At 36.6% G+C, this 72,089-nt stretch overlaps 2 protein-coding genes across 5 annotated transcripts in view; both read left to right on the top strand.

Annotated features, from left to right (window-relative positions):
- ZNF770 (zinc finger protein 770) overlaps nucleotides 1–6,574 on the top strand; it is an 8,958-nt gene extending 2,384 nt beyond the window's left edge. For 2 of the 3 annotated variants that reach the window (XM_021539312.3, XM_021539311.3), the window contains exon 2: nucleotides 2,619–6,574. In XM_021539312.3, coding sequence (XP_021394987.2) covers nucleotides 2,762–4,954 — 2,193 coding nt within the window. In that variant the 5' untranslated portion in view covers nucleotides 2,619–2,761 and the 3' untranslated portion in view covers nucleotides 4,955–6,574. The remainder of the gene's footprint in view (nucleotides 1–2,618) is intronic. The other variant, XR_013340164.1, reaches the window with a different exon arrangement.
- A 9,612-nt stretch (nucleotides 6,575–16,186) lies between these two features.
- Nucleotides 16,187–66,482, top strand: AQR (aquarius intron-binding spliceosomal factor). 2 transcript variants are annotated; one of them, XM_021539313.3, is made up of 35 exons: nucleotides 16,187–16,333; nucleotides 17,228–17,284; nucleotides 17,568–17,608; nucleotides 18,591–18,626; nucleotides 19,657–19,777; nucleotides 21,055–21,195; nucleotides 22,762–22,830; nucleotides 23,320–23,420; nucleotides 24,101–24,177; nucleotides 25,386–25,450; nucleotides 27,228–27,344; nucleotides 28,812–28,925; nucleotides 29,684–29,787; nucleotides 30,253–30,355; nucleotides 31,336–31,456; nucleotides 33,275–33,416; nucleotides 34,122–34,300; nucleotides 36,099–36,266; nucleotides 36,696–36,865; nucleotides 40,341–40,582; nucleotides 42,044–42,187; nucleotides 42,683–42,752; nucleotides 43,717–43,827; nucleotides 45,880–45,989; nucleotides 47,226–47,361; nucleotides 49,011–49,220; nucleotides 50,011–50,148; nucleotides 50,990–51,061; nucleotides 52,480–52,667; nucleotides 54,231–54,402; nucleotides 56,665–56,835; nucleotides 57,558–57,643; nucleotides 58,450–58,624; nucleotides 59,934–60,047; nucleotides 63,052–66,482. In XM_021539313.3, the coding sequence occupies exons 1-35, from the start codon at nucleotides 16,244–16,246 to the stop codon at nucleotides 63,295–63,297; spliced, it is 4,401 nt and encodes a 1,466-aa protein (XP_021394988.1). In that variant the 5' UTR covers nucleotides 16,187–16,243; the 3' UTR covers nucleotides 63,298–66,482. The 2 variants fall into 2 exon arrangements, with proteins under 2 accessions (XP_021394988.1, XP_077640190.1); XM_077784064.1 differs by lacking the exon at nucleotides 50,011–50,148 and having other exon boundaries at nucleotides 16,189–16,333.
- The last annotated feature ends 5,607 nt before the right edge of the window (nucleotides 66,483–72,089 follow it).

The raw sequence follows: 72,089 nt of genomic DNA, 5'->3' as shown, positions 1-72,089 counted from the left end.
TTGATCTTCACCAGCAGCATGTTTATTCCTTAGATGTCCAAGGCACAGGGCGCCTTGAAATAGATGTGGACATGCCTGTCCTTAGTAAATAGGATTTGAAAATATATTTGGTCCACACAGTAATACTCTGTCTTGGCTCCTTTCTCCTTCCCTTGTATCCCCTTAGTTTAGCTTATCTGAGCTTTCAGTCTTTCACAGGGCAAGAAGATCACAGCAAGAAGCTTACTCTGCTTTTGACACCTTGTACTACAGAGCATTTTCCTCATTCACCAGATAGAATCTTTAAAAATTTATAAGCTAAATACAAAATCTCTTGTGTAATATGCCACAGCTGTCTCTTACTTCGGACTTCTTTTCTTTGCATGTCACTGTAGTGTTTGAGCAGTTTCCTGATGTGTAAATTAGATCTGTATGAAATTCATCACTCTTTACAGTTCTTCCTCAGGAGATTTTCTTTCCCTGCTAATGGAGGCTGCCTTGAGCTGCACAGAAACTCAGCATAGCAGAGAATCTTTTCTCCTTTTCTCAGCCGGCCTGTCTTTAGATTCATGGTAGCACCAACTAGAAAGCATTTGGTGTTACACACTTAACTATCACTAAACTCCCAGCTTCCACATGATGTGACAACTGGGAGGAAAAGGAGGTGTCCTAAAAGTGTTGTGTTTTCTTGCATTTTCAAAAGGAGACTGAAACTGAGTAGCTGTTAAAATTCTACAGGAAAACAGAATTGGAAAGGAAGAGTTGACTTTCTCAACTGCTTTATCTACCCTGTACTGTTTCAGTGAGATTAAGAAACTCCTCAGTGTAGTGACAATCACATCTTAGGCAAACATCCATGTGTTCCTTATTAAGGCCCACGATTACATAGGAACATATTGTTAGGGATGGAGCAATTCTACCTCATTACTTCCATTAAGCTTAAGAAAAGGTTGATTCACCAGGTATTTTCAGTCTTAGTGTGTGTTTCTTGAATCTCATTGTAACTTGTAAATCCAGTAGGCTTTTATTTTTTTAATAGATATTTTGGATATTTATGAATGTTTTAAATATAAGGACATTATCTCTTTGTGAAGTGACAGGGGTTTTGAAGACAGTGAAGAAACTAATTTTTTATTCTGCTGGTGTGTTGAATGAATATTCAACTTGTAATAACTTTGAGATACATTTCTACTAACTATAATTTGTGGTAGTTTGATATTACAATTCAAGTGCTAACTGTTATGCTCTTGCTTTAAAGTTTGTTCCCTTCATCCCTTTTCTTTTGTATTTGTAATACCAAGAGGGTTTTTTATTCTGTTGTTTGTACTATCCTTATGGACTGGAATAGTTGAATACTTAATCTTTCTTAGATGCTGCCATTTAGGAATGAAGTGACCAACTGAAATTGGTCCAGAGATTATTAAAATCACCAATTTTTTTTGTTGTTGTTTTGTGAACCTAAAAGCAATACTTAGAAAACCCCGGAATTTTTCTAGTTTTAAAACAGAAGAGTAGACAGCACACTTTGAATACATAAAGTTGTGACAGAGAATGCTGACAATAACTTGTAGTAGAGAAAGGCTCAGCTGGGTGCAAGGAAAAGCTTCATGAGAAGGTAAAACTTTGAAGCAGGAGCCCTGCTGAGGTTAAGGAACCTCCTCACTGGAAGTTTTTAAGACTACTTTGGAGGCTGTCAAGACATGGGTTGGCCTCACAGTGGAAGGCTTGGGCTAAATGTTTGGTTATGGTACTTTCTAGCTGCTCCTATGAATTTTTTAATAACTTCATGCTCTCAGGAGCTTGCAAATTATTTTTTCTTGTTTGTAAATCATTGAGCTGAGACACAGTATCTTGCCCAACTGTATTCCACGTTGAAAATTCAAAGAAAATTAGAACTATTTCACTGTTTTGGTTTAGACTAAAACAATAATTATGATGAATTATGATAACTACCTTGGTATTCATGATGACTGCACAGTATATGCATGGTTAGGTATCACAACTCTGATATTCTAGCTTTATTGTGAGACAACAAACATAGCCTGTGTTTTTTCTGTGTTCTGGGAGTTGTCTTTGTTATAGTTTATGGTTAGTGTGTTGCTCTTGCTGGCTGGCTCCAGCATTTGCCATTGTGGGAGAAATCAAAATCAATTATAATGCAGGATACAGTTGATGAGCTACAGAAACAAGAATAGTAAATTTAACACTATATTGAAGCTAAGTGTTTTTCTTTTCACTAATACTGCATTGATTTAATGCATTTCTGAAGTGCAAGAAATCTTAGTTCATTTTTTCTCTCATCTTCATAAATAATACACTTGGGAGTTAGAATTACTGCTGTAGAGAAGACATTTGTTACAATAAGTTCTTGAATTTTTTAAATACACAGTTGAACTGTGTATTATTTGGAAGAACAGATGCATTTATAGCACAGATGACTTAGATTACTTTCCAGAAGAATAATAAGTTTACGTTTTCTACAAGCTTCCTTGTACTCTGTTACAAGGAAGGTATTTTAAGCTAAATTAAATCAATAGTGTATTAATCTAGATACTTTTGGTATCTTATGCAGAAAATTATACAAACTTAGGCAATTATGTATTAATATAGGATAAATAATACTCTTTTTCTTATTTTAGGGGACCAGTGTGATTTCAGAATCTCTCTTCCAAGAAAATCTGCTGCTTCTACAGCCTTCTGTCTTAGTGTGTACTTGATGATTTCACTTGATATACCTATCTGAAGAAATTAAGAGTAGGTGAGGTGTAATTACCTTTTAAAAATGTTAAAAACTCAGCATTGTGTAACAGCTGTCAAGATACCCAAGAAAAAGCCATATATTTGTGACATGTGCTATAAACAGTTTGAAACCCCATCAAAATTAGCTAGGCATTATCTCATACATACTGGTCAAAAGCCATTTGAATGTCATGTCTGCAATAAAACATTCAGGCAGCTAGTCCACCTGGAGAGGCATCAGTTAACCCATAATCTACCTTTTAAGTGTATTGTTTGTTACAGAAACTTCAAAAATGTAATCACTTTCTTAAAGCATCAGCAGCTTCATAATGAAAATTACAAGAATGATACAAAGCAAGCAGAAAACTATGTGAATTCTGAGCAAGACAGGGTCACTTGTGGCATATTTCATTGTTCTGTGTGCTGGAAACCTTTTACAACTGAAGAGAGGTGGATGCTGCATCAGTGTCTCAAGTCAGATCATCTACATGGTGCCAGAAGAAGAAAGAAGAAAGCTCACACTTGTGAATCATGTAACAAGACGTTTCCATCAAGATCCAAGCTAGAAAGACACTTCCTTATTCACACTGGCCAAAAACCTTTTAAGTGTTCTTCATGTGGCAAATCTTTCAGACAGTCAACACACTTGAAAATTCATCAGCTCACACACACAGAAGAAAGGCCTTTTCAGTGCTGTTTTTGTCAGAAGGGATTTAAAATACAGAGCAAACTCATGAAGCATAAACAGCTCCATGCCAAAAATAAGACTTTTCCCAATACTGCATGCAAAGCAAAGACTCTTAAATATCCCAGACCACACAACGCTTTGGAAGGAAAATGGGATAGCTTTGAGAATGCTAATACACACAAGTCACAGGAGAATGACCCACATGATGTGCACTCAATTTATATTGTACCCTTTCAGTGCCCAGCATGTGAGCAGTGTTTTGAAACAGAGCATGTTCTAAAGTTGCACAAATGTTACTCAAAAGACAGCAGAAGTTCAAATAATGGTACGACAGCACGCAGACACACAGTCAACAGGAAAAATCAGACCTTGATGAAACTGAAGCATACTGGAGGAAAAGCAACAGATTTTTCTCTGACTGACAGAAAAAAAATAAAATCAGGTCACGTTGGAAGTTCTGACCTGGTTACAGCTAGAGATCAGCATTGTGATCAGCACATGTCCACTAAACCTTCCAAGGACTGCCGGAGCAGGCGTGAGGTGCACAAGTCAGTTTGTAATCGGATGAAAAGAACATTTCCTGTGCCATTACCTTGGCAAGAGTACCCACAACCTCCTGACTTGGGCAGTAATTTAAAAGGTGTGCTTCCTGGTGAAAGCATGTTAAATGTTGGTGATTCACTGCATAATAAAGATGATGCTTTTTATGGTTCATCAAATGATAGTTTTTTTGATAATCCAGAAGTACTTCACTGTGCTTTTTCATCTTCTGCTAAAAATACACATAACAGACACAAAGTGTGTAAATGTGACAGATGTGAAAAAATTTTTCCATCTTCATCCAAACTTCAAAGACATTATCTTATACACACGGGACAAAAGCCCTTTGGCTGTAATGTTTGTGGAAAGGCATTTAGACAGTCAGCTCACTTAAAAAGACATCAGCTCACCCATACTGAAAAGAGAGCCTGTAAAAGCCCCGTTTCCCAGGTAGAATTTGTAAACCTGAACAAACTTTTCAATCACCAGGGAGAGCACACTGAATTTATGTCGTCTCAGCCCGTGGGTTATTCAGGTTATTCTCAAGCACCTTCACAGCCATCTGGCTTTCAAGAATCTGAGCTGATTCAGTCAAACCAAGCAGCTGAAATCAAAGTTGAAATTGAGTCAGGGGATTTTGTTCCCGACACCAGCAATAGAAACCCCCAGCCGTATTTGTGCAGTAAATTGTTGGAAACAGAGCAAAGCTGTTACAGCTATTGGCATGATTTTTCTGAAGGTAGTGAAAAAAGTGAAGCTGTTAACAAATTGTATCAATGCAGTATCTGCTTTAAAACTTTTACATCTCCTTCTAAGCTTGAAAGGCATCACCTAATGCATGCTGGACAGAAGCCATTTGAATGTTTAGTTTGTGGAAAAAAATTCAGACAGGCCCCACATTTGAAAAGACACCACCTTATTCACTTTAAAGAGAGCTTAAAGCTTAATTCCACTGAGGAACAAGCAGAGACTGTATTAGTTTTATCAAAACAGGATAATGTCCTATGAAATAGTTTTTATTTTTTTTGGTTGCATAATTATCAAAGATTTATATTAGGCCAAACACTTAACTGAAAGGGATTATATTTTCTGTTACAGAGATGACCTGGTGAAGTTAATTTACTGTCCTCAGAACTGTCTGCTTAATACAATTTGTGAAATACTCATGCTGAGATGTTTTTTTAAAATGTAACAAACACACACATGCTTTGCATTCCCTTTCGCTAGATTAATTTTATAAATACACGTTTATGTTGTATCAATAGTGTTGCAATAATCTGCAGTGTTCATGAATAAGATAATTATCACTGAAAATAAAATACTATGTGGGAAAACATATCACTTTTAAACTATGAGAAAAGTTAAGAGAAAAAGGTAATTTTGAGAATATGAAAAAACAGTCTTTTTACTTTCTTCTGGCTCCCCATATGTTCCAAGGAAGAATTCCTGCTGTATTTATCCTATACTTTAAAAAAAGAGGTTATTTTTAGATAGAGTAAGTAGAAAAAGGGGAGAAAGTTCAATGAGAAGATGTTGATGTGGTGTTATAGAAGATTCTATTTCCTATAGGCTAGAAAAAAATATAACTGCTTTGTTATTTACACTTGCTTGGAGAGATATACATGAGGAATTAGATAATTTCCCTTTTTATATAAAATACAAGGAGGCTGCTATAATATTAGGATTTATAATCAAGTTATCCATTTCACCACTTCATTAACTCTACTTCCTTGTAAAACTCTTGCCTTCTCTAGGATTTTTGGCCAATTTATACTTTACTGAACTATTTTTCTGTAAGGAAAAAATACAAGAAATTATCATTAAGGTTAAAAATGTCCTTATTATCTCTTCAGTCTCCTTTCCTTCTAGCATACATAGGGAACTAGTAAAAGGAATGTTCTCTAAGATGTGATAATAACTCAGATGAGCAGTTTTGTCAGAAGTCATGTTCTCATTACATCAAATATAAGAGACCGAAAATTACTTCTAGCTGAAATTAAGTAATTCTGATTTTGTATTAATAGAATCTCTAGTTATACTTTCTGGTAAGTAGATGGTTTTGTCCATTGTGCCAATGGGGCTGGCAAGAAGTGCAAATGCAGTGGAGCTTCATACATCATGAACAAGAATGAAGCTTGTTACTTCTTTTTTGTCCTCTGAAAAACTACCTTTTAGGATACTTTCTTTGTTATGCAACTTTTGAATAGCTGAATGCTGAAGTTCTTATTCCTCTTTCTAAAATAACATATCTGTAAGATACATTACATTGTTTTTAGTATTTAAAAGGAATCATCTATTTAAGTAAAGTGTGTTTGATTTTTTTTTTAATGCCATAAATCTTGTGGTACTTGGTGAATATGAAGGGTAAAAGGAGTTTTATTTTCATACATGTTATTCTTTTCCATTTTCAGCAAGAATAAAACAGGAAAAGCAGTCTGTAGTTACTCTGCTTTTTGTATAACAGACAAATTCAGTATATTAATGATGATTATAGTTCTGTATTGAGATGTTTTTCTCCTTGTGTGAATTATTTCATATTGAAAGACAAAATGCAGTATAAAATATTTTGAAGACATATTGTAGAGCTCTTTTAAAATACTTGTAATAAACTATTTTATTTATATTGTACTTTCAGAGTGTGCTATATTTGCAAATCAGAGTTTTGAAACTACCTAACATTCATTATGCAGAAAAGACTGCATATCAAAATTACTTGGTATGTTAGAAAAATAAGTGTGGTTTCAGATATTTTTTGTTATAAAATATAAATATGTTTAAAGATAATAACATGTTTAAAGATAATAACTTCTTAAGGAGTTACAGTCCTTTAAAAATGCTATGAGAGTAATGTTTAGAGAAAACAAAACTCATGTTTTGAAAATACCTATTTAATTTTAAAGGGAAAGTAATACAAAAAGATATTTTGAGAGATGAATAGACATTAGCAGGAAGTGTTACTGTGTGTCCTCCTGTGTTAACAATGAGCTTCTGCTGAGGAGAATTTCTCCAACAGCATGGGTTTAGCACTGAGGTTGTTCTGTGTGGAATAGAAGAGTCAAATATTTTAAAACAAGCAGAAAAAAAGTAAAAGGGATTTTTTTAAGGCAAATTCTGCAACTGCAGTACTAACTGATCTCACCATCCATTTGCTGTCCAGATGTGTCTATGGATACCTTTAAAATGCTGCACTATCACTGCAATGTGTCACAAATGACTTACAGGCAGCTCAAGGAATCACCGGCAAATGTATCATCAAAAGCATGATTAATGTAAAAGTGAAAGTACAACAAAGTTTGTTGGCAACGTTCTGTCTACTAATTAGATGGTTAAAGCACACAGACAAAAATTGTTGTAGTTGAGATGGAGACAATACGAAGCAACACACTCCATTTTCAGAAGGCTTCCAACTGTTTTTATTAAGCATGCCTGCTTTTTATACATTCTTACAAAACTCATAAATTTATACTTTACTTATTGGTCGTGAGGGACAAACAAAATGCTTACTGGCATAGGCAATTGCAGGTTTCTCTTACTTATCCTTTCTTTCTTGGTTTCTATGTGAAAGACCTTGGTAGAAAATTCTTTCAGGGGTAAACATGGGTGCTCTTATCAAACTTCTCTCTGGCTCACAAAAGTTGCTGTAAAACCTCTTCCACAAAAAATCAGACTAAAATCTAAAATAAATCAACCTAAAATAATCTGTGTGGAGGCTTTTGATGGAAAAAGGCTAAGGATAGAAAAGGGTAAGGATAAAAGAAATAAGGGGGACCCTCCAACTGAGTCACAAGGTTCAGAGAGGAGCCCCTTGCCAAAATTAGCCCCAGATTTGACTAACAGTTTAGGCCTAAAGTAGCAGCACTTAAAAACACTTAATTTAAACCATTTCCCAAAGATTCTGTACAATTTATATAGCACTACAGTAACTCGGAGGCCTAACTTAAAAATAACATACTTCAGAATCCAAGAGAGCTTTCCTTCAGCATATTCACACTCAGACACACAGAGAACTAAAGGAGTACTAAAGGAGTCCAGGGTATATACCTGTGAAAAACTTCCCTCAAGTTCAGTGAAGTTCTCACAATGGGCAGAGGGCTACCTGGGTAGTAGCCCAGCAGTGTTCCGTGCAGTCCTCAGAGTATAGCAAGCTTGAAAGTTCACCAGGTGAGAGCCACTCACTCACAGGGCAAGTGCTGATTGGAGCCCACTGTGCTCAGAAAGCTCCAAGGCTCTCACTTAGGGCTGCTGGCTATAGGGCTTCTAGAGAGTTGTCTTTAGTCACAGTAACTTTCCATTCTGGATGAAATTCAGCTTGGTAACTTTCTTTGAAAGTTTGGTTAAAAAAAAAAAAAAAAAAAATTGTTCCACTTGTGTTGTTATGCAGGCAAGAAAAATAAGTTTCCAAGGCTGTTTGTTAAAAGCCAGGAGTTTGTTAGATAACAGAAGTCCCCAGGAAGAGACTTTTTCTGACAAGCTCAAGAGTAGCTCAGCCCCAGTGCTGTTTGTCAAGGCCGAGGCCTGAGGAGCAGTTCTGAGATCATAGTGGGGCCTGAGGTGTGTGTGTGGGGGGGGGCGGGGGGCAGCTGTTTGACTTTCTGCAAACCACATAAGGTTTGCAGAAAGTCAAAACAAACATATATAAGTATTTCTATATATATCTACAGAAAAATTCAAAAGAGGACAAACACAATAATAAGCCACAGAAAAAGTTTCATCACTGAAACTGCTTTTCACTGTGTGCTGGGGTTTTCACATGGCTTTGGTCTGCTCTCACACACCCAGAGCCAACAAGAAAATTAGTGATGCAAACGGGAGATAGACACAAAAGAAACTTAATTGAACTTACTGGCACCTTAGGCTTCAAACCAAGATGCTGGATCTAATGTTTAGTTTTCCTGACTGCCTCCTAGTATAAATGTAAGACTACAAAAGTCATAATCTCTCAATAGTAGCTCATTTGAGTAACACTTATCTAAGTACAGTTGGATGACTCTTAAATCAATGAAGACTATGGATTTAGTCGATCTAATGGCCCCTTGTAATGATGTTGAAAATGCCCAAATCACCTAAATAACTGAAATGGTAATGGTTCATATTCCTAGCACAAGGTTTTGTGGATTTTTAAAGTGTAAATTTTAACTTAATAGCCTGGTTTTACGGTCTGATGGCTGTGGATGTGTCTGAGAGGCAGTTATCATAAGGAAAATTGAAATTACAGAAGTGACTTTGCTCTCCTATAATGTTCTTTCTCCAGGTTAAGCAAATAAGTTGTATTTCTTCCTATAATGACTAGTTCTGTCAAGCAGCTTTTAAACAGCTTTTTTTTTATCATCTGTTAAAAATGTGAATCTTCAAAGTCCATGCAAGTGAAGGACAAATCAGTCCTATGACAACAAAATCACTCACAAGAGAACTGATACCTCCTTGTTAAGAAACTATTGTTCTAGCATGAAAGTGTCATTATGCTGAGTTATCATGGGTCTCTGAGTGCTGTTTTACTTCTGCTCTCTGCCATTCTAGTTCCTGACTGCTCCCAGGATATTCTTATGTGTGGCTTGACTCTTACACACTTGACATGATTTGGATATGTGAGTGACATTTTTCCTCTCCTCTGGAATCCTTCCAGTGTCCCTGGTGCCAGTCTGTATGGCTCTGTGAACCCCACCTGTGAGTTCTAGTCCAAGAGTCACAGAGCTGGCTGTTGTGCTGCTGTGGCATGTGAAATAGTGCCTGAGGATGTGAGTGCAGGAAGATGTGAGAAGCTGACTGGTGATGATGCAGACCATGGCCTGTCATTCTCCACTCAAAGGCATCCGGGTGTGTAGGGTAGTAGGAGAACATGGATATGGTGACTGTCCAGCTTTGCCTGTGGCACTGGAACATGCCTTGGTGACACGGTGAAGGAGAAACAGAATTCCGTGGCTACTGCTATTTTAAAAAGTAAAAGGCTGTTCCTAAACTAAAGAAGCCAGCTATGCATGGTGTCTCCTCTTTGTACTCCTAATGCACTGCACTCAAATCCTATTGACATAATGGAAAACACTCTTTGGATGCTGTGGCTTTATTTTATCTGTGCATTTTTTTGAGTATTAATTTTAATCCCTAGTATGTGTTTGCAAAAGTAGCTTGCTGAGCCACAGAAAATCAGGTTATTTCCTCAACTTCTAGTTTATTTTTTTTCTAAGATGATCCTGAAAACAGTAGAGCAGAGAAATTCCTGTTAGTGACAATACAGTCCTACTAAATGAAGTAAAATCTGCTAAGCTATCTAGACACCCCAGGTGAGGATAACTTTTAAGATCAAAATAGGATATGGTTTTTTTCATGACACTGAAAGCAAACTTGGACCAGTATCTTGGCAACCTTGTTTGCTGTAGTGAACTATAGCTTGTATTTTATACTCTGGGTCTTAAAAACAGCATGTACTTGGGTGGTGAGAATAGCTCTGGAGGAATCCCCTCGGATGTTGAATAATGTTTTTGATGCTAATGTAATTAGTAGAGGAAAAACACCTATTTGTTAATAAGCTAAAATGATTTGTTGAGTAATATTGTCATTTATATTACAGTAGAAGTGTTTTTTTAAAATAAAAGGAATTATTAAAAGTCAAAACTTTCTTTTTTATTATTACACAGGTGTGAATTTGCGGTTTTCAGTAGGTATTTTGTTTTATTACCATTTTATACTCCTTTAAAATCCTGAAATGCTAATGGAAATGTCTACCAAAAACCTAGAAAATGTAGAGAAAAGTAAGGATGAAAGCTTTAGGAAACTGGAGCTAGCTCTCAGCACCTTAGAACTGTTGTCTTGATTTCTGTGCTGCATATTAGACATGTTACAGTTTTGTCTGCAATGAGTATTTTTTTCCTTTATTGTGAGAAAAGAGATATGAATGTACTTTTACAATGATGCTGCAAATAGACCAAAATTCCTGTAGCACTTCTCATGCCAGCACTAGCAGAAAGGAAATTATTCACCTTAAAATCTCATTTCAGTGATGAAATTTCTCCATCAAACAGATTTATTTCATATTAATTTTTTCCACACAGAAATGTCGTAATATAAAAGCCTCTCACAGAATTTTTAGAAAATATTGCTAGAGCTTTTCTGACCATTGATCTCAGCTTCTTACCACAGTTCTCCCTTGGTTGGCAGGAACTTGGCTAGAAGTCTCTGAAGGGAATTAGAATAGTCCTGAGTCTGCTCTAACTTGAGCTATTACCCAAATGTGAGCCCAGCAACAGAAAGCTAAGAATGACACAAAGTCTCCTCTTTCACCATCTCCTTCACTAGAGGCACTGCTTGCTATTCTGGGATATAAAAGCAGCTGGGTTGCTGAATTAACCATATTTTCCTCTAGTCATGAGCTCAGAATATCCATTGAAGTTACTGTAAGTTTTGCACAAAAATCAAGGGCAGTACATTGGCCAGAATGTGTGCTAAATAAATATTTATACACAAATCAGAATGCTACTGATGGCTTCTTTACACTTTAAAATTCTAAATATTTTAAGAAGCATCTGCTACTTAACTGAGGCATCATTTTTGAAAGTACCCATATTTACTGAGTGGAAGTACACATATTTAATGAGATGAACACAGTGACAAAAGTCTTGGACTAGAAGAATGCACATAAATAAAATAGTAAAACCAACGTGACATGATTGAATTAAAGCTGTAATGAACAGACTGAACATTTAGTTTATATGAATATTAACTGCTATGAAGGATGAGCTGTAACCAAAGCAATAACCCCCTGTCATTGTGGGGGGGATTTTTACATGTTAAAGGATTCCTCTAATCTTTTTTGAGAAGATTTTCTAAATTTTATTTACCTGAAAGGAGGTTTAAATCAATATATTTCTTCTATAATTTCAACAGGTAAGAGACACAGAGATTTCAGGTCTTCTTTGCTTAATGTACATATTATTCTATATTTAAATGCTGTTCATCCCCTCATCTTTTTAGAAACTTATTTAATATAACTTAGCAATAAATATTTAAAAATATTGCATATTCATAGTTACTTTTGTCCTTTGGTTAGAAGAAAAGTTGTACATGCAAGTTGGTATATTTACATGATGCATGATGACACTTGAAATTCTCATATGTGGAGATTTCCGTTTCAGAGCTTTTCAGAGGGATGCCTCTTGAAAAATCTCATGTGTATGTGCAAAAGTCAATAAATGAAGATAAAAGCTGATTTTAAAGTGTTGTGTTCCCCTAAGCTTTACAGACTCGATTCACAGAAAGCCTACCCAACATATGGCTTAGTGCCACTCAGGCTGAAATTCATCTGCTTTGAATTAAGGTGTGCAGCGTGCAGTTAGGTACCTCCCCAAAGCTAAGTGTACACATGCAGTATGATGCAATGATATTCCCACACAGCAGTGAGATGCATCCCAGATATTTTGACCTCCATCCTGAGAAGCATAGCTCTATTAAAACCCACCTCAATATTTGTAAGATGTGCACAGAGAAACCACAATTCAGCCATCAAAACTTAGCTGGTTTTGACTTTTCTGCACACAGAACATGGCTGTCAGAACACTCAAGGCTCGCTTTCAAAAAGGGAATATAAAATTCCCTTGGCCTCTGAGTTATGGAACACATGGGCCAAGAAACACTAAAGGTATTCAGTATATGCAGAAAGGAGAAAAAACTGCTGTTGAAATGGGAAGTACACCAGAGTCAATGATTTGGGAAAGAAGAGTCCACCTATCAGGCCCCAGTGTCTCTATCAAGAAGAAGTTGAGGCCAAAAGTCATGTACTGGAGCTTTATGCCTAGCTTGAAACTGTGCAGGTGGACCAGCAGCAAAACAACTCCTGGATGGGAGAGCACGGGGCAGTACAACAATGCTGCTGTCAGTGAGCTGCTTTCCTCTTTAATGAGAGTGGTGTTAGCATGCCCTCAGCTATGAGGGAACAGAGTCTTCACCCTGGAAAGAAGGTTTTTATATCTTCCATTCCATCTTATGTCAGGGGAACAATTGATCTGCTGCTCCCCTGGCCACCTGGATAGGTGAGAGTAGAGTTGTGATAGTAGCCACCCCATCATTCCAGATCAAAGAGCCAGGAATAGTCACTGCTGCTGTACTGCAAGTGACCAGGCTGAGGCACATGCGAATCATCTGTCCCAGCAGAATGCTTCCTTGGAGGAGAACAAGTCAGTTGTCCACCAGACAAGATGCCTGCTCATTATTTTGAAAAAAATTGCTGACTAGAATGGGTAAGATAATGCCCTTTTGCGTGCTGAATACAGTGATGGTATTTTTTACTTGCTTTGGAACAAAACTTTCCCACCAGAGTATAAAAAGGTGCAAGATGGTATCCATACACAGAGTCTACATCTTAGTGCAGAGTTTATGTCTAAGAAGCTGAAGTCTAAATCTTTGTGTGATAGACAAACAGTAAAAAGTGAGACAGTGTTTATATTAGAAGTACGGCCCTGCTGAATCTATGGCACTGCTTAATCTGCTGAATTCACTGGTCATGTCTCACTGATGACCCTATAACAATAACAAAATCAATTAATGTTTGAAATCTTTATCTATGAATTCTCTGGAGTTTTCATTGCTAGGAATTAATATTTTCTGTGACTTCAGAATCTAAAATAATTTACAAGGTAGAAAATACAGAACATAGACCAACCCCTGCTGATTATCACTAGGTACTTCCTGTTCTGGTGGAACTGTGCTCAGAAGAGTATAACTGAACTAAAAGCAATGGCCAGCTTACTGATGACCTTGGCTTACATGGTTTACAAAGAAAAAGAGAAAAGTATATTTTTCCCAATTACAATAATATAGAAAGGGAAGCATCCAAAACAAGGGAGCTAATTAAGCAAGAAAGCAGTATGGAATATAAATTGACCAGGACTGTATGCAGCCTAGAAATGAATAACAGTCTTGAAAACTGCATCAACTCAAATATGTGGCTTTTAAATAATACATGTCTTCATTAATGAATTAACAGGTTTTTGAAAGGAATGTTTGATTTTCTTGACATGTTAAGCCAATGAGTATAGAAAGATGGAGAACTTAATAGAAGGCTGTCGGGATGATGGGGTACAGGGTTTTATTTCTCCTCAGTTACAAAGGAGTTTGGAGTGGAAAGTGTCAGATGTGCCTCTACTCTGGGAGAAACTAAGCATAGGAATTCAAGAGACCAGTCTTACTGGACAGTTGTGAGCTGGGGTGAGATTTGCAGATGGGAACAAAGGTACAACACCGTGTGTCATTATGCTTGGTCTCACCACAATTCTTTAAAGGTTCCTCTGCTCTTGACGATGAAAGCTATGTATTTTTCCAAAGCACTAATTTATACTTTTGCTACTCATTTGTAGTCCTACTGTCCCCAGCACTCTCTAAATAAACAATACCCTCTATAGAGAAAAAAATTAATATATTACTTACAGGGAGGGGATCTTGGTCACTTTATTTGGCATTTTCACTGAGGCATCTAATATTAGTTTCTGATATCAGAAGCTCTTTTAGAGAATGAGAGCACTTGGATTAGCTCTGACTTGCCCTTTGGAAGGACTTCTGTGGCCACACTGACTGTAGTGAGATTGAAGACAACGGACCTCCTCACTGGGACACACAAATGCCAAAAGTTAGGCAAATGTGGATTCCTCCTGCAGGTTTCATAGCTTTGATATCATATAGAAATTTGTGGGTTTTGACACAGGCCTGATGATCCATCATAGCCAGAAGATTTAGGTTAGCCTTGCAAGGCTGTTGTAGAAAATTCACAATTTTTTAAACAAAATCTACAAAATCCAAAATGCATTTGCCTCTCCTAATTGTCCCATCTTAACATCAATCAACTTTTGACTTCCATCTGAAAGCCCATTCAGAAATTTTTCTATTTTCAGCCAATATTTATGGGTAATAAACTTACATTCCTTTGTCCTTTTTTATCACTGTTCTGTAGCTTCAATTTTAATCCTAGTTATTTACAAAATTTGTTACTGGCACTTTTGTAACTTTTAAATTTTACTAGTTTTCATCTTCCTGGATCTTCTAAAGTAAAGGCATGAAGTAGGCATATTTATTTGAATGCGGCCATTGTCTGATCCTGTTCAAGGTACTGTCATTGCTTTTCCCATTCCTATTGTACATTCTAATTCAACTTCAAAAAGAATATTTAGTTTAACCCCTGCTTGAAGAAATGAAATGGAGATCACCTTGATATGAAAACAAAGGAGGTGATATTCAAACAGACTTCAATGGGACCTGCCTGGAAGTTTAAAGTACTCAAGTGGCAGGTGATAGACAATGAGCCCAGAAACAAAGCACAGTAACTTCCCTAGGGAATTTGTTCATTTCCTCCTTAATTAGTTTACCAAATAGAATAAGTTAATTGCAAAGCATTCTAAAGCATTAGCAAACGGTTGACTTCCTTGAGCATGCAATTTCACCCTTGTACCCATGTCTTTGCTGCACACATTTCAAGAGATTCAACAGAGTATTCTGAGTTGGAAGGGACCCCATAAGGATCATCCTGTCCAACTCTGAAGTAAAAGATCTTAATTACGGGCCTGTGAACGGAACAGAGCGCTCACCCACGCTCAGGAGTCAGTGGCAATTCTTTGATATTAAAGAGAGTGTGTTCTTCCAGGTTAGATGGGCAGAAAGCTGCGCTCTAAGTGATACATAAAGCAGGCGTCCCCCTAAGCGTTGGAAGGCCGAGTGTGGCAGCAATTCTGTGTGCTGACAGTCTCCTTATCTGTTCCCGCAGCCTTTCAACACCGACCCCTGAACTCCGGCCGGAGGCACAGAGGGAGCGAGGGAGCTGCGGCGGGGCAGGGAGGAGCGGCGGCGGGGCAGGAGGGAGCGGCGGGGCAGGAGGGAGCGGCGGCGGGGCAGGAAGGAACGGCGGCGGGGCAGGAGGGAACGGCGGCGGGGCAGGAGGGAGCGGCGGGGCAGGAAGGAGCGGCGGCGGGGCAGGAGGGAGCTGCAGCAGCAAGGAGGGAGCGGCGGGGCAGGAGGGAGCGGCGGGGCAGGAAGGAGCGGCGGCGGGGCAGGAGGGAGCTGCAGCAGCAAGGAGGGAGCGGCGGGGCAGGAGGGAGCTGCAGCAGCACGGAGGGAGCGGCGGGGCAGGAAGGAGCTGCAGCGGCACGGCGGGAGCAGCAGATGGCGCGGCCGCTCCCGCCTCCCCGCGGCCGCTCCAGCCCTCCCGGCCCGGAAGCGCTCCCGCCTCCGCGGCTCCCGGCCCGGAGGTCCCTCCCTCGGCCTGGCCCGGGCTGGCAGCGCCGGGGCACCGAGGCCTGTGCCGGCGGCTCCAGCGGCGGCACCATGGCGGCGGCGGCGGCCGCGCCCTCGGCCCCGCCGAAGAAGATCGTGGCGCCCACGGTGTCGCAGATCAACGCGGAGTACGTGACACAGGTAGGGCCAAAGGCGCCTCCGGGCCGCCTCTGCCGCGGCCGGCGCTCAAAGGGACATTCCGGCTGCGACGGCGTCTCGGTGTTAAACAGCCTTTGTGGGCCGGGGTGCTGGGCCGAGGGGCTTGTCTGGTCGCAGTTGACGGGAGATGTGCGCCTGTGTCATGTACGAGAGGGCATTTCCCCCGCGCTTCCGAACGGCGGGATTTACAAAGCAGCGCTACCGAACGCATGGGTGCGATGCACTGTGCATCGCTGTAAGGCGTCTCTTAACGTGTGGAAAGCTGCCGAAAGCTCTCTGTTGGTTAAAGTTCTAAATGGTTTTCTACAAGTCGTCTCTTTTGTTTTCTTTTTTTTTTTTTTTTTTTTCCTTGGAAATCTGGTCTCCTTCTTGTTCCGGAACATAAAGAAGCTTGAATAAAGTTGCATAGGAAGCTCTTGTTATCATCGCTCAGGAGTACTGGTGGAGTGATGGCTGCAGCAAAGAGCCTTAACCTGCTAGGCTTTTAAATAGAACTTCTAGTTACTTGTCAGATTCCTCAAGGAAGCGTACTCACTTGCCATTTGGGATTTGCAGTTCCTGAAAAATCATGGTTTATTTTTGATGGATTTGTTAGAGGTAACTTAGGAATAGAAAATGTTCGTTAGATAGCAGCCTGTGCGTTTGAAATTTTCCCAAAGACTTGCATTTCTTTTGAAAGAGGTTTAGGCATAAAAGCTTTAAATGGTTGATAAGTATTGCTGTTAAAAACATTATTTTGTTACTTGTAGTTAGCATAAACTGAAATTAAGCAAGATACTAGTGAAATAAAGTTCGGGGATGGGATCTGTTGTAGAGATGTTATATCACTGACATGAAAATGTATGTATTTAACCTTTTTTTTTTTTCCTTGTGCAGTTAGCAAATAAATACTGGGCTCCACATGTGAAGAAGACATTGTCTTTTGATGTAAAGGTAATTACTTCTATTGGAATTTTGTTGGGGTCTGTAAAATAATGAGGATCAACCATTCCGTGGTGTGCCAATATTTAGTGTTATATGTTTTCTATGAGACTGCTTGGAAGGTCAACTATTGCTTGAGACACTGTTATTTGTTATGTATTTGTAGTTTATAAATGTAGGTGCTGTTTCCATGTAGCATGCAGTTATTTTGTATGCTGTTCATAATAAAATGTCTTAATGCATTTTGAATCATGTTAGTGGTTATCTAAAATTCTCTTAAATTTTTTTTCCATAGGTCATTGAAGATGTATATACAAAAGAAATTGTCAGGTCAAAGTAAGTACACCAGTTGTTTTCTCTTATTTACCACCATTCCAACATCATGCATGTTGTTGGAGTTTCTAATGTTTGATAGAATACTTTCAAACTCACCTATATATTAAAAGCAGATGAAAATTACTCAAGTGCATTTAAGTAATTACATCATTATGGTATTTCAAAGTATGAATGTAGTAACAAGAGAGTTCCTAAGCCCATAAACCTTAAACATGATGATTTGAGTTAATATTTTTCAGACCTTTTCCCTGGTAATCTGTTGTCTTTTATGTTGGTTTTGTTGTAGTGGTTATAGAAGGTTGATCTCTTCTTTTGTCTCTAAAGAGAAAAAAATGTTGTGGAGTGCACTGCCTTTGGCTTCCTCCTCTGTTCTGGCTGCTGTTACCAGATTCATAAAGGGAAAGTGGTTTCAGTGAATTGTACTGTTAGATGGGGAGCAATGAATCCAAGATACACTGCATTCTGCAGCTCTCTGCAGAAAAGAGGTGTAACTGTAGCTGGAGCTTTTTGGGGAAGAACAAGCTCTGCAGAGAATTCTCTATATTATTCCTGTATGAAAGCAATCTAAGACTTCGTCATATCGAGTCAAAGCAAACTTCCATTGCCAGTCACTAAGAAAAAAATACCATTATGAACAGATTACTTATATAATTGTAGTGTTCAGAAGACACTCTCAGCTGCTAGCAGTTTATATCATCAAGGCTATTAGAAGTGGTGTTTCATATTTAAAAGACCTACATGATTTTTTTTTTTTAAATGCGAATTTGATTGCTCTTTGAACTTTAGCATCTCCAGTGTTACAGCAGTTGCTTCTGCATTCAAGTGGTTGCTATTGCATGGAAATGTCAGGACAGAAATAATTCCTGAGTGTTTCTACATATTTCCTCATATAATGTAATAAAGGAAAGTATAGTCATTTTTCATGTAGCTGTGTGTCGGAGGCTTTCTTTCCTATGTTAATTGATTAATTTTTCCTTTTTAGGTTTGCGATCAGAAAGATAATGCTTCTTGAATTCAGGTAAGCTAAGGGGAAGGAAATTTGGAGTTATATTTTCATAGGAACCTGTAAAGGTGAGAAGGAAAAGCAGGGCAGTAAGACAGTTTGAAGGTACAGTTTGTTCCTACTTTCTAAGGCCTTGAATTGTGTACTGAGGAAAATGAGGAGAGCTTAGTTTAAAGAGGAAATAATTCCATAAATGTAAGTGACATCTCAGAGTGTCTTGTTTTATGATTATCAATGTCTAGTGTAAGAGGAACATGGAGAAAGAGACTGAATGAAATAAGGGAAAAAAACTTGGGACTGTAATTTGGAATGTATCATTAAGCTTTAAATCAGAACTTGCAGAAATTAGAGAAGGTTTTGGATTATATCTCTTGCTGTGAGGTTAAAAATGGATTGTGCTGCAGCATCATCATTAACATTTTCTTCTCTTGAAAAAGAACAGAAGTCTGTTTAAAGAGTAGTTTATTACTGCTTCAGACTTTCCTGGAAGAACTTACAGAGTATGTCTAAAACGATGTAAAATAAAGATTATCAATATGTACTTAAAACTACAATATTTTATGTTCTGCTTGGTTCTTTTAACTCTCAAATATTAAGAAAAAATATGAGAATTTTTTGTTCGCATTCTTTGTTTCAAAAAGGCTCAAGCCCCTAAGTTAGTACCAGTAACTACAAAAGGACAACTTCCCTTGTTTTTTTGCATCTTAATTAGAAAAAGCTCAGAAGAGAAAATATAAATTATGGTTAAGGGTTTGACACTAAAAAATGGCATGCAGTGGACTTTTGGAATTTGTATGTCAGCAGTAGTGCAGAGCTAGAGGTTCCTGTCCTTTCTGTGAACATTGTTAGTGTCATCAGCTTCTGAGTCTAACAAGTTTTGCTTCAGTGACCTAGATGAGAGGGAACTTGAGGAACTACTCACAGACTGTGAAGATGGCTTTCAGGGGAAGGAGGGAAAAAAAGGCTTGTGGATAACTGCTTTTTAAATGAGTGACAGATTATGTGGGTGGCTGCAACTAATGAAATACTCTTTATCTCTTCACAGTCAGTACCTTGAAAATTACCTATGGAAGAATTATTCTCCAGAGGTGTCCAGTAAGGCATATTTAATGTCAATCTGCTGTATGGTGAATGAGAAGTTCAGAGAGAATGTCCCTGCGTGGGAGGTACGCAATTTCAATTGCAGCTAGAATTGACTTTGATCTGCAAGTTGCAGCTTTTACAGTGCAGAAGGTAGAAGAGCTTGTAGTGTTGAAAGGAATGGTGCCTCAGCTGGAATATCTCATATGGTGTTTCAAACTTTGTGTTCTTTTTTGGAGAGGGAAATGGACAGGTGAAAACCTACTTGATTCCTTCTGGTGTGAAGGTCCTTGGTTCTGCTGTGAGATGCTGAACATTATCACTAGCATTTGCTTTTTTGTCACTTGACAGAGGTTGGGTATTTACAGAGAAGTTCTTGTTCTGATATTGAAGGGAAAAAGAAGGATTTATATATCTGTATATTCAAGAAGGCACCATTGAAAGTCTAATATATTATCCAATAGCGTCTTGCTTAAAACATGTATATTGGTTTCTACTTTTTTTTGCTTTATACTAAAATAATGTCTTACTCTTCTTTTGTGTATATTGGTTTTTTTGGGCTTTTTGTTTGGTTGGGGGTTTTTTTGTAATAATAAGTTTAGAAATGATGTAATGTTTCTACAAATAATCCAGGTTTTACAGGCCATCTCAACAACAGAAGCCTAGTTATACATTCTATGCAGGCACTATTTCAGAATCACACTTACTTCAATGTGTGTGCCATTACTTGACTGTTGGCAAAGCACAAAGGATTAATAACTTGCTCACATATTATCTGTGTGCTTTTCTTCTGGCATACGTACTAGAAGTAAAATGACAGGTACATGTTATGTTCCAAGCAGCTTAGTTAAATTTTTTTGGTACATGACTGCCCTTGTAAAGGAACTATTTTATCTTGGTGGTTATTCAGTTTATCTTTTTCCTGCTCATGTAGCTCAATGGAAGTTCCAGGACTATAATTAATCTATGTTGGTTTTTACTTGCTCACTTTTTGCTTGTCACTTAGACCTGCCATAGTTTTGGCCAAAGCCTACCATTTATCTTCTAGCTGGGAGATTTTAGAGTATTTCTGTGCAGTCACAAAGTGAGCATTCCCACAAGACTTCACCTGTGCTTCTTGTTTAGTTTGTCCTGTGCATCACCTGTTAGACTATGCAGAAGGTATAGGAGAGGATCCCTTGTCAGGAGGGTGTCATTAGTCTGTTTTGCTTGTGCCACCTGGTTAGAATAAATGAAAATGAAAAAACTAATCCCTTCTTTTCTTGATTTAAATAGATTGAGACCTTCAGCTATGTTATGTGAATGAAGAGTCAAATTATTTCTATCAACTTGACTCAAAATTACCTTCCTCTTCTATTCCTAGACATTCAAAAAAAGGCCAGAACATTTTCCTTTCTTTTTCAAACGCATACTGGAAGCATCGCTGGTCGAAAATGAGAGTGAGTACTCTCTGCATGAACAGACAGTCCTGCTGCTTTTCCTTGATCACTGCTTCAATAGTTTGGTATGTTAAAAGTAACTAAATATTTCCAGTGTGTTTATGCTGTTTTGTGTCAGTAGCAGTTTAGTTTGAGCAATTTCTTCTTATAAGGCAGATGAAGCAAAATTCCGATTTAAGGAAAACACAGTACTAGAGGCCTTTTACCCTCTGTTTTGACCCTTACTTATCTCTCTCAGCACGTTTTCTTTTCTCTGACATGAGATCATAGATGAGACTTGTAACTGGAGGATTGGCAGTTAGACAATTAATAGACAGGATTTAATATAAATTTTTGTTTTAAAAATGGTATTGTAAAATTTATGTATTTATATTTGAAAAGGCGCTTTACATTTAAAACTGATTTGTTGCTACTGTGCTCTTTTTAGTTAGCCTACAAAATAGCACAAGAATTATTGAGAAATTAATTATTGAGAAAGACAATGAGGCTTTTTTCACTTTTGAAACCAGATTTAGATAGTTTTTATCTGCAGTTCTGCTGAGTTAGAGCTGAGTTTTAAGAAAGCCTTCGACCAACTTGTGTTCTCAATCTATAGTTAAAACAGAGTTACAGATCTTAAGTAGCAAGCAGGAAGAACACTTTACCTGTTATATAAAGCAGTGCTCTCTAACCTCTCTTGCTACTGGGCTTTTTCTTTACTTATGTTGCATGTTGAGTGTCTTATTCAAAATCGGGGTCTGCACAAATAAAATTGTTTCTCAGACAAAACAACATAGAAAGTGTATTATTTGATTTTGGATTTAGGAATGGTTTTGGGAGCCAGTAACCATCTTGAACTTTATGTGTATGGTTTATTGAGGTATTATTTTTCTGTAGTGGCCATGGTACAATGCATCTTCATTTGAAATAGTTTCATGGTGACTACAGAATCCTTGTAGAGCACATTTCTAATACATGGTGATAGGGAAAGTGGTGAAAATGTGCCTGTAAAATCACACTTTCTTTGTGAAAGGCAGAATGGAATAGTCACAAGTAGTGTTTTTAGTGAAGAGCACTGAAGTTTGAAGTTTTGGAATGCTGAGAATTGAGTATTTGTCCATGAAGACATACTTAAGATGTTAATTGAAATTTTTCAGTAGCTCAGGAGAGAGGTAAAACTTTGTGGATCCAGATCATAGGCATAGTTGAGACAGCACATTTGAACTTACACAGAGAAAATGATTTGTTTCAGACAATGGGAAGAGTGTAGAAGTGAGAGAAACTTGATAAATTAAGGGCTTCAGGAGACAAAGCTAACAGCTTAAAAACAAATAGAGAAAGCATGGTAGGTGAGTTCAAGAATAAGAAATGACAGAGGATGGAACATCAGTTCTCAGCAGCTTTTGTCCTAAAAATTCTTGCATGGATGGGGCTGCTGGTGAAGTGTTAAAACTGACAGACTCCATGAAAAGAACGTAAAATACAGGGGTGTCAGAGTAGGGTTATAATGCAGTTTCCTGTTAGGAAGTCGTAAAATCTAATAGAACAATATAAATATTTTTGTCAAATATGTACGTTGATGTATTTTGTAAGTCATATGAAAAAACATAAGAATGTTTTAAAAATTTTTATAATCTGTAACTTTCTAACAGGAAGTGGATTTGATCAGAGGACAGGTGCAGCAGCTGATTTCCTTACCAATGTGGATGGCTCTACAACCTGTAAGCATAACACTGTTAACTGGCAGAGCAGTTTTCTAGGCGTTAGCCAAATTATGTACAGTAAATTCTCATGGAATGCTGTTGAGGAACTCTAATATTTACAACATTACTACGGAATTATATTTTTGTGTGCTTTGCTAATTCTTTATTTTTTTGTTGCAAATTTCTGTGTAATAATGTTTTTTATGTAATTTTCCAGATAATAATGTTTTTTCAGAAAAATGAGCTTTGTTGGTTATAGCTTCTTCAAGCTGTGATTAATAGACAAGGCCATGAAGTCACAGGGAGGCAATGGAGTTGACATCTAGTTGTAGCTGGACTCTAGCATTTTTGCATTTTTGTTTCACAGTGATACTGAGAATAGCCAGAGACAGCTCTTCAGTTCAGTTTGTTATATATATATTTTTTTTTTAATAAAAAGACTGGACTGTATTTTTATCTTACGAAAACAAGGTTCCTTGGTGACTAAATATCATTTGTACATTTCAGAATCGACTGGAACAAGAGTTGAAAAAGACACCAAAACTAAAAAAATTCTGGAATCTAATTAAGAAAAATGATGCAAAAATGGATGAAGAGTCAAGAATGCAGTATGTACAGAAGCTTTTTTTCCTTAATGCATTCATTTTGTTTTAGTTAAAATAAATTGTTTCAATGAAAAAGATGTTTTCTGAAAACCTGTGGCAAATGAGGATTGATCATATGTGGTCTCCTGGAAGCTGTTTTGGTTTTCAGTATTCTTTATGCAAATACTGTTATAGAACTTTATATTTTATTTGGTCAGTGAATTTGTGATACCAAATATTAAAACTAAAGGATGAAAGCACAAAAGAATATTCATGTAGCTACTCACTTTTTTTTTGTGACCTTTAGCAAATATTTTGCTCTTAGGTATATAGCTTATGGAAGTATTTCAATAAATCTGTGTCTCTCTTACCAAAATTAAATGTTCCAATTCTTTTGTGTTGCAATGTGCTAAGGTGTAGGAGGGGACTGACTTCTCCTTGACACAGTAAGAAGCATGGGTTGTTAAGCAGTTTCTATGCCTAAAAATATAGGATGTTAATTGTTGCAGAGCTGCAACAGTTAATCTCTCTGCCTGAGTGCAGAGAGAACAGGTATGATTTAAACTGTTTAGGTGTGTTTCAAAGCAACCTACTATCATTATAATAATTTTGAAGCCGCTAACTTTGTATTAGTGAAAGCTGCAATATACTCCTAGTCTGCATTTAAGGAGTATTAATTCTTTTGTCATATGTTCTAATTTTAGAGCATATCGAGAGAGAAGATTTCTTTCACAGCTCATTCAGAAGTTCATTTCTGTTCTAAAGTCAATACCTGTCTCAGGTAACTGTGTTTCTTATGTTACTTTGTTATCTGGTAGTCTGTGTGAAAATCTTCGTGTTGCTGAAGTCACTGGTCCTTAGGATATCAGTCTGAGGTTGGGGACCTTATTCAGGTGAGGCTTGTAGTGACCACTGTGCCTGTCTGCATGGATTTCAAATCAAAATTAATATTCAAATATGTATATACATTAAAAATGAAAAAGCAAAAAGCTACTTTAAACTGCCTTCTATTCAATATGTACTTAATAAAAACAATATTTCTGGAGCTGATATTCTTTACTTTGTGCTTAGAGCCTTAAGGCATTTCATACATACTTAGGTGCCTTATTAAATAGGTGGTATAAATGGATATCATAAGGCTCTGTCTATTCATACTGTTGATTTACAGTAAGAACAAAAGCCTAAGTGAAGTGAAATTCTGTAAGATTTGACTGCTCTTGAGTCATTGTGACAAGAAAAATTATCTCCTTGCCTGATTTAGAAAGGAAAAGTGTTTGTGGAGGAAGGTGTTAGCCTTTTAACAGAAAAGGGTTATTATCCTCTAAGCACAGCACAATTTGGGTGAAATCAGTTCCCAGAGTTTTACTTTTTCTGTTAAGCTTTTAGCAAACTTCAGCTCTTACATGAGCTGTAAATTTAGTAATGTGGCTTCCTCTGAAAGGATACTTATCCCTTCTGTTTTCCTAATTATGCTAGACCTGTTTTAGCAAGATTAACTTCAACATTTCTTTGGAGGCTGTAAGAGTTGGAAAGTTATTAAGGGATACTTGTTTTTGTTTTGATGTGATTCTAATGGTCCCTTAGTAGTCACCTCTGAGTACCTTTGAATATGGTCAAGGCCTTCTGCACACATCTTGTTTGCAGCTTTTCAAAATATATTTTTGTGTACCTGGCATTAAAAGTTCTTAACAAACATAACGGGCAAGTGATGCTTTGTGGAAGTGAGCATTTTTGCATATTACATTCAAGGTTTTTCAAAGCAGATAAAATCACTCCTGAAATTCTGGTTCTACTATTCTTTCGTTGCTAACCAGAAGAATTTTTAATATAAGAAACAATTGGTTTTTAAGAAGAGAATAATGTTTTAATTAGCTTTTAAAAAGATTAAAATTATTACTTTTATATTTGTAGCATTTATTTAGTTTTTAAGGAATTGTTCAAGTGTAAATATATTGTGATGTAGATCGATTTATTTTTTTTTTTATCTAGGTCCTATTTCTATGGACAAAGTTCATTATTGTGAGAGGTTTATTGAACTCATGCTAGACCTCGAGGTAAGTTTTTAAATCGATTCAGCTAGTTTCCAGGTGTACTTTTCTAGGGGTGAAGTACATAAAGTAATTATTACAGCCTTATTCCAAATAGGAGGTGGTTGTCACAGCTGCGCATTTGGTTGTTTAAAAGTGATTTTCCATCTGTAAATAATAGATTGTAGCATTGCATCCATACTGGGAGCTGACCAGCAAGGCTGATAAACCAGTAGGCAAAGCTAAGCTCCTAAAGTGCTTAGTGAAGAGGATTTAATTGGAATAGTGGTAATCATACTGGCAATTTCTGAAAATATGTAATGGTTTAATTTGGTATGAATAATTCAGAATGATTCTTCCCACTGCATAACAGGTCACTTAAAGTCTCTTTTGTGTTGTTGGGTTAAATTCCAGAAAGCAGCAGTAGTCTGAAATGCAAACTATTCCTGTTTGACTGGAGTTCATTATTTACAAGTACCAGGTCTGGGGATCTGCAGTTTGGTAGAGTAATAAGGCGTGGAGCAAGGGTTTGTGAAATTTTTCAGCAGATACTGAGGAACTGAGACAGTTTTAAGCATGACAGTACCAGTATTAAAAGCCATTCATTCAGATTCAGAAGGCATTGTGAAATAAAACAAGAGTTTTCTGAAACAGTATCACGGGGAACTTTAAAATGGCTTTGTGGTGGATTTCTGCAGGCTGACTCTGTTAATATTTTAAATTAGAGCTTGCTGTCTTATGTATGTAATATACTCTGGTAAGAGAAAACATATTGGAAGGTGAACTAAAGTCTGTCTTACAATGCTTAGAAGCAGCACATTTAAGATTTGTTTTCTCTAGGTATTACAGAAAGATTAGAATTCAGACAGGTTTATAAAGCCTATGTAAGTGACTGGATGGAGCAAGCATACAAGAAATTAGCTATAAATCCAAGTAGTTTTGCCTTTGTAGCATGTACTGGGTTAATGGGCTCTTTTTACTTGGCTTTTTTCAGAATATTACTGTTTCATATTACAGTGCATACACTGCCATCAAAACTGGTGATTAGATAATTTGAAAGTAATAATTCAATGGAGAGTTCTTATGAGTTTTATGACTTTGTTTTTGTAATTGTGCAAGGCAATCAACATCTTTTACTACAGAATTTTTTATTTTCTTCATCTTAGTTCTAAACATCGTGCTGATGCTTTTTGGCTTTCTAAATTCAGTCTGCAGAGAACAGCTGATTTTTCTCTTAAAATGTTGTGGTCTTCTACTGTATGCTGTTGAACAGTTGCTACATATAGCAGCTTAAACTATGTACATTGAGAAGGAAAGATCTATATTCTTGTTATTGAAGATTTGAAAAATGGATATTTTGCAAAGAAGAGAAGAAGTAATTGGCAATTTTAAGGATCTCAAGCTTAAAATTCATTAAATTGGTATAGAAAACAGACATTTAAAACAATGCTGAAGCAGTTTGATGTATGTCTTGTAGCACACAATCATTATGTAGACACTTAATGGTAGAATAATTGCTTTATTTAATTTACTTTTTTACTGGTAGGATGAATTCTCACTGATGGAAAGTTTGTGCCATATTTCCCGTTACATAAAGGACTGTGTTCATAGCAGCTTACCTCCATAAACCCTGTGTCTTGGCATACATAAATGCTGCCTTAATACTTCTGTGAGGGTATTAGATATGCAAATAACTGCAGTAATCTGTCTTAATATGCCTTTTTGAAATGGAAAAATTCTGAGAAGCCAGGATTTCTTACTTTTTGAAGAGTTACTTGTATTAACATGATGTTGTTTACCACAGGCTTTGCTTCCCACACGGCGCTGGTTCAATACAGTGCTGGATGACTCCCATCTTGTTGTTCACTGTTACTTGTCTAGTCTTGCTAAAAGAGAAAAAGAAGGTCATCTCTTCTGCCAGGTGAGATACAAAGTTCTTGAAAAGAACTTTTTATTCCCTTTGTTTTTGAATGCTGCTGTTGGTTTCTTTTTATTAAAGATAGGCTTTTGTTTGGATGCAAACTATTTGTTTATTTAAATCTTTCACACAGTATTTTTTTTCTTACCTGTACCTTTGTGTGTGACTACTCACATAGCATTTCATACATTTCATGGAATCACAGGATGACTTGTGTTGGAACAGACCTTAAAGATCATCTACTTCCAATGCCTCTGCCATGGTCAGGGACACCTTCCACTAGATCAGGTTACTCAAAAGTTCATCCAATGTGGTCATGAGTATCTCCAGGGATGGGACATCTGTGGGCAGCCAGTTCCAGTGCCTCACCATCCTCACAGTGAAAAGTTTTATCCTCTTGTCTTATCTAAACCTGTCCTCCTTTAAGTTAAGGCCATTCCCTCTTGTCCTATGATTACATGTCCTGTGAAAAGTCCTTCTCCATCCTTCTTGTAGCTCCCTTTAGATACTGTAAAGGAAGCTATAGGGTCTCCCTGGAGCTTTGTTTTCTCCAGGCTGAGCAGTATTAACTCTCAGCCTATTGCTACAGAGGAGGCGCTTTGGCTCTGTAGTAAACTCCTCTGGACATTCTCCAGCAAGATGTTTTTGTGTTGGAGGCCCCAGAGCTGGACACAGTACTGCAGGAGGGGTCTGACAAGAACACAGTAATATTTCTGCTTCTGTTTTTGAGGAGTTCTTAAAAATACAAGCTAGAAAGCAGTGCAGCTTCTGGCATGCTTTACTACACACATAGCAGAAGTTGTCACCCTGCATTCTGCTCTTGTTAATTTTGACTTCATGCTGTTTTGCAGTGCAGCTGTTTTTCACTCCTGTCCTTCAGTTTACTCACTCATAGCTAGTGCATTGTTTTTTATATGACAGGATCTGAAGATCTGTCCCCTTTCCTGCCTCTCAGCTGCTTTTCCTGCTGCTTGCTGTCCTCCATCTCTGCCACTTGTTTATTTTCTCTGAGGGTCAGTATTGATAGAACACAACAGCAGCAGCACATCTGCATAATTTTGTTCCTCCAAGTTAAATAATCCCATTGAAGGGTCGGATGAATTTCAGAGCTGCCATCAGAGAGGACACAAGGGCACAAGGCCTCTCCCTTTTGGTAGCGGGAAGCTGTAAGTTGGGTTCCATGACAGCCTTTGGCTAGATCACCTTACCTTGAAATTTTCAATTTCAAGTCTAGCACATCAAGAAACCGTATTGCTTGTGGACTGTACTGAAATTTTGATGGCTTGCAGATGAGATACCTAACAAAAACTATTTTGTGCATCAGCCAAGTATAAAATATACCACTCAGTCCAATTCTTCTAAAGCTCTGAGGATTTCTTGTTTATGCATTTGTCCTCTTGAACTCTAGTTTTGTTAGTAGTAGGGTGTCTCTTATTTTTAATCCACTAATTTATATTAATGATGTCTCAGCTTTTAGATATGCTCAAATTTTATACTGGCTTTGAAATCAATGATCAGACTGGAAATGCTTTGACAGAGAATGAGATGACTACAATTCACTATGACAGAATTACTTCTCTACAGGTAAGTAGAGAATGAAGTGCTTATGAGAAGCAGAGGATTTGGTTTTGCTGTTCTAGTCTAATTTGCATCTGGAATAGGCATGAGGTTATTTCCCAAATCAAACCCCTTATTTTCCCTCTTGAATTATGGGAATAGCTTTAGCTTGACTGCCTGTACCATATTGAAGTCATGTAATGTTTCAGCATGGTTGGTATGACTGTGACTAAATAATATGCTCTAGCAAAACATCACCATTTTTGACCTTGTGTTACCAAAATGAACTGTTCCTGCTAAGTCTGTTAAGAAGGGAAAGTAGAATGCTGTAGGACCCTGTGGTGATGCAGTAGATGGCAGCATTTCCTCAAGATCAATGTGCACTTGTGCCTACAGTGGTCCCTTGTACAAATTGACTCGCACTTTTTCGAGTTGTTTGCATCAGTTTTAACAGAACTATTCAAGGAAGCTTGGTTGAGTTAAACTTGTTCCTGGCTTTTCTTAGTTGCCTGCAAAGCTACATATCTGCTCCCTTATGTTTTATTTTATGACAACAAATGCTGGTAGAAGGGTGTAATAAGGAAAATACGGTGTCACAAGTAGAGTAACAAATAGATAGTGTTAAGAAAAATGGCGATTTAATCTGGCTTGTATTTCTATCCTGGTAGGGTCCATAGTGGTTCATCTTATGAACCAGAAGAAACAATTCTTTCTTCTAAATATTGAAGCTGTTATTGTTTCATAAATATGCTTACATCCACTTTTCATGCATGGATCTTTTGTAGAGAGCAGCGTTTGCACATTTCCCGGAGTTATATGACTTTGCACTCTCAAATGTAGCTGCAGTAGATACTCGTGATGCACTGGTGAAGTTATTTGGACCTCTTAGGTAAGTTATCAAATTGAAATTGAAATTCTTCGTTCTCAGTATGATTAAATTTAACAAATTTCCTGCCTTTATTCCTTCTGATTTCTCATGTGCGTAGCCAGTAGTTAACCTCTGACTTGTTTAGTTTTTTTTACTCTGTTCCATAGAAGAGCTACAACAGAAATCATGAAAGCATGCCACTGTATTAACTGTACTGTAAATGCTGTGAGTAAAAGGATAGCAGTATGTATTTTGACAAAGGCAGTTTGTTGCTTACTTCCACGTCAGGTCTTGAAACAATACAAATATATCCACCCCTTGCCATGTTTATTGTAGGTGAGAGGTTCAGCTTACACCTTATACACAAACTTCACTTAAAAGCCTAACCCGTAATTTGGAGTTTTCTCTAAGGAAAAGGCAGCTGCAGTGAGTGCTGCCTCTCTGGTTTCAGTGTGACAGACGCTTCTTGTTTTCCTGTCGCTGCAGCTCCAACGTCCTCCACCAGGTGGCGTCGTACCTGTGCCTGCTGCCGCCGCTGGCCGAGGGGGAGGACACGAGCCACGAGAAGGAATTTCTGCTGGAGCTGCTGGTAAAGCCGCGCTTCGTGCTGCCGGCACTGCCTGCCGAAAGCGCAGGGCATAGCTGCACTGCACTAAAGTCGGCATTTAGAACGTTTTGTCAGCCACCTGTGAACCACAGCAGTGTTAGAGCAGTAAACGGCATGTTAAGATGGGGTTTAAAACCATATAAGTATTTGAAAATGCCTGTTCATAAATAGAGTTTCAATGAGAAAGTAATGTGTGGTTTTTTAGGTCAATACAAAGAGCCTTGGAAATGGTTTTGAGTTCTTCTGAAAAAGTTTTTGTCCCATTTAAAAACAAAAAGATCTGTTAAAATAGATCTAAATTTCAGTACCTATTTGGTCCTCAAACCAGTTTGAAATATTGTTTGATGCACATAATGGTTTTTTGGATATTCGAGGTCTAGCAATACTACTGTAGGCTTCTAATTTGATAGCAGTATTAGAATACTATAACTGTTTTTTAAATTCTCATTCATAAGTTTTGTGGTTGTTGATTTCTTAAAAAATTGTTCATGTAATTTTCTAAGGTATTGAGGGAAGTGATATGCCTATGGCTGCCATGGAAGGATGCTTGATCAGATAAGATATTATAGTATTGGATAGATTTTTTTGTGTCCCAAAGAGGAAATTGTTACTGAATGAGTAGTATTAGTTAGGTACTGACCATATTTTTAATGGAAAGTAAGGTAAGTTTTATTTGAAGTTGATTCTCTGCTGAGCCATGACTATTTGGAGTTGTGTTGTGCCATTTTTGGTCTACTGAGTAGCCAAATTATTGTTTGATTCTTGTACTATGACCAGTAGTTGGACTATGTGTTTGTTCGTCTTCTGATGTCACTGTGTGCATTTAGTTATATTAAAATATTTCATTAGAAAAATATTGATGGAGAAAAAGCAAGTTATCACGTTATGAATTATTGTCTGATTCAAAAGTATATTTATTATTCCTTTTTGACTCAGAGGTTTGAAATGCTTCCTTTTTTTAGGTGTCCCGTCATGAGCGACGAATATCTCAAATTCAGCAGCTCAACCAGATGCCTCTCTATCCCACAGAAAAAATTATTTGGGATGAAAATATTGTACCAACTGAATATTACTCTGGAGAAGGTATGATTAGTAGTTTAGTAAATGCTGAACAGAGTAGTAAATGCTTCAATAAAAAAATAGGAGTTCTGATGTATTACGTTTATTCTGTCCAAGAAACTTACACATGGTACTTTGGCATCTTCTGGTATCTTAGAGTAAGATCAGGGGTTTTTCAATTATGAGTCAGAAACTATTGAGATTAAATTGTTAGCAAATAAATAGCATAATTAAAGAAAAATTGAAAAATCTATTTTTACACAAAGATGTTTATTTGCTTCTGGATAGTAGATGTGCTGTACTACCAGCTGAGGCACAGGTGAGGTGAAAAAGTTTGGAAACAGCAGAAAAAAAGCTGTTGTCTGTGCTTTGTGCTAAGGTATGTTCAAGAAAGCCTTTCTAAAAAGGGGTAAAAGGTGGTAATAGAAGGAAGTTAACACCACTGATCTTACTTCTGCTTCAAGGTAAAAGTACACATAGTTACTGAAAGGTGACTACTTTGAGAACGTAATGTACTCATGATCAAGGAAATAAACTGCTAGTATTGCAAACAAGAATCATGTAATTTTAAGATTTGCAACAAACAGCTCATGTATTTTTGTTTAGCTATTTTTAAAAACTGTTGTTCTAATGTAGATCATGAGAATTTTTACTATAAATGTGAAAATTTTAATTTGGAATGTGACAATTTCAAATAACAACATATATTTTCACAGACTAGTATAAAGTTTGTTTTGGGTTTCAGCAGACAGTATTCCATACCCATCCCTGTGTAGTTTTGATTAAGAAGAGGTTTTTTGCAGCTTACAGGTGTAAGCTGTAAGTTCAGCTGCTTGCCATAAATTAGTCTTTTTGGATGAATTTTCTGCAAAACAAGTGTTAATGAGAAGAAAGGCAGGGTTATAGGCAACAAAGGATCTTTTTCTCAACAAGATATTAAACAAATCATCAGACTTTCCACAATAGAAATTACTGTGTTCTGCTGCCTTTCTTCACTGCTGTTGTATCTCAGTGCATGTGAAAGTCAATATGTAGTACCTATACCAGAGAAAGGTTTCAACAATGATATTGCAAGTTTCAAAAGCAAGATGCTTTCAGAGGTCTTAAATTTAGATATCAAACTGGAATAGTAGTCCAGTAACGTTAGATGAGTAACTTACAGGAATTTTAATTATGGAAAATTTGCATCTAAGACTATCCTAAAACAATGGAAGAAGCTTTAGGACCTGTCTAGGAGTTCAAATACTCATTGTGTAGTAGGATCTAATCTTCCTATGTTTTTCTTGCATATATAAAAAACAAAACAGTAACAGAAATTTTAGAGATGTGTGTTAAAATTTAATTTCTTGACTTAAAGTTTTTTTCTACATTAATGGTTTTATGGCATCTAATAAACATAAAGCATGGGAATAGGGGAACTGTTGGATGTTGCATGGTTTTTATTATTTTATTAGCCTTTTTCATTATTTTTTAATACTACCTTAATTGTTGCATTTCCAAAGACCATTATTTTGTTGTGTACTTGATTTTCCTAGACTTTATTTTGTTATAGACTGAATACATTGATGGATTTAATATTTAAGTAGTTCACTGTATTAGTGCTATAAGGATGAAAATTCCTTCAATATTGTACAAGTTCTTTTAGAGAGAACTTGAAAAATATATGCTTTTTAGAGGTGTGTATTGATAAAAGGGGCAGTTTTGAGATCTCCAAGGATAACAGCAATGGCAGTTGTATAACAAAGTCTGCGTGTGTGTATGAATTTATAGAAACAGTTTATTAATTTATCTTTTTTTGTTTGTCCTTCAAATACCTCTTTCCTTCTTCCCTTAAATCCTTAGGCTGTCTTGCACTTCCCAAGTTGAATCTACAGTTCCTGACTCTCCATGACTACCTGCTGAGGAACTTCAATCTTTTCCGCTTGGAGTCTACCTATGAGATCAGACAGGACATTGAAGATAGTGTCAGTAGGATGAAACCATGGTAATATTTATTAATTGGTACAAACCAGTCTGTTCTCTTCTAATCAAAGTGTGTTTAAGAATGAAAAACTGGTACTGTGTGTATACATTGTAACAAATGTGTTTAAAATTATTACATAGATACTGTGGTTTGTACTTACTCCTTCCATAAGGTATTGCCATCCCAAGAGTTGATATTTTAAGGGTTTGTGGTTATGTATCCCTGTAGGTATGTTCAAGGCATGTGCATGCTAACAAACAGCCTTTGTTGTGTTAAGATGGATGAGTTAATTTTCCATGAGCACTAAGCCTTGGCTGACATTACAAAATACACAAATGTCATAAACTCCTCTGTTTGTGGGAGAGGTCACTGAGTATTCTTGAATTTGCCATCTGACACATTTTAATCCTGTTTTGTTTTAAAGGGTTTATTTGGTGTGATATCTTTTATACTCAGTAGCTGCTTTTTATTGCCTTTCCTTTATCTTCTGTCTCTGAGTTTTTTGAATAATACTAGCATAAGTTGCCCTTGGTATTTGAAATATAAGTTATGTTATGCTTCAATTCTAAAATGCAGGATTACATTAATTTAATTCAGTAGCACATAAAGTTAAGAATTCTACTTTTGTCTTAAAACTTACTGTAGGGTAAATTTTCTCACAGTTTAAAAAATAATTGAATCTGTTATTAGCTAATGACTAACAAAACTTTGGGATTTATTTCTTAGGTTATCAGAATATGGAGGTGTTGTCTTTGGTGGATGGGCTAGGATGGCACAACCCATTGTCTCTTTCACCGTGGTGGAGGTGGCCAAGCCCAACATTGGTGAAAACTGGCCCATGCGAGTGCGAGCAGATGTTACAATTAATTTAAATGTCCGAGATAACATCAAAGACGAATGGGAAGGTACTTAACATGCTTTGAAATAAAGTGCTCAAAATGGTGCTCATCAAAATACATTTTGATTTAGTCTTATTTGTAAGAAGAAGTTTTAAACCATGATACCAATTTGTCAATCCTATAATACTTAGAAGTCAGTTACTCAGATACCAAGTTGAAGGAGTTTATATTTTCATAAAGTAAAGTTTGAAATAAATACTTAGATATTCATTGGAAACAGAACGTTTATTACTTCAGACTGATGTCATTCAGTGACCAACTGTGAAATGCTGTCTTTTATAGAGACTGTTGAAAGTTAACTTAATATTTTAAATACTGTGTTTGTTAAAAATGCCATATTGAAAAGTATGGGGAATGTGATATCTGGCTCATGCGCAAGTGGAGAGGACAGATTTTTATTTAATTCAAACCAGTGCATTTCAGTAGTTTTCAGTATGTTTGAATGTTAAGAAGTGCTGACTGTACCAAATTCTGTTCCTTGTAAGTCCACAGTCGACACTTCTTTTGCTTGGGGATTTGAACTTTAGTTGACCGTGTTGGCAAGTGACACAGAAGCATGCCATTGTACTTGTATTATCAGTAAATGTCACTCCTTTCTCTTTTGTTAGAGAAACCTGATAAATATGCTGGAGCTGCATAGGTCACGTAGCACAAATGCTAAAATTTTGTGATAAATGAGCAGATACTGGTTTGAGGCTGTAGATTTTTGTTAAAGTAGAAAATCTAGGAGGATGGCAGAGAATTCACTATAATGAAGGTATCTATATAGTGGTACACCTAGCTTTTTAAATACTAAAATAGCCTCTGTGATTTGAAAAAAATCATATTTTAACTAAATAAAAACTGAGATGAAGAATTCATAAATCATTGCCTGATGTAAGAGGATCTTGATCAAATTTCCTTCTGTTGAATAGTATCTGGTGCTTAATGAGGAATTATTTGTCTCATGAAAAATAGAGCATGTTTTCTGAACTTTGAAGGTGTCTTAGATCTCTGAGACTCTGGAGGTGTACTGGTGAGAAAATACAGTGTTCAGAATTATGTTAGTGAATTGGAGAAGCAGCATTTTAAAAGTAGGATGTAGTTCAGCAGGGATGATTATTAAGCAAGAACAAGTCACTGTACAAATACATGTTGGGGGAATAACTTACAATGATATCTATAACAGCCTCTGCAGAATGGAAAGATCAGAGGTCATCATTGCTCACAAGTGAATGTGACTCCCCAACATTGTGTTAATACTGAGGGAAAAAGACAAAATCTCAAGTTATATTGGAATTTATAAACTGGAATGCAAGAGTAAACAGGTAACTTAGTTAAGTGACCAGTAACTTAGTTAAGTGACCTTCTACTCTATTAAATAGATAATTAAAGTAACTTGGTTTAGCGTTTTGTGCCCAGTTCTAGGCACTGCATTTAACTTGTAAAAAAAAGAAAAAAAGGAATTGGAGGTTTGTCCAGAGGGAAGCAATGACAATAAGAGATTAATGACACACTTCTATAGGAATGATTGAAAATAACTAGGTAAAAATAACTGGAGTAAGATTGGGAGAGGAATAATCTTGAAATAATGTTTGTTCTTACCAAAAAAGCATTCAACTTCTACTTTTTATATCTATTATATCACAGTGGCCTATGGTTTTGTATTCTCTAAGTTCAAGGCATATTTTGAAGCAAAACAAAATATATACAGGCGGGATTTTATTTAAAATAAATTTCAGTGCATTCTTTTATATATATGTTAAGGACTTGATGAGGCCAATGCCGTTCAATCACGTCACTGACTGTTCCTTTTGGGGCTCAGGTCTGCGCAAGCACGATGTCTGCTTCCTGATTACGGTGCGCCCCATGCAACCTTACGGCACCAAGTTTGACAGGAGACAGCCTTTCGTTGAGCAGACTGGCCTGGTCTATGTCAGAGGCTGTGAAATTCAGGGCATGTTGGACGAGAAAGGGCGTGTTATTGAAGAAGGTATGATATACCAAAACTTGTTCAATTTATCTTTTTTTTTCTGTCTCTATTTTTTATCTTTAACAGCCTAATGGATAATTTGTCTCTCTTATAAAGAATGTTCATCGAATTAGTTACATACATACATGGAAAAAACCAAACTAATTCCATAAGCAGCCTGAGAAAGTTTAACTAGTTTCCTCTGGTAAAGTCTGATGTAGCTACATTAATTAAATAAATCCAGTATGCTGGGTTAAGGATGAAAATAGATTCTATTCAAAAACTATTAGAATAATGCAATGAAATGTTTCTATTGCTATGCAGAAATGGGTTTCATCATATGAATTTGTCTGACTTTCATTTGAGGAACAATTATGGATCACTTATTTGAACGATAATTTCCTTTTAGCACTGAGTCAAATTCTGATCTTGCTGTTTCATTATGGGCAGGACCTGAACCGAAACCAAGACTTAAAGGTGATTGCAGAACATACAGAGTATTTCTGGACCCAAACCAGTATCAGCAGGACATGACCAATACAATCCAAAATGGAGCAGAAGATGTTTATGAGACATTTAATATAATAATGAGAAGAAAACCAAAAGAAAACAATTTCAAGGTAGGATACTTGCTCCTTGGCTTTTAGGTAAGGGTTTGTCTGAATATGCTGTCAGTACTGAGACTTTTTTATTTTAGATGCATATAGTTAGGCTTTTTAGGTGGCAAAGGTTAGGCTTTTCCTATAGGGAGCTGGAGTATATCAGTTGGTGATCACTTTCCCCTGCAGATAACTCTTACACTAAAAATCAGAACACTGCTACTTTGCTTAAGTAAAGAAGTAAAAAAGTCAAAATGTGAAAATCAGATGTCTGCTTTTGGGAGCGTCACTGGATCAGTTTCCTACTGGGCATTGGACTGTGTCAGATCGAGAGTAGCTCTGCTGGGAAGAACTTGGAGGTACTACTGGATGATAACCTTGATATGAGGCAACAGTGTGTACTCACAGTCCAGAAATCCAGCTGCATCCTGGTTTGCATCAAAAGCAGAGTGGCCAAAAGGTTGCAGGAAGTGCTTCTTTTTCTCTGCTCTGGTAAGACGTCACCTGGAGTGCTACATCCAGCTCTGGGCTCCCCTACACAAGAAGGACCTGTTGGAGTAAGTCCAGGGGAATGAAGGAGATGATCAGAGGAATGAAATACCTCTCCTGTGGGGAAAGCCTGAGAGAGTTGGAGTTGTGTAGCCTGGAGAAGAGAAGGTTTCACGGGGATCTGACTGTACCCATTCAGGAAGGGGGCTTTTAAGAAAGATGAGGACAAACTTTCTAATAGTGGTAGTACAAGGGGTAATGTTTAAAAGACGGTAGATGCAGACCAGATATAAGAAAAATATTTCATGGTGGGGTGGTGAAATGCTGGAACAGGTTGCCCAGAGAGGTGGTAGGTGCCCCATCCCTGGAAATTTTCAAGGTCAAGTTGAACAGGGCTCTGTGAAACTTGGTCTGCTTGAAGACCTAAAAATATTTCTTACTCAGTTTCTTTGCCTTTTAGACCTCTGAATCATTAATATTTCTTGAGTATTCCATTATGAAAATGCAACATGAATGAAAAACTGCATTTCTTTTGGTGCCTTAAAATCATGCGCTGCATAATTGAAGTGATGTTCATTTTGGGGGATCATGTTGCAAGTTCTGTGTAAATGGATAAAGAGGTAGGCAGGAAGACTTGGACTTTTTTTAAGTCTAGAGGTATCTAGAAAAATACCTTTGGTGTGAAGCAGTAGCTTGCAGCCTGCATAGACCATTGTGATGCCATCATTTCAACTCTTCTTGGAGCAGTAATTTACAGGTAAACCCCAATGCAAGCCATTTTATGCTGGTGTTTATGAAAGTCTCGTACATTCATTTTTCAAGACAATCTAAGGTATTTCCACATTTATCACATTGCTGCCAGTTTAGGTGCATGCATTCCATGCCATTTGCAAACCTTTCTAACTTCAACTGGAGAAATCAAGACAATGCTGTGATTAGTGTAGACAGTGTAGCAGCAGATGGAAGGCAGCTTGAAGTTTAAAGCTGAGCTTGTAGGAGAGAAGACGAGAGAACTCTTGTGCAGTCCTTGTAAATTAAGCAGATGAGACAGCAGAGAAAGTGCAAATACAGTATGTGTGCTGGAGGTGACACCACTGTGTCACTACAGTTGATCAGCAGTGTTAGTTCTTACAAGAATAAATCTTTACTGTTTTTACATGCATAGTAATTACTTTTTGAAAAGGTGAAGCAAAGATTTTGTGATGTAGAAGCACAACATTTGCTGTTAGGAACATATTTCTTGCTTCCTCATAGAAACTGATCACTAGGTTTAGAAATATTACCTGAAAATGTGACATGGTCTGATTTCTTTGTGCTTTTCTTAGCACAAACATATTATGCTGTGCTTAATATATGTTTAGGCCAGAAGTACTTGTTATATATTTACAAGAAAAATACAAAAATTCTTAGTAAATATGGGACATGTCCATCCATATATCTTTGAAGTAATTCAGGCTTCAGAAGTGCTAAGCTGCCTTCAACTTTGTAGCTTTACAGGTCTGTCACAGAAGCCACAGCATGATTGTGATTGAAAGAAACATATTCAGAGAACAGTTGAGGTTAGAGGGACCTTTGGAGATTATTTAGTCCAAGATCTGTTTAAAGCAGAGTCTGATAGAGCAAGTTGCTCAAGATCTTGTGACTATGCAGTTGGAATTGGGTATGTCCAGTGATGGAGACTACATAACCAGTCTAGACTGTTCCAGAGTTGCATTACTTCTAGAGTAAAAATATTTTGGTGTATTTAGGTGGAATTTCCCATATCTCAATTCATGTCCATTGCTCCTTGTCCTTTCACAGGGCACTACTGAGTGACTCTCATTCCATTGACCTTACTTCCTCTCATTACGTTTTTTTATACAAATCAGTCGAATTCTCCAATGAGAATTCTTGAGTTTTGTATTCTTGAGGCTAAACAATCCCAGCTCTCTCAGCATCTCAAACAACAGATTTTCCAATCCCTTAATCATCTTAGTGGCTTTTTTGCTGGACTCATTCCAGTCAGTATGTCTGTCTCTTGTCCTGAGGAGCCCAGCACTGGACACAGCACTCCAGATGTGGTCTTACCCATGCTGAGTAGTGGGGAAGAATCAGGACCTTAATAGAGGTTGACTAAGCAGGGATGGTGATCACATTACTTGGCTCTTTGAATAATACTACACAAGCAAGAAAAAGAAAATCCTACCCTTTGGGGATGGGTATATAAATGTAGACTCGCAGAATAAAGTTCTGTACTTAGATTTGAGTGATTGTTTTTTACAAGATTGGCATTTGGAGGTTCTGTATTATATTCTGGTGTGACAACTGATGCACTGTGTTTGCCATTCATTTGTGTCCATGTTTGGTGGCATGGGAAGTCTGAGGATCTGGAAACCAGTGCAGGTCTGGTATCCTGTGTTCCCTGCTGCTGGTGAGAAGCAGATACATGGTGACCAATTGCCAAGTTTCAAGTGAGATGGTTCTTCAAGACTTGCCACTAAAGTAGCCCTTTTAACGGGAAGGTTAAAATTCAACTTCCTCTTAGTTAAAAAGCACACCTTCTATGCAAATCTGGGGTCTGGAGCATTGGTGTTTTCACAAGAGGGGAAAGGAGAGAAAGCTTACATAACCACAAATTATTAGATTAATTTGTGGGTGAAGAAGAAATGCTTGAAGGGAAGCCTAAACTGACTGCAGGGGTGAAATTTATAGGCATGTAAGAGGAAACCTTAAACTACATGAGGATCTTTTATGTGTTTTTCCCTTGCTGTGAGTGTTCTGGGATGAAGACTTTACTGATGATTATGGTCATCTTTACTAGCTCTTAGCTTAAGAATTCTGTGCTTTGATACTGGTGTTTTGTTGCATATGTACAGTCAATATATTAACTCAATCTAACCAAATGCTGTCAATTAAAGAGTTATATTCTGTCATCTTACAACAGATTTGATTGATCTTCAGTATTATTTTTACTTTGTAAGAAGTCAGTTTCTTCAATCCTTTTTTTTCTGTTTTTTCTTATTTACAGGCTCTTCTGGAGACTATTAGGAATCTGATGAACACAGATTGTGTGGTTCCTGACTGGCTGCATGACATCATTCTTGGATATGGAGACCCAAGTAGTGCACACTACTCAAAAATGCCCAATCAGATTTCAACTCTGGATTTTAATGATACGTTCCTGTCCATTGATCATTTAAAAGCTAGCTTTCCTGAGTACAATGTTAAAGTTACTGTTGACAATCCAGATCTGCATGTACCCCCCTTCAGGTGATCTCAATATTTCAAGTACTTCTGGTCTGATATTCTTGCTGAAACCTGTTTTAAAGTGGAGTTAGGTTCAGGAGTTGAAGGGAGATGCTTTTTCTTTTAAAAGAAGATAGAGATATGTTAGGATTTAGATAGTTACATGGTAGAGTTAACTGTACAACGCCTAGACCCAGGACCAGTTTCTGTTCTGTTCTGTACAAAAATGCATCAGAGCATTGCTTCTAGATCAATCTACAGAATACATGCAAAAAACAAAAGCATTAGATAGAATCAAGACACATAATACTCTTCTGTATTATGGTATCTAGCCTCCTCAAGATCAGGCTAGAGAATTTTAATTAGATAGTTTCCTTACATGTCTCATTAAAAGAAGCTATGAACAGCAATTTCAACATCAGTTCAAATTTGAGCTTTTAGAGACACCATTCAATCAACACAAAGGATTAAGTCTGAAATCCCATAATGCTTATTTTTAGAAATTATTTCTGAAATAGGATGTCAGTGGCAGCTAAATGAGATTTACTCCTTTTGTTTCAGTGATGCTATTGTCCAGCATTTTTAAACTTGACCATTCTGTCCCACCTTGGTGCACGTCCTTCAATTTTGGCAATTGAGTTTCACGTAGTACTGGAGAACATTTCCTTCAGCTGATGAAACTACATCTTTTCCTTGTGAAGAAATAAATCTGTGGAGGGAAAAAGATGCCTTTCCCTTGCACCAGTCAGCTTTTATCATGGCTAAATTGAATCTTGAAAAGCAGGGAGGTAATCTCCCAAGCTTTTTTTGGAAACACTGTGTGGAGAATTTGTGTGGCGAAGGCACTATGATATAAAAATAGTCTGAAGGTATCAGGAAAAGATATCATATGCAGTTTTCCTCAGTGACCTGTTGTTCAGTTTCAGTTCCTATATTAAGAGAGATAGTGCTCTTTATGAGGAGCTGTTGCTCTTCCTACTGCTATATCTCTCCTATAAGACATTATTACTGTTATAGGTATCTGCATTTTGGATAGGCATTGGGATTCATTCACCTGTGAGTTGTTTCTGAATTAGAGAAGCTTGCTGATATATACAGAAGGCTATAAAAATTGAATGGGAGGATAAAAACTTCATCTGTTGTAATAGTTTGCACACTATTGGAATAGTTTGGAACGCTGACAAAGCTTATGTTCTGTGATAACTTTTCTCCTGTCTTTTCCATTTTCACTTCTTGTCTCCAGCTGACTCTCAGCACCATTCCTGTCTTTTCCAGTGTTTTGAAACACTTCTTGTATAGTCAGCTTCATCAATTTATTTTTCATTTCTTTTCTTTATTCTCCTTAAAACTTTGTCATTTGCATCACTAGTTTCCCAGTTGTATGAAAGTTTGTCTTAATGGTGAGAAAAAAATCTTTATAACTTTCTGAGACAATCTATGTCATAGTGAACACGTTGAACTGTAACCTTAAATTATGTGTTACAGGATAACTTTCCCAATGAAGGAAGGTAAAGGAACAAAAAGAAAAGAGGATGGAAGTGAAGAAAACCCTGAAGAAGATAAAACACTGATTGTAGAGCCTCATGTTATCCCAAACAGGGGGCCATATCCATATAATCAACCAAAACGGTAAAAAATGGATGGGAACTTATTTTCAAATGATAACACGTGCATAGCAGTTCATTTTCAGAAATGATACTGGTTTGTTTTATATTTAAATCAAGATATTGTATTGCCCCTTATCTGTTAAAAAAGTCCCTTGAAGAACAGTGAGAAATACTGTCTTCTAGTGGCTTTTGTCTCAGGAATTTGAATATTCGGAAAGTAATACCTAAATAATTTTACAACATTCTCTGCAAATAATAACTAAAGACAGTCTGTTAGATGGGAAGAGTTCATTGTCACATGGACAACATGATGTACTGTCTTGCTTAGAAATTTTGAGACTGTTGTATCTATAAAAAACATAGTTGTAATGCTGATTTAATTTGTGCAAAAGTTTGCAAGTGTGTAGTTCAGAAAATATATAAACAGTTAATTGAAATAAAACTTGTTAAAAAATTGCTTTTATCAAAATTGTTGGCAAAACCTGTCAATTATCTGATCTTGATCTGGTTTTTGCAGCAATACTATTCAATTTACCCATACTCAGATTGAAGCCATCCGTGCAGGAATGCAGCCTGGACTAACTATGGTAAGAATGTTTTTAAGTTTGGTAAGAATGTTTTTAAGGATTCTCTACTCTTATTTATTTAATTCTGGTCTTAGGTGCACTGAGGAAATACTAGTAATGCCCCTTTCTATAGCCTTGCTGAGGTAATTTCTGTTAATAGTTTAAGGATCTGAAAAGTTAGCATTCAAAGGTTCAATGTGCTCCAATTCTCACAAAATCATACAGCAACGCATCTCTATATCCTGTGTCTCAGTGGCTGAAGGCTTTCCACAGCAGCTGAATTTGCTTTTGCATTGGTTGAATAGTCTCTAAATAAAGCAAGAATGATTTCATAATAATTTTATGTGTAGATGCTTATGAAAGCTTCTGTTCAGAGGTTCTCAATTCTGAACAGATTATTTTGAGATGCTTTCTTTATAATACTTGCATACCTTTAAAATGCCTGAGGTGTCAGTTTTGGAGTGTTTGTGGAATTGACCCAATGAAAGCATTTACTGCTTCTGTATGTCTGTATCATCAGTTGCAGATTTTGGAGTAAATAGAAGGAATGAACTGGTTTTTTTTTGTTTTGTTTTTTTTTTTTTTTTAATTTTTCCTGTTCTTTATGTCTGTTTCACCTTATTCTTTTTCAGTTGTGTGTCTTGATTCTCTTTTCACTGTTTCCCCCATTTAACCTGTTCTAAGGCTAAAATACCTTTTTTCTCTGGGGACATCTGGTTTCATATTAGTACTTCCTGTGCTAGATAACCATATTCCTTTTAGTCAGGAATCTGCCAAAATAGTCTGAAGGAGTCTTTTATAATATGTTGTATTTGGTCTGAAAGCTCACCAGTGCTGGGAAGCAGTATGTAATGTCAGTGTCTTGTGAGGTTGTTCTGGGTTTTCTCTTTCCCAGCCAACTTACTTTTTTTTTTATTGTGAAGTATTCTGATAAATTGTGTATTGATTTTTGTTTGGTTTTATTTCTGTGTGTGTTTGATTTTAGGTAGTGGGTCCACCTGGTACTGGAAAAACTGATGTAGCAGTCCAGATAATATCCAACCTTTATCATAATTTCCCAGAACAACGAACTTTAATAGTTACCCACTCTAATCAGGTAAAGTGTCAGTCATATGTGGAATTTTCCTGTAATTTCAGTATAGAAGAACAGTAGGTATTGAGATCAGTAATTTGGGAATTGCATTTGTCTCCTAACAATGGAAACTTGAGTCGACTTGTGTGCAGTTTTGCTGGTTTGATAATGTGAAATTAAATTTTTGAATTTCAGGTATGTAGTTCTAAACTATTTATCTGAAGTTTTCAGTGTGTTTAATTGGTTGGAGGTCAAAAATAAGAAAGTATTTTGAAAAATACTCTGCTTGGTTCTTAAAGTTGCACATGCATTGTAAGCATGGCAGGTTTTTGCTGATTAGCTTTGGCAGACACTGGTTGGTCTGTGCTTCATGCTCCAAAGGGAAGGCCTCTTCAGATGAGTATTTGCTTCCCATTCATAAGAGATGGAGTCTAATTTAACTGAACTGCTAATAAGCATATATAAAAGTAAAAAAAATTAATAATGGTAAGTTTTTAAGAGTCTTCCTCTTAATTTCTCACTTTACTCTGCACTGGTGCAGCCTTACTCTGAGTTCTGTGTGCAGTTTTGGGCACTACAGTATACAAGAAACATAAAGCTATTAGAGAGTGTTGAAATAAGAGCAATAAAGATACTGCAGGAACTTGAGGGGCAGCCGTAATAGGAGCAGCTGAGGTCACTTGGTCTGTTCAGCCTGGAGAAGAGGAGACTGAAGAAAGACCTCATTGTGATCCCTGATCTCTTTTCTGTTGTGTACAGTGACAGGACCTGAAGGAAGGGCCTGAAGTTGTGTCAGGGGAGATTTAAGTTGGATATTAAGGAAAGGTTCATCACCCAGAGGGTGTTTGGGCACTGGAGCAAGTTCCCCAGGGGAGTGGTCATAGCACCAGCCTGACAGAGCTCAAGAATTACTTGGACACTGCTCTCAGGCACAGGGTGTGACTCTTGGGGTGTCCTGTGCAAGGCCAGGAGTTGGACTTGATGATTCTTGTGGGTCCCTTCCAACTCAGCATATTCTGTGAGTCTCTGAAATTTGTGTCTGGTTTGGAATGATTTGTTTGGAAACCAGGGTCAGCTGTTTTGTGGTCTCCCTGGTTAGCCTGTCCAGTCTCAGTTATGAGTTACTTTAACTGAATGTACCATTGGAAAATAATTCATAATTTTTCATCAAAGCAAGATCAAAGAATGGTTGAAGGGGTATTGTTTTGGTGAGGAGTTACAGCCTGGAATAATACAGACCAGTCTGCAATGGGTTGCAGGAGTGTGACAGGTTAAAGATAAGGTTGAGAACATGTCCATTGAGGAGAAAAAGAAGGAAATACTTTGAGGCAGATAGAAGACTCTTCTTACCAGACAAGACTATAATGAGGACATTAACTTGAAGTTGTGCCCTGGGAAATTAACTGTATCTCAGCAGGGTACATTACCCATGCTTTGATGCTGCACTTTAAGATGTTTACATGACTTGCAGCTGCAAGTGGAGCTTGTTTGTGTTTATTCTTATTTTCAAAACTTGATGATTTAGTGCTTACAAGCTTGCTCCTTTGAAATAAATGAGTTAGTTGATAGTAAGCCACTCGAGAACTGAAGAGTTAAAGGTAGAAGATGTAGCACACCTAGAAGTTTAGTTAAGCAAAATTCAGTTATTCAAGATGGGATAGAGTCACAGTACCTGACAGTCAGTACTTCTTTCATGTGCAGTAAAAGTTAAATTATTTAATGTCATCATACAAAAATTGGTGTTTGTGAGACAGTTTTGTAAATTGATAGCTTTATCAACTAAGTTTACTATGTGATAGAATTAAATTTTACAATTGTAAAATTAAATGTAAATGTTGTATAGAGTATGCAAATAAAAGGATGTTAGTAGGCTAATTTCCATGTTGTCATGATTCAGAGTTTCAATATTAACTTTGTTTTGTTAAAACAAAATTAACTTTCGTTTCTTTTGGCTTCCATTTATAGTAAAATAGGTATAATATCCTGGTTTACTTACCAATAATTCCTCAGATTTCCCCTGTAAGAGCCTCTGAACTTCTAAAAACTACCTTTTCTCCTGTTCTTGTCAATCTTTAGGCTTTAAACCAGCTGTTCGAAAAAATCATGGCTCTAGACATTGATGAGCGTCACCTTCTGCGTCTGGGTCATGGAGAAGAGGAATTAGAGACAGAGAAAGATTTCAGCAGGTGAGAAAGGAGATGCTAATGATAAACTCACTTGTATAAACATGGCAGCAAGATGTTTCTATTGAATCCAGTTTACCTCCCATGGGAAGGGGCTGTGTTGGACAAGTTTTACCCTTCTCATATTATTGAATCCCAGTAACACAGAGTGCACTCATCTAAAGGCAGAATCAGTCCCTTGCTTGTTCACAAACTCAACTGTTTGAATAACAGATAATTTTTTTTTTTACCCTTATACATTTCATACAATTAATCTGTGAGAGAAATTAGAATAATAAGGTAGATTCTTAGAGTTACAGGTTTTTTGTACAAATACGGTATCACTTCTACTATCATGGTGATTTTTGCATGAAATTAAACTTTCTGATTTGAATTATTCTTAAACTACTTAACCTCAAAGTTAAGTAGTTCATTCATAACACATTTTGAAGATAAATGTGTAAGGAAAGCTATCAACTCTGTATCAGCACAAAGATTTAAGAACCCGTTCTAAATATTTGTATGTTTGTCGTGCATTAGTCCAGTTGACGTCAGTAGGATTACACACATTCATAAATGTAAGCGGGGTGTAATGGTCGTGCACTGGAAATATCTGAACTGTCCAGTACTGGATTATCATAGCAATACTTTGACTTCAAAAGCTGTAGTAAAAATTATATATAGTCACTAGAAACTACCCACATGTACATAGTTCAGTATTTAGCAAAATAAATACCTTGTGATTTTTTTATTTTAAATTGAGTACTTTGATGTAGTCAAATTATTCCAGAAACTTGATAACCAGAAACTTACTGAAATGATGCCATAGCAGATATTTATTTAGTAGTATCCATAGTTTAGTATATTCCTTGAACTGCAGTGTTCACCATTAAAAAGAGTTTTCTTTAAGACACTGCATTTTCTATTTTCACACTTTCTCAAGGTAACTCCAGACCTGTGGGATATTTGTGCAAGCACTATGGGCTCTGACAGTTCAAGAGGGAGGGGTAAAGGTTGAAGAATATATTTGAAGGTGGGCTGCACTCCTGTGAGAACTTTATTTCTTGATAGTTTGTCTTTGTGAATTGTTAGGGCTCTACTACTAAAAATAGCATGTAGCAGATTCTTAGGTTTTGGAACGAGGTTGTAGTTGTGACAGATTTTGGCAGAGTGATGGGGTTTTTTGTGATCCCTCACTGTGATACTTAGATACTATTTTGAGTTTAATAAAAATTATGCTCTATGTAATCCTTTTTGCAGGTATGGAAGAGTTAATTATGTGCTGGCTCGAAGACTTGAACTTCTACGAGAAGTTGGGCGATTACAAGAGAGTCTTGGAGTCCCAGGAGATGTATCTTACACTTGTGAAACAGCTGGCCACTTTTTCTTATACCAAGTAAGGACTGAAATACTTTTGCAGAGACTGTACGACCTAAATATGTTACGAAACACTTTGTAAAAATTGCAATGAATTTTTCAGAGTTGAGAGTAAAAGTAAAAGGCATTTTCCTTGGTGATTCACAATACAGTAACAGCTAAAGTTAAAATTGCAGCATGACTTGCTTGTGTTGTTATTGTTTTAAATCCTGCCTGCTGACTCACCAAGTCATTGCTGCCCTTCATGAATGCCAGCAAAGATTCTAACCTGAAGCCTCTTTCAGATAGGAAAATCTGTGGGCTGCTTTATATTTTGGACAAGCATTAGAGGAGCTACTTGATGGTCCTGATAGGAGACTTTTATAGCATTAAATACCAGTGTGGAATCAAATGTACAAAATTTTATGTTGTATGTTATGTCCCTCATTTCTTCTCCATGTATTTTTCAGTGACGTGGTCTACATTTGCAATTAGTGTTGCATAAGGAGGCATACAGAGGGGCACTTAGGACTGAATGCACTTACTGTGTATGTTTTTACAGAAGTTACCCTGGGCTATCTTTAGTGTGGACCTTAACATTAAATGGACGTTAGGTGTTGAAGAGTGCAAGGAACAGTGCTAGAGGTCATCTGGTTCAGTTTACTCCTAAATGAATCCCACTTGGTATTTAAATCAAAGTAGTGTAAGTGGAGATAATAAAGAAGTTTACTTCTGTATTGGGTTTATGTGGCAAGGTTTTGGTAGCAGCTGGCTGTAGGAATGACCTCTGAGAAGAGGCCAGGGGCTGCCCTGTGCAGGACACAGCCAGCTCCAGCAGACCCACTGCTGACCAAAGCTGAAACCACAGTGACACTGGTGGTGTCTCTGTGAAAACCTCATTGAGAAGAGGTCAAAAACCAGCAGCAGCTGAGGGCAGAGAGGGCAGTATGAGGAACAACCCCATACACCCAGGTCAGAAGAAAGTGAGGGGGTAGGAGGTGGTCCAGGCATCGGAGCATAGCTTGTGGAGACAGCCATGGTAAAGCAGGTTTCCCACTTGCAGCCAGTGGAGAGGCTGTGGCACAGCAGATACCAACACTGCAGCCCATGGAGTTTGCCATGCTGAACAGGTGGATATATCCTGAAGGAAGAGGCAGCCTGTTGAAATCCCATGCTGGAGCAGGGAAGAAGTGTGAGTAGGAAGGGGTGGCAGAGATGTGGTGTTATGAACTTGAACCATTATTTCTGTAGTGCTCAGGGTAGGACAAGGTACAAAAATTGACAATGAAATTAAGCCTGCAAACAAAGAGGGAGTGGAGAAGATGGTTTTGGTTTTGTCTTTGTTGCTCACCATCTTACACTGTTTTTAATTTGCAGTAAATGAAATTAATTTTCCCTGTTTTGTCTGTGATGCTACTTGCTAAGCAATCTCCCTATCTTTATCTCAACCCATAAGCTTTTCTCTCTTACTTTCACCCACTGTTGTGTTGGAGAGAGGGAGTGAGAGGAACTGAGTGGGAGTCTGGCAGCCAGCCAAGCTCAACCCTCCACAACTTCAAAATTGTCATTCTGACACAAGGTCAAATGCTACCTAAGACATACCTTACTTTTGTGATATTTTTTTAAACGCTATGCTGCAAGCCTGTATATTCCCAAAAACCTTATGATATAAATCTTGCTTTGTCATAGGTAATGTCTCGCTGGGAGGAGTATATCAGTAAAGTTAAAGTTAAAGGTGGAAAATCGCCAGATGTTGCAGATGTCTCCAGTTTCTTTCCTTTTCACCAGTATTTTGCAAATGCTCCTCAACCAGTTTTCAAAGGCAAATCATATGAAGAAGATATGGAAATTGCTGAAGGGTGTTTTAGACATATTAAGAAAATATTCACTCAGCTTGAGGTAAGATATATAACTGTTAAAGGCAAGTGAATCTGGCTAATCCTGTAGAAACACTACACAATTCCAAAATTTTCATTTTCCCTACATCCTAGAAGAAATATACTCATCTAGGCAACTTCATTACCTTGCAAGGTGAGAATTTCCACCTTTGAGTAATATAGGTATGTTGCACAATAGGGACAAGGGTCTGGTCTCTTTTAGTTGGATTGTGGGAAGCAATCATTCTGCATCCATTTTCACTGATGAGGCACACCTCTCACTACTTCTCTGATCCTCACAGGGTCTTTGTGTTTACAGTGAGTTGCCTTTAATCAGATAACCTAAAAGAGATTATCTTCTGGTTTTGCCAGAATTGTTTAAGAGGCTATTAAGAGTTAGAGTAAAGGTGATTTTTGTATCATTTGATTATATTAACTGTAATGATTTTTCTACTACTGAATTTGATGCCATGTTATGATGCAGTAAAGTAGGAAACAAGAAGATACAGTAAAAGAAAATTCTGGGGGATTCTGAGAGAGTTCCTCAGGATTATTTGAATATTTGTCTGCAAATTTATATGTACGTACAGGTTGGAAGAGTTCTTTCATAGGTTTTTACAAGATTGTTTTTCAAAATATGCTAAACCCGGAAACCACAACAAATTATTCAGATTTGATTGTTTACAGTACATAAGGTCACAGATTTCTTGTTCAATTATATCAAGAAGGTGGCCACACAGTTTGAGTGGTCATTTTATAAGTGATATTTTTTCATATTCTGACTTTCAAGACTTTTCTTTTGTCTGCCATAGGAATTCAGAGCATTTGAACTTCTCCGCAGTGGCCTGGATAGATCCAAATACCTGTTGGTGAAAGAAGCAAAAATCATTGCCATGACTTGTACTCATGCTGCTCTGAAACGACGTGATCTGGTTGAATTAGGATTCAAAGTAATGATTATACTAGCATTACTGTACTACTTGATTTTGGTGTTGGTTCTCTCCTATTCCCCACCCCATACAAATCTTTATCTCTGCCCCAAATCTAAGCAGCTAGATTATTTAGAATTGCATTTTTTACCTGAAGGAAAAATATAACTTCTGTAAGTAAAAGATAAATCACTTTTAAGTTACTGTATATACAAAAATGGTAAATATTTTTTAAACTTTTTTTAAAAAAAGTCTACTTTGCCATATTACATGATAAACAGCAGTGATAGGATTAATAAAATAGAGGCAGAGCTGGGTAGAAAAACATGGCCTTTACATTTAGCTTTGTTTACCTAAAAAATTAACAATTTGAGGAAAAATAACTATGATGCAATGCTTATTTTCACTCTGCAGTGGTAACTATAACTATTAATTTAGTGCAGTCATTTTTTCTGACAAAAGCTGGTCACCAGTAATTCTTCCAGTATTATTTTTCACCGATCATGTAGTGTATTGGATCACTCCTCTTCAGTTTCGGTGCAGAGATACCAAAATAGTTTGCTCCACTGCACAAGACTTTTCTCTTGTGGTTATGGCATATAGGAAGCATGTAATGTAATTCAGTCATGGATTCCTTCTAGTGTAAGTCCTGACTGGTACAGAGAGATCTGTCAATGATGTAGTAGGACTTCACCTATTTGGTAATACTGATATTTTGCCTGTAAGGTGAAATCCTACGGTAACTGTCCCACCCAGCAAAATCTGAAGGAGTATAGATGCTTTCTTTTGGTAGGCTGAATAAATGCATTCATTGGTGTTACTATGTTTACAGATATTTCTTTACATTTTTTTTTTTTCTCAGTATGACAACATCTTAATGGAAGAGTCTGCTCAGATTCTGGAGATTGAAACGTTTATACCTCTTCTGTTGCAGGTTAGACTTGAAACATAAAAGATCTTAACAAGATAAATAAGACTCTATGTTCTTGAACACTATTGAATATTAAAATGAAAAATACCATGTGCAGAAAGTAACCCAGAACTGATATTTGCTAGTAAGACCTTTCATACTGATTTGACTGATTTGGTTTTTAATTATGAAATTATTTTATTCAATGTAGTAAGCATCTTACTTTTTTTTCCAAACATTTAAATGAGCATTGAATAACCAGATGCATCTGGCAGATGAGGGAAAATAGGTATATGTGAAAAATGCAGAAACTGAAGAGTTTGTGTAATTAGAGTAGACCATTTCACCATAGAGGCATATTCTGGGGGATATTCCATGATTTTATTTATATGAGGCATCCAAATAGTCCTTGAAAATTGAGTGGGTTTTAATTTTGACAAAACTTAAGTATCTAGTCTTCCAGAGTAGCAGTACTTGATTTCTTCACTTGCAATTTCTCAGTGAGAAATTTTTAAAAACAGAATTTTGGGGGGCCTCTTTGTCCAAGATTAAAATGACTGATATGTACAGAACAACTATATAGAATGCTTTGTCATCTCCAAAGCTGAAGCTTTCAAGGAAAAAAAAAAAAAAAGTTTTGGATTTTTGTGTTTTTTTTATTCTTGCCAATAAAAATTATTTCCATCCTCTTAATTTTTTACTAAGACATTTTCAGGCTTGAAGAATTAGACAGTCCAGAGTTCAGTTTTCTTTCCTTGCTATCTGATCAGAAACAGCTTCAGAGCTCTTCCACTTCAAGTGGCAGGAGAAAGAACTTTATGTTCTGTCTCAAATAGTGTTCCCATAGGGAAAGGGAATTATCACAGGAGTGTGTAATAAGGATCTGGGAGCTGGAAGTCTCCAGGATGCTAATTGTGAAGAGCATTCAGTCCAAGAGCCAAGATGGGAATTAGGGACACATCCTGATCATAGAAGAGGCTATGTGAGAATTACAGAAGTAAACATGAACTACAGAGGCACTTGAAAGGCAGATTCAGTGTTGCCTCAGATATCTGAACACTAAAAATTGTTTCAGATGCTTCATATTTACTACCTCAGAATCAAAAAAATAAAGTTCAGAGGACAGTTCTGGGGTAACTGCTACTACTGTGTAGTAATCAGGGATTTTGGCCTTTAAAGCAATATAATATGATCTTTTTTCTGATATTTCTCTACTAATTTTAGTAGATGAAGGTACTTATTTTATAAGAAAAGAGATTTTATTTACAAGTCTACTTTCTAATTGGATGAAAGCTAGTAGTCTTTAAAAAGACTGAAGTTCAGTGTAGCTTAAAAACAAATGCTGAAGGGCTTAGACAAAGGCAGACAATCTGACTCTTAGTGTGTTTTGAGTGCCTTGATGATAGTGTAATAGTTGCAATAGTGTAATTGTTCAATTCTAGAACCCCCAGGATGGATTCAGTCGTTTGAAGCGGTGGATTATGATTGGTGACCATCATCAGTTGCCACCAGTCATTAAGAACATGGCTTTTCAAAAGTACTCCAACATGGAACAGTCTCTTTTCACACGGTTTGTTCGTGTTGGAGTGCCAACTGTTGACTTGGATGCACAAGGAAGAGCAAGAGCAAGGTAAGACAGAAAATCCTTTGTCAAGCTTCTCAGAAAGTAACAAGTTCAAAATGAGAGAAGGGCACTCGTAGCTACAGAAACTGGTTTTTATTGTTAGGACAGGAGTTTGCAAAGCTGGAATTTTGATTTCAGCTTAGACTAGGAAGGCAGATTTTACATCTCTGAAATGCAATCAGATTAATTTCTTCATTGTTATTTTTATATAGTAGTAGTCTGCTGTTGCATGAATACTTTAATGAAAATTATATTCAAAGGTACTTAATCATCTTAAGTGTTCAGGGTTTTTTTACAAATGAGACTTTACAGAAGCTTTCTTTTCTCAACTAACATTTATTATATTCAAAGTTAAATTAAAATCTGATATATTTTGTGTTGAATATAATAATTGTCTTAAAGACTGTAAAAGGTGCTTTTCTCTAGTATTTCAGGAGAGATGCATCCAGAGACTGGACACATGCAGGTTGTCCTCACAAGAACATAAAACCTTTTTTATAGTAAAGGAGATACTGCAACTCTGTAGTATAATAGTTTTTCTTTTTTATCTATGTATTTCTCATTTCACTGTGATAATTTAAGCACCAGATTTATTGATTGTGTAAGTTGCATATTTGTGATGTCATGTTAAGAAGAGAAATAAGAGAAAATTACTCCATATAAAATCTTGCTACTCTAGGTTTAGTTCTAAGTCTTTCTTTTAGTCATAAAGTGTAGTGAACAATATGGAGAACTTATATTTTTTCATGTAGGAAATGTTTGGAATCTAGAATATTATTTTCTAGTCTTATGGATGACAGTTCAGTATGATTTTTGAAATGAAAATTTTATCTGAAGATGGTAGATAAAGTTTATTTTACAAAATCTTACTGAACTTAGGGATAACAGAGCAGAAGTCCTTCCCTTTGCAAGTAATTTCTTGATTAAGAGATTGCTTCCTGTGCTTTGTCTTTTGCGATCACAGGTAGCTTTCCCATGAGCTGTATGCTTCTTGTTCTGGTCTGGATATTGTTAGGCATTTGTGAATGAGACATTTTGTTATTATTACTGATCTTATGAATATCAGGAATCATTCAGAATTAGGTAGATTTTGTTTGTTTCCATTCATATCTTGTGTTAATGCTAGGAAATACACAAAATAAATAAGGAAATCAATTTCTTTTTACTGTAAGAAGCTTTACCACAGTTAATGCAGAAAATAAGTTTTTCCTTATTCCTTCTGTTTTGCAAAGAAGGATTAATATTCCTTAAGTTTTGTTACCCATGAATTCTCACAAAACTTGTAGTTTGATCAAGAGGAACAGACTTAAACCTGAGTGTGCCACCTCGATATGGTCTCTGAAGTTTTCAGTGAAAGAGACCAAAACAGAATCACAACCTAAAAATAATATTGCTGGATAGATTGTTCAAGTGTGTTAATTTATGTATGTACAGGCTGCCTAGCAAAATTATTCTTTTCACTGAAAACCTGCAGAAGCCCTTATCTCATATGCATCTGAACTCATTCAAAAGAGTTAAAGAGTCTGCTCTAGCTCACTCTGTGTGCTGTGTGTCTGTGGTTTTGAACAGTTTGTGCAACCTCTACAACTGGCGCTACAAGAACCTGGGTAACCTGCCTCACGTGCAGCTTCTGCCGGAGTTCAGAACAGCCAATGCTGGCTTTTTGTATGACTTCCAGCTTATAAATGTGGAAGACTTCAATGGTGTAGGAGAGTCTGAACCCAATCCTTATTTCTATCAGGTAAGGGAAGTACTACATGTGTAATTCATTAACCTCAATAGGCCAATAGATCTAAATCTGCAGTGAAGACAGACTATGAAAAACAGTAAACTAACATTCAATTCATGTTCTCAGATAATTTAGTCGTGTGTGATTTTTTTCCTCCTTTTAATGAGTTTTGAATGTTGAAAATTAAAACATTGTGTTGGGGCTTTTGCTCAGTAAATGACTTTGTTTTTCTCCTTGTTATGGGAGGGATGAGACTTGGTATAATTCATTACAAAATGTAATTTTGACCTAAGGCAAATTAAAGTCCATTGTAATTCAGCTGTACCATGATAGTGAAAAAAACACTAGTAGTAGCACTTCCCCTGAATACAAAGAATTGAAGTTTGCTTGGTTGCTCATACCTGAGTTTGGAGAGTCATTGTGTTGATTTGATCTATAGGTAGGAATTCTAAAATGCCCATTCATTAAAGAATAAAACAGTACTGCTAAAAGCATACATAAGAGCTGTAGAGACATGGAGGATGAAGTAAATTGCCAAAATGCCTTAATCTTGGAGTTTCTCAACTAAATGTTCAAACCCTCAACTAAATTTTGAAATTAAGCCATCATCAACAGTCTCTATTTCTCTTAAATAACATTTTACACTTGTAGTGAGATGCTTATATTTTCAGTCCTTTTATTTTTCTTGTTTTAAAAACTGGTGAAACAAACTATGGCATCTAAAACAGCAAACTTCAGCTTTGGGACAAAGTTAGAGCTGGAGTGATGTGCAAGTTAAGGAGTTTAATTCAAACACGGAGTTTACACCTGATATTCTGCTTAATATTATGGAAAGCAAACAATATACTTTATGATGATAATATTCTTGTTCATTTTCCCTCTGAAGATCACTGAGGCTTGTGTGAATCTATGTTTTTAAAAAGATATGAAATACATTCGTAGGTTTTGCTTGGGTTCTTCTCAATACTTTTCAGTACAAATTAGTGTCCAGCTAGAGAAGAAAGCAATGGTTAATCATAATCCACTTTATTCCATTGCTGGATTGAGGACAGGATTGTTTGGAGTGACCATTTTGATTTTGTTTTTGAAACTGTAACATGCAAGTATTAAAAAGTTGTCCAGTGGAACACAAACAGTTGGAAGGAGTGCTGATAATTGAGAGTGCAAGCACTACTTTAGACCACTCTTTGGCTAAAGAAGATGAAAAACACTGACATGAGGACACAGAACACACTTCTCATTATATCAATATTCTCATGTGCACACTCTTCTAATACTTCCTACTGTTACTTTTTTTTTTGATGATCTTGATAATTGAGTGATATTTAGAAGAGTATGTTGGTGGCATTCAAGGTTTTTCATGGGATAACAGATTGCTGTCATGTATAGTTCTTGTCATGAATTTGGGCTTTTCTTTTCAGTTACAGGGGATTAAAATTTGTAGAATAGCTTTACACCCACAGGTGTTTGATATGCCTGGCAACTGCATTTTCCATGTAATGCGGAGCCCACTTAGTAAAAAATAAATGAGGCTGGTATGTCCAGCCTATTCAAACACACGCCAAGTGGGGATAAAATTCCTTGTATAAATAGAGCAGGAGTAAATGTCAGCATTTGAGAACAACTTTTTAACCTGAAAGATAATTTTTGTTGACAGAAAATGGATTTAAATAGGCTATGAATAACTTCAGTCTGGAAATAGAACAAAGCCTCCTGTAGCCAGGAGAGTGGTACTTTGGGACAGACTCATAAAGTAAAGACAGAGAGAGAAAGTTACAATATATGAAACAAGCACTGGTAATTTGTAATTGAATAGGATGGCCTGCAGTGGAAATAACTGGATTTCATAATCCAGATGTCTGTCTCCTAATTAATACTTGAAAGGACTTTGTACTAGTGCAACTAGTTCATACTTTCAGTTTACTGGAGAGTGAGTCATTGCACCTTTTTTGGCTGACTGGAACTTTTGAGTAAATATTGAAAAGTTTCTATCAGTGCCTTACAATAATATTGATGTAGATATTTTTAGCAGTTGTCTGAAAAGGAGTGAGAATGATACCACAGGTATTAAACCTACTTGTGGTTCTTCCTTTCTTTCAAAATGGCTTGTATGAAGTGAGCAAATAATCGTCAGATTTAGGGACATTTCTCTGAGCACTAAATTATTTCTCTAAATACCTGACAATGTCACAGGTGTTATTTCTAACCTTACAAGATGAGTAACCCTTTTTCTGTCTGTTTCTCCATGTCTTTTTCTCTTATTTGAAACTTTAGAATCTTGGTGAGGCAGAGTATGTTGTGGCAGTCTTCATGTATATGTGCCTGCTTGGTTATCCTGCAGACAGGATAAGTATCCTGACAACATATAATGGACAGAAGCACCTGATCCGTGATGTCATTAATCAGCGATGTGGAAACAATCCTTTAATTGGAAGGCCAAACAAGGTGACTTTGAAAGTATATCAGTCATTGCAATAGTTCTGGTTTCTGTGGTTTTAAATTGTCATATTGAAAATCAGGCTAATTGAAGATATACTTAAACAGGTATCAGTGGAAGTATTTCCTGTTTAACCACACATATTTATGAGCCTACATTCTAAGGAATTTCATAGATGAGTGCCCTTCTTTTTGTGTGTTGATAATTTGACAGAATGAAGTCAGTGAAGGTGAAAAGACTACAGTCTATGTGGGACAGAATAACTCTTTTTTGTCATTTATTTGTCCTCAGTAATAACATCATTCCCCAAAATCTCATCATTAGAAAGGTCCACCCAGAGTGGAAATTATTTGATAGAATAGATCATTAATCTGAAGAAACAAATAAATAATACAGTTATAAATACCTGGTGCTAATTCTGCAGGTTAAAACTGTATTGCAAAGCTAATGGCTTCCATAATCTTTTGGTATTAGTAACTCACTTCTCTGACAAATTTAAATAAAAAGAAGTAAAAGAAACAGTATACAGTCAAAAAAAAGCTCCTCCCAATGTATTCCAGAAAAAAACCCAGGCTTTTTGTTAGAGGCCAGCTAAATCAGTTAAAGAATTTTCTCTTCTTGTTTACTGCAATCTCAGTCCAAAGTTGATGTTAAAATTTTGGTGTCGTGTTTTAATTGAAATGGCAAAAATTAACCTATAGCGTTTTTTTCTTACATTTTATTTCTGTAGGTAACAACTGTGGACAGGTTTCAAGGCCAACAGAACGATTATATTCTGCTTTCCCTAGTGCGTACCAAAGCTGTAGGCCACCTGAGGTATGTAAGAACATCTTGTAGTGCCATAGCAGTACTTGTACTCTGTATCAGATACAGAAATATGTATGTAGTCCATTATATAAAAGATTCTATTTTATGAGTATGTAGTAGAAGTGAAGTTCAATGCTAATGTGTATAATGAAGTTCAGACAGACTTCCTTTTATAACTGTCTGGTACTCTCTTCTGAGCACTTACCCTTTTATAATGGCTCTTACCCTATAATTAGTTTATGTTGCTGCAGATAGGTTGACCTTGTTTTCACCCTAGTAGAATTATAGGACTGTAGTATTTTTTGAGCAAATGCAGGCTTAAATTTTCTCATAGATCCTTTCCTGTAATTGAGATTTTTATTTCTTTTGCATCAGAACTGTTTGATCATTGCATAAGTTGCATTATTGTGTATAGTTTTAAATGTTTGCACTTCTGGTTTGGGATGTGATGGAGGAAGACGTGTCTGATCATAGGTAGATAGATGAGTTATCAAATTCATCTTTAGTCATTCACATACAGAAATGCTATTGGGATTTTTTCTCAATGGTTGCATTCAACTTCTGAGGTGTAGGAAAATAGTAGAAGGAAGTTTTTCAAAGTGTTATTGCTACAGTCAACCAATATATTTGTTTCTATATAATGGTACTAGGATTTGCTAGTTATTGAAACAATATGTAGGGAAAAAAACTAAAGACATTATATTATTTGGGCAGATGATTTTGTATTTCTTTTAACAGTCCCATGTACTTCTAGTTATTTTTATTGCAAGTCTGACATCAATGAAAAAAAACATGATTGATTTTATTTTCTGAAGGGACGTACGACGATTAGTCGTTGCCATGTCAAGAGCCAGACTTGGACTTTATATCTTCGCAAGGGTGTCACTATTTCAAAACTGTTTTGAGCTAACTCCAGCTTTCAGCCAACTCACAGCTCGACCACTTCACCTCCATATTGTTCCCACAGAATGTTTTCCAACTGCAAGACAGGTAGGAACAGCTGCACTGGATTTTGGTATCTGTAATGGGTGTTTGTGTTTGCTCACTTTTTTCAGTGGACTGTAAGAGGTGAAAGTGTTTCTCTGCTAGACCGGTGCATCTACTTCTTAGCACTGGACCAGAATTTCCAGGGAAATGATGGAATCACCGTTCCTGGAAGTATTTAAAAAAAGGTGTGCATGTGGCACTTGAGGGTATGGTTTAGTGGTGAACTCAACAGTGCCACTTGATGATTGGATTTTGTTGATACTAGAGGTCTTTTCCAACTGTAATGATTCTGTGATTATATGAATACCTCCTTAGAGTTATCTTTTGTCATGATAAACACCAGCTGGTTTTAAGTAACGTTTCCACAAAAGTTAGTTATCAGTATAACTTAAGTATCAGTAACTGTTGTGCCTGCTTTTTGCTGATTTATGCTTGTGTAAATGATTCAGTATTTTTCTTTTGTGATCAAAATATTTTTTTAGTTCTTATGTGTTTTCGGTCTTGTGAAACAAAATTATGTGATTTCTCAGGCAAAGCTACGTAAAGCTACTCATTTCTCATTTAATACATGTAACTCAGTAATTCAGGATTACAGATTAATTTCTTTTTCTCTTAAAATTGGTTTCAGTGCCACAAGAGTTTTGCTGCTGAGCTAGGTTCATAAGTACAAAAACCTAATTTTTAATATGCACTAGATGTTTGGGGAAAGGTTTGTGTTGAGGATCTTAGCACAGGGCACACAGAACAGCATGCTAAATAAAGAAACAAAGGGGCATATCTGCTCTGCTTTCTGAAGCTTTGAGAAGGGATGCCTGCATTCACCAAAAATTCAGTTACAACTCTTTTCCTGGTCTTAAATACTGTTGACAAGTATGGGAGAGAGCCCTTTCAATTGAAACTTTCAGATCAACTGTGCAACAAGAATGCAACAAGCAAGGTCAGTGACTGTGAGTAAAGAGCTGGGTTGCAGCAGGCAAGAGGCTAAATCCTAATCTGATCATAAACAATTTGTGTTTTTAGTATGTTAAATTACTCGAGTCCAAAATGTACTTCATGGAGTAAGAATCAGAACCCAGCCTCTCCTTTTAAAGTTTCTTCTTCAGGCTGCAGTATCATGATTAAGCCAGTTCCCCAAAATGTAAGACCTATGCTTCCAAATTTTCCAGAGAATTCACCTTTTTTTTTTTTTGTTTCTTTGAAAACCGTTTTTCAATTTCTCGGGCCTTTTGATTTCTAATATAGTTAAATAACCTTTGAATAATGGTTGTTTTTCTTTGTTTGCTGAATGTCCATTTTTTTCCCCCTTCCTTAGAATGGAGAAAGACCAGCTCACCAAATACATGTTATTAAGAATATGCCTCAAATGGCTAACTTTGTGTACAATATGTATATGCACATGATACAGAGTACACACCACCATCAACGGGTAAGGACCTTCAAACTTTTGGAAAGCATTTAAAATAAAATAATTTTTCAGTAAAATGGCATGAGAAGCTGTTGAGATTTGAGTCTGTTTCTGTTATATTTAAAATTCAAAAAGGGTTAGTGACTGGAAGTGAGAATATTGAGGTCTTGTAAAATATTGCAGTAGCAAAAGCTGTATCTTCTGGTGTTTTAAGCCTCAATTTAAGGCCCCAAATCTATCAGTAATTGATGACAAGTGCCTTGATTGCTTTGTCTGGGCCAAAAATATTATTCATTAATATTAAAGAACTAGCTTGTCTAGTGTTAATTTGAAGGAAACTTGCGTGTTACATTTCAGGTAAGTGTGGGATTTCAGCTAGTTGGATTATAACACCACTGCATGATGTAATAATGTTTTGTAAGAGCAAGACCAGATCATGAAACCATTTTAACCCTGTTAAATCACCCTATTATCCAGGTTGGTTTGCAGCTGTAGTGTCTTTTGTTCTGGAGCAATTTTTTTCAGCCCTATTTCAACATCAAGCAAAGCAGTTGTAGACACTCCTGTACCTAATTTTGTCAGTGTTTAATCCCTGAAGCAGAATTTAGAGCCCATCAGAAAGTCTTTCTAGTCTCATGTAAATAAGTGGAACATTAAGGTAGCTTAGATAGTGTACTGAGCATACTTGGATCTGTAAAGCCTAGAGGTAGTTAAAGCAAAAAGGAATGGTCTTAAATGCTACCCCTTAACTGCATCAGCTTTCACACAGTGTCTGGGGTCTGTCATCTTCATAATACCTATGTATTATTCTTCATGTATTACATAATACCTATATATTTTATTACCTATAATCTTTCATGGTACTCTAAAGTTCCCTTATTGGTTTTTGCTCTTCTGAAAGATTTCCAAAAGTGGAAAAAAATGATGTAAAAAGACACTCCGTATTAGCTGACTGTGGGAAGAGAGCGTGAACATGATTGTCCTTGAACAGATAGTCTAAGAGATCGAGGTCCATTCTTTAATGCAAGGATGTCTCTGTCACATCCTCTTCCTTTTTTTTTTCTTTCACTTGCATGTTTCATCTATGGAACAGTGTAATCAATAGAGAATAGAACTCAAAACCTTTTCAACTGAATGTCAGAATTTCAAACAGAACATTTATTTTTCTCTGCGGTTCTTACCCAGTAACTTCTGGATTTTATTTTTATTTCTGAGAGAAAGCTTCAGCCAAATTTGAAGTGTTTTGGTACCCAGAAAAAGCCTTTTCCAGGCTGTCTGGACAGAGAGGATACTTTCTGACTATTTTGGAGAAATGCTGTAATTACCTGTGTGCTATAAAGAAAAAGGGATATACAAAGAGGATGCTACTAGAATTTCTTTTACTGTAATTTTTTTTAGTAGTAGTGAAGTAAACTCACACTGTTTTTTTAGAAACCCTATATGCACCTGACAAGATTTGCTTTGAAGCCAGTTTTTCTAGTATGGTTGGAGATCTTTAAACCATGCAAAACATTACGTGATGAAGACTTAGTAGATTGTCCAGTAGATGGGCCACATTTAGATGTAAATGAATAGCCCTGTCAAAACAGGGAAGTATATACATGTCCTGAAAAGCAGATGCTGGCATCTAAATTTTACCACAAAGTGTTTGCTGGACACCTTAGTCAAATATGGACCCAGTTCTACTGCAAATACCTGTTACTCTTTTTGGCATCCTAATCTTATCCATTGCTAGCTAAAATTAGTTACAAAACTGCTGTTTTCCTACTGTGACAATGAATCACATTCTCCTTGCAGGAGAAGCAGAGAAGTGAACTACTGAAAAAAAGCAAAGCTGGCATTAAATTTCTTGTATTATGTTCACTACAACATTATTATTTTCCTTTTTCTTTACACTGGTCTTTACAGTAGTTGTCACAAAGCACAATGTGCATCTAAGTAAGTCCCCAAAGTCTGAGTTTTTCTCATACATCAAGGATTTATTTTTGTAAGATTTTGGTTTGGAATTGCACTTTCCTGTGCACAGATAGATGTAGAGACCAGTATGATAACTTCAAAGTCTATAGAAAATGCTTTTTTAATCAATGCTGGTAATCACAATTGATTCGTAGATTTGCCTGTGCAAATTTTTAATATTAGTGTTATCTAATTGAAGGTAAAACTTCACTGTAATTAAACACCTTATTTGTCATGTGATACGAAGTTGCCTTTTGAGCAAAACAATCATCAAGTTTTTCAAGATTGCATTTCATTAAAATGATCAAAAATACCCTGAAGAAATATCCATCATGTCATTAAATAATGTCAGAGTGCAAGAAGTAGGAGTGTTTCTGTTCAGCCTGTAGTTTATAGCATTCATCCATACTCTTCAGCTCAATGCATTCCAGGTATTTTTTGTCCAGTTGTGTTACTTGACTACCATTCCAGCCTATAATATTTTATAAACTTCTTCTTTGGTTGAAAGTTTGGAATACACAAAATTACTTTTTCAAAGTGTTGTGTGAAAATATTTAAGCATTGTTTAACTGTTAGTGAAACTTGAATTGTGTAAGTACAGATAATATTCACATAGTATTTTATAAGATGTTGCAAAAGGAAATTATGGGTATTAATTGTTAAAGACAGGCCTGTTGATGGCATCAAAAACCAAGTTAACCATATCTTGGAGTTTGAAATGGTAACAGATGAGATTGGGGTAGAAATATATATATTGCTCCAAGATGTACCATAATCCTATTACTTGTCTGAGTGTTTGGGATAATGAAATATGTTTTCTGTCTTTGAATTGGAAGTCCTAAGATTTTAACACCCTCTTTTCAATAAAAAAATGTATCTAAGATGACTGTATTATGACCATTATTCTAATTTTTTTATATATAGTCATGAAGTGCTTATAAATCATTACAGCTTCTAAATTTTAAGTGTTTGTTGTTCACTTGTTATCTAATACAAAATCCTAATTTTAAGATTAGCAGTTCAAACTGAAGTGTAACAACTTAAAATCTTTCCTTTTTCAATCATCCAGCATTTACTGCCCCCACCTGCCATGATCGAAGAACCAGAACCGCCACAAACTGGAGAGACTGAATTAGAAGGTGAAGTTCAGGGCATGCAGGAAGATGCAGCAGAAGAAAATGAAGTAGTAGAAGAAACGATGAAGGAAGGAGAATTGAATATGGATGAAATGGATGAACATCGAAAAATGCCAGAACACCCTGGAAGAGACAGTGATAGTGGAGACAGTGAACCTGAAAATGAGACTGAAAAGTGATTTATGGAATCCTTGTCCTTAATGCATTTTGGGAAATTGGCAGGGAAGAGAGTAGTTAGAAAAATAATTGCTATTTTTACATTGACTTTCATTAAGAGGTTGCCTATATAATACCTGTTTGGTATATTTTTCACTGAGTACATTGTGAACAAGCAAGATGTTTGGCAAACATTCTACTGAGCTCTTATCACTATTGGTCATATAATTTGTTTAATGGCCTCAAATGATATTTTTTCCTTTTTATAAGTTGTTCAGTAAAGTTGCTTTTTATACCAGTTTGGAATATTTGACTCTTAATTCAGTCATCCGTTAAACCTCACTAAGTAAATTCAATATTGGTCAGACATGCTTTATGGTTTCCTTAGTATTTTGCCATGGAGAATTCCTTATGCATAGCTGTGCTTGTACTTTTAGGCATAGGCTCAAGTTCATTAAGATATATGATTGTATGTCTGAGAAATCTGAATTGTCATGGGACTTGGAAGTGTTGAAAAGCTTTATTGAATTTTGACCATAGTGGATTCTCAGGATCCACATACTTGTAGCAATTTCTTATCATTAACTTCTGATGTTGTTTTTTATTGTTTACAGAAGAAGGAAGGATGCTGCTCTTCAACAGCCCTGGGTTCTAAATTAGTGTTTTGAAATAAATTTCTTTTGCTTGAAGAAGAAACAGTAATTGCACAGGCTAAAGCCACATGAGGAAGAAAAGAGAAAGTAGTTCCCTGAATGCAGGATATGTAAAACATACATTATTGGTACTAATGATATACTGGTTGAATGGGGTTTTTTTAGGGTAACTTCTGAGTGTGCACATTTCATAAAGTGATCAGAGAAAGGATTTGTCCCTGATTTGTCCCTGATTCCATATCTTATGAATACTTGCCATCATGTCAAATTAGTCAGTGGTTTAATGAGACTTTAGAATTTCCAAGTAGATTTTCAAACACAGCAATAGCCATAATAGCACCTTTTGCTGGCAAAGGGAACACTCTTGGATTTCAAGTGTTGCAGTTGTGAAGCTGCCAGATGGACTTGCTAGAATGATTAGAGAATAATTAACTTTCAAGCTTTTTTAACAGCATTGACATTTTTTATTTTTTCTTATTATTTTTATAGCACAGGAGAAAATGGTATCAAATTAAATGTATGCCAAGTTTCATGAAATGCATCTATTGCATACCAGTCTGTGTGCTGGGATCTCATCTGCCCCTCCTCCTGAAATCATTCTTTCCCTTCTCTCAGAGGGGAGCTCAGGAGTAGCAAATTAAGTACTTATCTTCAGTACATGGTGTTCTTTTATGTTCTTCCTTTGTTGAAGTTTTCTCAAACAGGAAGCTAATAATGATGCAGAATTGTCTTCTATTCTTGTGTGTTTTGATTTAAGGGAGTGTACTTTTTAATATTGCCTGCCTTGGAAGAATGATTTGTATTGAACATATGGGTATTAAGTTTCATGCAGTAGCAATCATGTTCATGCAGAATTGAGTAATGCTCAGCCTTCAGGCCACAAGCAACTAGCTCGGATGAGGGTTATCATCTTTGTTTTCCAGCTAATTTTCTATAAATACTGAGTCTGACAATCATTTACTTGCTTTAGTATTTTAAGAATTTGAAAAGCAGCCCTTTTTGAATTGTGCAGTTTGCAGTGGACAGTGTCCACACCTGGCTGTGCCATGCTGTGCTCTGCGTGCAGGCCCCAGGCATGTCTGGTCCCTTTGGCTCAGTCCTGGTGGAGCAGCAGCCAAGGATGGAGCTGTCCTGGACAGACCTGAAGTCATGAGAGGGGTGGCAGTGGAGGTTGATTCTGGCTATAGTGCAGGAAGAGGCCGTGCAACTGCAAACAATTGTAAAAGCTTGAACAGCTTTAATGTGCAACTTTCTGAGGCACCTGTAAAAAAAGTGGAAGGTTTTTGTTTGAGATCACTTGAACAGAGCAAGCCCTGCATTATCCTTAATGCCATCTTTCACATGTTAAAATTGCCTTTTTTCAGAGACATGGACACATCAGGAGAATGCATCCTTAGGAATTTGGGAAAATCGTGTTGTCATTCTAGCTGGAAAGTTCTTGAGGCTTTGCTTTGGAGTGTGAGATTGGATTTGGGGCCTTTTACTTCCAAAACTTTATAATTCTGTTTATAATTTTTGGTAAAGGATGAACTTTGTCTTTTCCACCAAAATAGTCTTTTATGACTGATGCACCTTTTTTTTCAAGAAGGATTACGTGGGAGAAGTGAAGGAGTCTAAAACTAATTTTGATCTATGTGGTTTATGTTCCAATGGCAATATTTGCTTAAGACTTAGTACCTCTATTCAAGTGAACAACAACACTCAGTTGTTAAACTAAATGTATTGAAATTTTAAAAAATACACATAAATTTAATTACTTAAGAAAGAATTTTTAAATGAAATAATTGTTAAAGTAGCTTTAAAAAATATTTTTAAACATTATTTCAAATATTATTATAGCAGTGCATGAAAATCTAGTGAAAATAATTAAAATGTTTCCGAGGTCAAGATCCCCTAAGGGTATGAACTGGAGGAAAAGATATGAAATTGGTTTATTTTATTGTTCCAAAGCTATAGAGTAAAAAAATCCATTAAGGACATTTGAGTGAAACTAAAGAGCTATTAGTGGTTTTTCTTCATATTTATTTAGCCAACCCTTACATAAATGGCCTCATTTTCATCTTGCACCGAACCTATAAAGCAACTTAGTTAATACTTTGCAGATTTGCTTAGAGACTGGTTTGGAAACAGCTCAACCCTTGGATACTGATGTAGTGCTAATGTAAAAATGATAATGTAAGGCAATGTTCTGTTCATTTCTGTAATAGCCAGAAAAGGAAAGGTAAAGAGCAATTTACTTTGGGTTCTGCCATCCATATATAGGTGAAATAATGCTATATAAATGCAGGCTGGTTTCTGTCTGTGACTGAACTGATGCAGTAAGTGCAGGTTTTGGTATTATCAAAGAAAACGCCTTGGTAACTCTCAGAGCAGAGTTTGCTTTTGCTTTAGTCTGTATGGACTTTGAAAGGGCTTGGCAAAGGTGGTGGGTAAGTCTGAACTAGAACATTCAGGAGCAATTTTGCCAAGGGGAAAAGAAGGGACAAGTAAATGGAAGACATACAATATATATAATCTGTAATATTAAATAAAATAATATGGGATAAACTTCTAAAGATAGTGCCGTTACTTTTTGCCAACCTACATCGTATTTGCTTTAGTAGTGTATACTGAGTACTGCTCTGTGTGTTCAGTAAGGTAGGAACTAACTTCCTTTGGAGGGGAAGCAAGCACTGGCAGTTTGCATTCCCTCTTGGAATGGATCTTGCCATTTCCTGGCATGTAAAAGGCTATGAATCCTGAAGAAAAGTATTCTCAAGAGGAGTAGAAATTAAGTTTCTTAACAGAATGGATTTGCTGACAAGTCCAGAGAGACCAGCTTTCTGAAATCACTGAATTCTTTTAAAAGAAGACCAAGAAGTGGTGATGATCACATGCTGGATAAGCTCAGTGACATAAAATTCTATTGAAACAAGAAGTAGGTAACACTTGAAATCTTGTAGCAAGCAGACAAAAGTGAATGATGTCCTGGTCAACAAATGAATCCACAGCCCACAGCAGTCAAAAAGCTTAGTGTTGTTAAGATACATGACGACATAGTTTCCTTTGCCAAATATGGTAATGCTCTCAGGAGAGATAATCAATCAAAAATTAACATTTTTGTGCGAGTTTGGAAGCTGGTTTTATGGCCCTTAGTTTATGGCCCAAATGTTTCCTTTGCTATACAGTTTCTCAAGTGTTTTTACAATCCTTTTTCTCAAAGTATTGATTGCATATGTACCTGTTGGAAAAGCCCAGTAGCAGTGTAATGTTCATATGCATAATGTTTCAAAGAATGTTGTTTCCATTGCAAATTGCAAAAGAATGTTCTTGAAAGGCTTTCAGCTAAGTATCCTCTGTAAGTAATGTATTTTCCTAAGTTTTTGGGAGGTGTCTGAAGAAGCACAGTACTCAAACTTCCAAAACTTGCACACGAGTATCTACAGAATGGCTACATTGAAGAGAATAGAGGAGAGAGAGAATAATTGCAGTTACTCCTTCCCAGTTTCTAAATAGTAGTATTTCAGACTAAACACTACAACAATAATGAGAAACTGATTTTTTTTCCCCACACTTAGAGCAGGTAACAAGGACAGATCATCTCTCCAGGCCTTGTTCTGGCAGGGCTTTAGCTTAATCTAAGCAATATAAGGGCTAATGTAATATGTTGCTGTTAAGAAAGATAGTGTGTTTTATTTAGCTGATTTTCACTCACCTTGAAAAAGGAGCAAGGGCAAGGATAAATGAATGAAGCAATAGCATTAATTATGTGTAATACAGAGTAGCCTGTTGCTGTATCACTAATCTAGAAAACGAGATTCAAAAAGAAGCTGAAAAGGAGTTATTTCAGCTATAGGTAAAAACTTCCCAGAGTTCAGGCATTGTCTTTCTGCTGTAGAAACACTGCCAGAGCAGAGTACGTTTCTGTACAAGTATGTTCTAAGAAAATGTAGATCGAAACAAAAGGTTGAGCCAGCTGCTGACAATGGCATAGGTCACCTATAGATGTCAGTGAAAAAGCTGTGTACAATAACAGTGCACATTCACTTAATCAAACATTAGAATTTTGTGATTCCATAGAACAGCATAAAAGAAGCAAGCTGGATTGCCAAATAAGGATCAGGAATACATCAGTCCTGGCACCATTTACAAGAGATAAAAAGAAGCCGCCCTATTGCATTTATCAAGTGTGAATTCCTAAATTGCTGCAACCCACTGTAAGAGAAGCCCTGCTACGCATCTAAAGACGCTTCAGCATCCTGCTGTGCTAGTCTGACATCTCTTGTGTGTCAAGAGCACTTATTTTTAGATGGGACAGTCGTTGGGGACAGAACGTGTCTTAACTACTGTAAAGGAAGAAAGGAAGTAGTTCAGGGGCAGCAGGAGTAGGTAGGGAGAAGATCAGTACAGAGGCACAAAGATTCTCTTTCTTACCACAAGTCACAGCAGTTTAGGCTTGCCCTGTTTTTTCAGAGTGATTTTTGGCAGCAGCAGTCATATCCTACTGGGCAATACCTGTTTTCTAAAATGAGACCATGTCTTGCAAGTTGAGTCAGAGAGGGGAGAAATCGACTCACTGATAATCCTCCTCTGCTGAGGACACATTCAAGAGCACTGAAACAGGACTAACTGGGATGAGAAAAGTCAAACTGTGGAAAGGTTTTTTTGCTGTCTGTCACTGACAACCCCTGGAAATGTGATCAGGGTGAAATAAAAAACTGCTGTGTTGTAATTATGCAATATAATGTATGATCTAAATTTGAAGAGAACTCATGCAAATCCAAATATTGCCTCTGTATAGCTCTGAGTTAAACCTAAGTTTAAGATAAGAAGAGATAATGGTTTTGCATATGAGAAAGATATACTAAAAATTACTATTCTTTGATTAATTTATTTACTAAGTCTCTATTAGGAGTTTTGTGATTTCATACAGATTCTGGAGGACAATGCTATATACTCACCTTGAAGAAAATTTTGAGTTCTTATTTTGCAGACTGTTTTTTTACTGATAGCCTACTGTGTGTTGATTTGGATTCTCTTATCTCTGTTGATGTGTACTAGTGAGAAATCTTGTGGAGAGCAAGGCCTGAACCCATGGCCTCCTGTTCAGTTCTGTATTATAATTTTGTATCTAAACTATTGCAACAGATGTGTTTTACACAAACTTTAAATGATGAACTATGGGGTTTCAAACAGAAAATAAATTACATTATTTGGAAACTCTTGTGGGATATTGTTTCCAAAAATAATGAGGTTGTAGGCATGATGACAATTTTTCCAAAATGTTGCATTAATGTTGCAATTTGCTGGGCACTTATTTAAAAACAAACAAAAAATAGAAACTGTTCAATCACTTACCTTTAGTAATGTATTTTTCCCTTACATGAATGATACCTTTTTAGGAAGTCAAGGGATGAAATAGAAAGTAAAAGGTGCAGTAAAAAACAAAAAAACAAACAAACAAAAACAAACAAACAAAACAAAAAATAAAACCCCCCACCAAACAATCAAACAAAAAAACCCACCCACACCAAAAAAAGCACCCCAACATATCTCATCGTTTAAAATTTCTGTTGTTTGGTTTTGTTTGTTAATCCAATTAGCTGAAAGGAATTTAAAATTTGGAGTTTCACACAAAATGAAAATATCAAACTATGACCAACTCTGGTCAAATATGTTTGGATGTTGAGCCATTCCTGTGCTACCACTTGAGTCCCAGTTTTGAAAACTGGCCAACCTCTGTGCAGAAGTGGGTGATTCACTATAATCTTCATAAAGTTCAAGCTATTGGAATGGTGCTAAATGGCCTGCCTTCCTGCCCTGGTAAATGATGTAGTACCATATGGTTTCTTTCCTTGTCCACACTGTCCATGTTTGAGGCGCCTGCTAGTTTTACTCAGAGCTAAGAAATGCGAAGAAATTTTCAGAGGCTCAGTTCTTTATCTCATTTGATCTCTAATGTCCTATGAACTAATCTTGTTCCTGCATACACAGATCCTTCAGTGATGGGACAGTTGTCCCAGATTGCTCCCTGCTCCTGCAGTGTTCAGCCACTGGCGTTCTGTCAGTCTGAGCTGCGTAATGAGAGGAGCCGCTGGGGACAGCTGCTGCTCCTGACTCATCTTGGTGCTCAGTACCTTCCTGTGACTCTGAGCTGAAACAGTCACTGTAAATTGGAAACAAATACTGAGCAAACACAGCAGGTATAATACTTACAATTTTTATCTATTGAAACACAAATATTGGAAGTATACATGCATACCCTGTGTAGTGGTAAATTTATATCAAGCTGATCCTAAAGAGAATCTCTTACTATAATCACAGATGTGTTCAGTTTTGTCAGTATGAAGCCTGAGATATTTTATAACTGTAAGGTAAAGGCTATTTTGTAAATTTTAGTTTAAACCACGTTTTTGATACTATTTCCTTTTAAGGAACTATTAGTGAATATGTACCCATGCTTTCTTTCTAAGTAAATATGCAAAAAGCCTTTCAATTTAAACAACATAAAAGGGTTTGTCCTGCAAATTTAGTTATTCTATTTGCATTTATTTTATTACATTTAGAAATTATGCCTTACAGTGTTTCAAAATGAATATAGTAGAATAAAGGGCCAATGCAACTTATTGTTATTGCTAATGCTCCTTTACCATGGAGGAGGAGGTGTGGAGAAGGCAATGCCTCTCTTACATTCCTGAATTTTGCCAGCAAAGGAGAGTACTGGATGAAAGCATGTTTCACCCAAGTTAAAGAAGCTTTGGGTTTTGATTCTCCTAGACCTTATAGAAAGATGCTAAATTTACCCACATATAAATTTGTCCTCAAAATTGCTACCCAAACTTCTTCATAAGCAATTGCATACTGCAAGTAACTGGGACCTGGAAGGCAATAGGTATAAACTGGTGAGACCATTAGATCAGAGGTGCAAAATATGCCATGAGCACAGTGTGAGGATGTGCCCAGTAATGTGTAGCAGTGAGCTAAATATGTACCTCCGTGGTTTAGCTTTAATTTATGAATGTAACCACAGCTCCATGTTTCTTCTGGCAAGATCTTGTAAATGAGCTATAAATACATCTGCTTTGATAAAACATTTTCCCAGTTGGCACCTGTCTGCACCTTAGGCTACTTTTCTCCTTTGAGAAGTGAGAGGCAACTGTGTTTGTTACTGTTTTCACACTGCTGCCTGCAGAGCCAAGCTCTCTTCTTCAAGTCAACCAGAAAATCCTTAGTGGATCCTCTGCCTTCTGCCTCAGTTTGCTGTTGATAGGAACTTCTCAGCTTGGTAACTGCTGAATGCATTTTGCAGCTTTCTGCACTAAGGATATGGCCACATTCAACACACAGTTGAAGGGAAAGATATAAGCTTCACCTTGCAAGGTGAGCCTCTGATAGATTAATGTGAAAAAGGTATAAGGTTTATAAGGGTAACTGTAACACTGAAGTGTCAAACAGCCACTGCCTGATTCAATGTCAGCCATGTACATCAAAGTCTCTCCTAAGCCACACAACCCTGTGGCATCAAGTAGGAGATATGTGCAGATTTTCAGGTTATGGTTTTAGATTTTGATGTTTATATGCTGTTGTATTCACAGAAGTTTTGGGTTGGATAGGGGTTTTTCCTTTCAGATCTGCCTCTATGCTGTATGGGTATCAGTATCTTTTAAAATCAGCAGTCTTGAAGACAAGGAACAATTATCCATAAAAATCTTTTGGGTTATTCTGAGAAAATATTTGAATGTGTTCATAATGTTTTCAATAAATTTTTGTACTATCATGATTTTGATACCCTTGTAAAATCTGCTTAAATTAGGGGAACTCCCTCACCCATTAGAACAAGAAAGACTGTACTTTCTTGTCTTGTTCTAGCCTGAAGCCAGATTTGGGACATTTTAAATGCATTCATAACTAAAAAGTTTGAAGACAGGTTTACAGGAAAGGCACTCAGAAATTAAGCACTAATTTGCAATATTATTTCTGTGGGTACATATTCAGAGTGAAGGTTTTGTTTTGTTTTCTATTGGAAGAAAAAATACAAACCATCTCCAAATTAATGTTAAGGGCCTGTTCAGCAAATATGAGACTGAAGATACAGTACCATTATTTTGCTGTTTCTTGTGCATTTTCTTTAGTTGAATTTGTTCTTTTGCTTAAGTTGACTGTGTGTTTAAAATTTCAGCTGG

This window comes from Lonchura striata, chromosome 6 (genome assembly GCF_046129695.1).
Source record: "Lonchura striata isolate bLonStr1 chromosome 6, bLonStr1.mat, whole genome shotgun sequence".
NCBI lineage: Eukaryota > Metazoa > Chordata > Aves > Passeriformes > Estrildidae > Lonchura > Lonchura striata.
The sequence above is the reverse complement of the archived record's forward strand: the minus strand, read 5'-3'. Positions and strand labels throughout refer to the sequence as shown.

Coding starts and splice junctions, on each gene's coding strand:
- AQR (XM_021539313.3), top strand. CDS start 16,244: ATGGCGGCGGCGGCGGCCGCGCCCTCGGCCCCGCCGAAGAAGATCGTG. Junction 18,627..19,656: donor ATAATGCTTCTTGAATTCAG/GTAAGCTAAGGG, acceptor ATCTCTTCACAG/TCAGTACCTTGAAAATTACC. Junction 50,149..50,989: donor TGGTTGAATTAGGATTCAAA/GTAATGATTATA, acceptor TTTTTTTCTCAG/TATGACAACATCTTAATGGA.